Genomic DNA, 72,089 nt, shown 5'->3' with positions numbered 1-72,089 from the left:
CATTGAGTATGAAAGAGACTGATTCACTGGATGATTTCTATTTGAAGTTACACGGTTTGGTTACAAATATCAAGGCACTTGGTGAGAGTATGGAAGAAAGCTATGTGGTAAAGAAGCTACTTGGAGTTGTTCCTACGAAATTTCTCCATATTGCTTCAGCCATAGAGTAATTTGGGAAATTAGAGGAGATGTCTGTGGAGGAGGTAGTTGGTTCGCTAAAGGCTCATGAGGAACGCGTACGTGGGAAACCAGAACCAAGTCAAGGACATCTTTTAATGACAGAAGAAGAGTGGAAGCGAAAAGAAAATCTAGAGAGACAACTGATGCTGACACGAGAGGAATGGATGAGAAGGAGTAGCAAGGAGGGAGCTCGAGGTGCAGAAAATCGTGGGAAGGAGATCATCCGAGGAGTGCGTGACAGAAGTAAAGTAAGGTGTTTTAACTGTCAAACATATGGACACTTTATTGTGAAGTGTAGAAAACCACGGAAGGAGAAGGAAATGTCCAGGGAACTTAATCTTTCTCAGATACAAGGTGATGAACCATCCTTACTTATGGCTGAGATTGATAAGAACGAGACAGAAAAAATGTTGCTGAAAGAGGAGACTGTAGTGCCAAAATTGCGAGCAAGTGGTGAAGAACTAAGGCAATCTCAAGTGTGGTATCTGGACAAAGGAGCAAGTAATCATATGACCGGTCAACAAGGAAAATTCAAAACACTGGATGAAAGTGTGATGGGACAAGTAAAATTTGGTGATGGGTCCATGGTGTGCATAAAGGGCAGAGGAACCATCTCATTCAAGTGTAAAAATGGCAAAGAAAAGGTCTTGAGAGATGTGTATTATATACCCTCTTTATGCAACAATATAATCAGCTTGGGACAATTATCTGAGGAGGGGAATAAAATTGTACTTGATGGGGATTACTTATGGATACATGAAAAAGGTGGACGTTTGTTGATGAAGGTGAAGAAGCTGAGAATCGGCTGTACAAGATCAGTCTCGAGGAGAATAATCCTATGTGCCTAATGTCGAAAAGTGAGGAGGAAACGTGGTTTTGGCATGCCCGTCTGGGTCATGTGAATTTTCATGCTCTGGAACTTATGTCAAGGGAGAAGATGGCACATGGAATGCCGAGATTGTGTCAGTCATCTAAAAAGTGTGAAGGATGCTTGATGTCGAAGCAATCAAGGAGTCCATTTACATCAGTGGCGAATTTTAATGCCAAGGAGAATTTACAACTGGTGTATGCCGATATCTGTGGTCCAATTACTCCGACTACATCGGGAGGTAATGGTTATTTTCTTTTGTTTGTGGATGATTTCAGCAGAAAAATGTGGGTCTATTTGTTTAAAAAGAAGAACGAGGCATTTGAGATGTTTAAAAATTTCAAGGCTGTGGTCGTAAAAGGGAGTGATAAAAGTATTAAGATGTTAAGAACATATCGGGGCGGTGAATTTTGTTCAAAAGAATTCATAACTTTCTGTGAGAAGGAGGGAATTGAGCGTCAATATACAACACCTTATACCCCTCAACATATTGGGGTAGTAGAACGGAGAAATCGTACAGTGGCAACCATGGTTAGAAGCTTCCTCAAGGGAGCGAAAATGCCATCATTCATGTGGGGAGAGGCTGTGAGACACTTGGTTTACGTACTGAATTGGTTACCAACACGTATTCTGAACGGGAGAACACCATATGAGGCATGGTGTGGGAAGAAACCTGACATGGGTCACATCAAGGTGTTTGGGTGTTCTGCATACATGAAGGTGCCAGCAGTACATGTTAAGAAGCTAGATGATCGTGGAAAACAGGTGGTATATCTCGGAACAGAACCGGGAACAAAGGGAAATGCTTATAAGATTCTACCACGGGAAAGCTACAGGTGAGCAGGGATGTTGTGTTCTTTGAAAAATGAATTCTGGGCGTGGGAACAAGATGGAAATACTAAAGTAGAAATTCCAGGACAGGTGATTGAGTTAACAGATGAGCAAGGTAATGATCAGCATATTGACACAGAACAAGAGATGTCAACCCCTATACAAACTAATCGTGCTAGAACTGCTGAAGAATATTCGGCAGGAACAGGTGGCTCAACTGTAATTAGCAGTGAACCAAGACGTTTTAGATCACTGGAGGAGCGCTACAATGAAACTGAAGTGATAGATATGTTGGATGAGCTTATGTTATTGAAAGCAGAGGAACCCACCTCATTTGTTGAGGCCTTAGAAGGAAAAGAATGGATAAATTCCATGAAAACTGAGATAGAGATAATTGAAAAAAATGAAACATGGGTGCTCACGGATTTACCTAAAGATCACAAACCAATAGGTCTGAAGTGGGTGTTTAAAGTAAAGAAAGATTCGGGTGGGAATGTTGTAAAACATAAGGCACGGCTCATCGCTAAAGGTTATGTGCAAAGGAAGGGGATCAATTTTAATGAGGTGTTCGCACCAGTAGCACGCTTGGAGGCAATAAGGCTACTGTTAGCTTTGGCATCAAAGGAAGGGTGGGAGGTACACCATCTTGATATAAAATCGGCGTTCATAACGGGGAACTTCTTGAGGAGGTATATGTAACTCAACTTGAAGGATTTGTAGTGAAGAGGCAAGAAACAAAGGTGTACCGGTTATTAAAGTCATTATATTGGTTACGTCAGGCGCCTAGAGCATGGAATGCTCGACTGGACAAATGCTTGACAGATCTGGGGTTTCAGAGGTGTTTGCACGAGCAAGCCGTATATACTAAAGCTACAGGAGGAAATATGTTGGTGGTAGGAGTTTATGTTGATGATATATTAGTATCAGGGTCGAACAAAGGTGATATTGAAGTGTTTAAAGGAGAGATGAATCAGCAGTTTGAAATGAGTGATTTAGGACTGTTGTCTTATTATCTTGGTATAGAGGTGAAGCAAGGGTACTCGTCGATTACATTAAAACAATCTGCATATGCAAAATGGATCTTAGAGAAGGCTGGAATGTTAAATTGTAATTTAACTAGGTGTCCAATGGAGCAAAGACTACAACTGGATAAGGATGAAGGAGGGGAAATAGTTGATGCTACAGAGTATCGATGCATTGTTGGGAGCCTAAGGTACTTGACACACACCCGACCTGATATATCGTATGCAGTTGGTGTGGTCAGTCGGTTCATGGAGTGTCCTACAGCAAAACATAAGCAAGCTGTAAAACAAATACTGAGGTATATAAAGGGGACAGTTGGGCATGGATTGTTGTACATGAAGAATGAGAGTAAGAAAAAACTATATGGATTTTCTGATAGTGATCTGGCAGGTGATGTAGTTGACAGGAGAAGTACAGGCGGGATGTGCTTTTACTTAAATGGAAATTTATTTTCCTGACATCACAGAAATAAAGGGTGATTGCACTATCGTCATGCGAAGCAGAATATATGGCAGCGACTACTACAGCTTGTCAAAGCATATGGCTTCGAGGGTTGCTACGAGAAATCTCAGGTCAGCTAGTTGGTTCAGTTGTGTTTGTGTTGATAATAAATCGGCTATCGAGCTAATAAAAAACCCAGTGCTGCATGGTAGAAGTAAACACATAGACGTGAGGTTCCATTTTATCCAAGAATGTATCGAGAGAGGCGAGTTGATTGTTCAGTATATAGCTACACAAGAGCAATGAGCGGATATATTGACTAAGGCACTCAGAAGGATCAAGTTTGAAACTATGAAGAAATTGATTGGAGCGAAGGATCTTACAGCAGAGTTGAAAGCTTAGTGCAGTAAAGAGAATGTTTAGATTAAGGGGGAATATGTTTGATATTTATTTAATCTAAACGTGTTTTAAAAATAAATTATAGTTGTTATGTGGCTTTGCAGTTTGATTTGGTCATTAGGAAGTTGCTTATTAATAGGAGTCAAGTAAAGTATTGGGGTAACTGGGAGAGGTAGTTCCTAAGTTTTAGCAGTTGTATTGTTTTTGTACTCTACATATTCTGCATTTGAAGTTTAATAAAATTGCTGAGTTTTTTTTAGCATCGTCCCGTGTTTCTGTAAACAAGTGTGTGTGTATTTAAGCTTAAGTGCTACACTTCTGCTAGTAGTACCATCATTATTTCAAGTCCTTTCCATTTCATATTTTAGTTACCACATGGAAGGGCTTCAAATTGAACAACTCTTCCTTTCTTAGCTTTCAATCTCCCCACGTCTCCGTAGCTTACATACCAATCCCCGTGTAGCTAACATATTCATATTCTGATTCTGATTCTGATTCCATACGAACATAAAAAAAACAGAACAAATTTTGTAATGTACTCCCCTACTCTATTAATTATTAAACACTCAGTTAACTTGTCATTTCTTGAAATTATATGAAAGAAATGTTTCAGTCCACATAATGTAGTTGTTAGGATAAACAACAACAACTACAATAATAATATTAAATTGTAAAAAAATACAATAATTAATATCGAGAAAAATCCAATAATTAACATCGAGAAAGTAAAGCAATGAGGCAGTGAGAAAGCATGTGAGTGTGTGTTTGTATATATATACAGAGAAAATAATTACCTTCCAAGAGTTTATCTATATAAGTTATAAAAAAACATCAGATCAGCTAGTTAGCTAACATGTTTACACGATTAAACATTTGCTACAACTATACTTCAAAAACAAAAAAAAGTTCCTAAAACTAAATAAGAATAGGGAGGAATAAACAGAAGCAATATATACAATTTGTTTCATAATTAAACAGAGCAAACCGAACTTATATATACACATGCATCTATTAAAGTAATAAAACATACACATGCATGTACAATTTTATTGAGGTATTACCTAATCGAGCAAACCCAACTTCAAGATTAACAAAACTCCAGAGACCGACGTGTACACAAACTCGATTAGAATCAAAACATAAAATTTGAAAATAAATTCGAAAGAAACATACTTTTCTCACACTTATCGAGTAGTCCGGAATTCTTTTAAGGCTCTTCAGCACCAATCGAGCACGATTTATGAATTGATCGAGTTTAATTCATGTAAATTAGTTTGTACAAAATAGGGGTTTTAGGTTAGAGAGAGTGAGTGAGAAGAGAGACAGTGAGAAATGAGAGAGAAGAGAGATGATACAGAGAGATAGAAGAGAGAAGAGAAAGAGAGAATCAGAGAGAGAAGAGAGAATGAGAGAGAGGGGGGAAACGGTTTTCGTTAAGGGGGGAAAACTGAGAATAAAATTTTTGGTTAAGGGGGAATTTTTTGGTGTATTAACGGGGGAAAGAAATAAGCGGGCCTTTTTTATTTTTATTTAAAAGCGATTATAGACATCGGTTGCTTAATATACTGATGTCTTACAACACCTTTAACAACGATTTTGAAACAACTAATGTTAAAACTGTGTTTAACATCGGTGACATTTCTAACCGATGTTAAAGTGATGATGTTATAGATACTATTCCAAGTAGTGCAAGCAGAAGTTTTTCTCGATCTTTTGGGCCTCGAGTAAGGTTGTTCTAACTCACTTGGTACATCGGTTATACCAATATCCCTGGGCTCGTTATCATTCTCCAGCGTTGTTACAAGTGGTGTAATTAATTTATGGGCGACCTCTCCTAATATCAGAACACATAAAATGTACCCTCCATTAGAGTTGAGAAAATCTGACGTAACCAGAAAAGATGTATTGGGCTGAAGATTCTCTGACCAACTAGGCATGATCTCGGTGAAAGAGTACTCCATTGGTCCGAGGAATCGTTTCCATTTTTTTGCTGCAACTTGATATATGAAACCTCTCTTTATCGATCTTGGTGGAATACAAGTAATACTGACAATATTTCCAAAACTTTGAGTGCTACAGTTCAGAAGGAAGATTGTTTTATCAAAAGTTTCTTGGAGAACTAAGTATTTCACACCCTTCTTTATTATGTGAAAAGCATGGGTTGAATTGTAGATGAAGAAACTCGAAAGGCTTGAATGTGTGCTGAAGTAGTGTGTGTACAAAATTGGTCATTTCTTACTGATGTTGTAAGCGGTAATAGTCATTGTACTAACATGTGTACAAAATGGCCGACACGAAATGCGTCGGGTAAGAATTATACTGTTGTAAGAACTCGTCTTTCTTGTAATAAAGTAGCTAGCTATTTATTTATCCTCTTTATTTAATAATCGTGCAACATGATTTAAGACTCCATATACGTCAAATTACCATCCGAGAATGCATTGTGCATTAGATAGATGTAAACACTTATATATGCCCGAGATGAAATGATATCAATGGATGTTGTATTCAAAACTTAATTGCATTTCTTTCAAATAGACCCAAAATGGTACTCATTTAAGACATAACGTCCAAAATGACACGGTGTAGAAATAAGGCCCTGAAGAGCTTTTGAAGAAGTCCCAAGACACTTGATACAATACAAAAATACATATTACGAACTTGCTGTGTAAAAACCATACCACTACAAGAAAAACAGCTTTTTCCTACGAGCATTTTAGTAGGAAATGGTCTATTTCTGGTAGGAAAAGGGGACAATTCCTACCAAAAAGCTTGGTGGGATTTGTGTTGGAAACGTGAATGGACTCACTCTAATAATTAAAACACTTGCTGCTATGTATGTATAATTATTTTCGATAATAAAACACACAAAGCACATTCTTCATATATAAATAAAAACTACAGCTTTTGTTTTATTTACAACACTAAGGCTACAGCCTTGTTTCTTTCTTTCAAGAGCTATGACTCTTTTCTTCTCTCTGATGTTTTCAAACTAGGTGGTAATGCTATGTTCCTGAGTATGTCTATTTATAGTGTACAAACTGCTTATGTCATTGCTTACATATTATTTTATTTTGAAAACATGCAGCCTACCTTATATCTAGAATTCAAACTTGACTTTTCTAGCCAGTAGCTCAATGATAAAACTCAGCCTTTAATTTTAACAGTTGTTGCATACCATCGCCATACAACTCCCTGATTCTTAGGAAGACTTCTGTGTATTTCTTATGTGAATAGTTGACCATGCATGCATAACAAATTATTGCACCGAGCTGCCTACCATTTTTTCCTTGATGAAGATTTGCACTACATTTATTCTTTTGTTTTATTTATTAACTATGCATCTGGAAGAGTTTGACATTCTAACACTCCTCCTCAAACTCGACTTTGCATTCTAATAGATGAGACTTACATTAAAGATGCTATCAACAATATGTAAGTATGTAACTGATCTCTTTTTTTGACAAACTCAAGATGCAACTACACACGGGTCAATTCCTTGCTTTTGTACATATCCCTTTGCAACTAATCGTTCCTTATACTTGACTATCTTTTCTTCTGCATCTCGTTTCAACTTTTAAACCCATTTTAAACCAATAGCTCTATGCCCAGTTGGTAATTCGACCAACTTCCAGGTCTTGTTGCGCTCAATAGCCTCTATTTCACTCTGCATAGCCTGTTTCCATTCTTTCTCAACTACTGCTTCACAATAGATATTCGGTTCATCAATACCAAGCAATAACAACTCGTCCTCTAACTCAATTTCTTCTATTTCATTATATATATATATCACTAAGAAAATGGAACTTTTGTACTTCATCACTACTACTAGACGATACTGTTAGAGAACTGCTGACAGAAGATACTGTTTGAGGACTAGACAAACACTGAACTCTGGCTTGATTGTGACTTGCTAGTGCTATCAAGTCAAGATGTCCCATATACACAAATGATATATCTGTATACAAATAACTTTTAACATTACTTTTTTTTAATTATAACTGATTTAGGACATAAAGATCTGCCTATATTATAATCGGTATGGGATCTGCAAGCGTGGAAGAGTATTCCGGTTTGACAATTTAGAATAGAAATAGAACAAGAAATTTAAAAGATTTGAGATTAAAATGTATAATATCTTAATGACGTCATTACAAGAAACTGAATAATAGACATCACCCTTTTAACATAGCTTGGTATTAAATGTTGTTTAAGAGTTTGTAGACATCGATCTAATGTAACAGTTGTCTAATGTCATTTTTTAAAAGAAGAACAAGTTGAGTTTACTTTTGGTAAAGCAGTGAAGAATTCAAAGAAGGTGGAATATGTATCGCTAAAGAAGTCAGTTTTTTACTTGATAGATTACGTGAAATTTTACCATTTTCGCTAGTCTCGATGTTATGCACATCAAGAAAAATGTGTGGTAACCTAATTGGTATCCTACTAAATATGCTGTATAAATTCAGAGACAGTAGGCATCTGATGGTGATATGATGGAGATCTTAGCTCTAGAAGTAGGAGAAAGGAAAACCTACTTGCCTCTATCCCTCATACTCTATTCAAAGGGTGAAAAGAAGAAAGTATTGTCGTGATTATTACACATGAAACATCCTTTTGGACATGCATCAAAAAATCAAGAACCGTGTGTCGATCCGTGATATGAAGATGTACGGTTTAAAGTACCATGACTGCCACATCATCGTTCAAAATTTTCTTATTGTTGCCATATTCCTAATATGCAATAGTTTCATATTCTTATGGTCATCCTAAATAACTCTGAAATTTATCCTTATATTTTGTAAGTCTATTTATCTATTACTTGTAAATACTTCTTTTTTCATATAATAAAAAATGTGTTTTTATATTTAATATTTGCATTTTCTTAGTATGCAAAAGGAATATATTGAAACACATTACTGATGAAATATATGTTCGGTGGATGATGGGTGAACACAATCGACTATTTATTGATTGGTTTTAAAAAACCTTAGTTTAGTCATTATATTTTTAAGAATTTTTATCATGATACGGCCCCTTCTCAATCAGATTATGAAATATTAAGTACTAAAGTGATCGAGAATCCGATTTTCGGAAGTTCCATTTTTGGTTACTAAGTAACTCGAGTTAATATTAATTACACATTAATACTAAATTATTGAGTGACTCGTATATTTTATTGAGTGACTCCTTGTATAAGAAAATATTATATCTATAGTTATTAATATTTTATTTCAAATATTCAATTTCAACATTTTGAATTTTTCTCTCGGTCAAGAACTTGTTTTATACACACATTTTGTCACTATTTTATTTCTTTTATATATTTATGTCATTTTCGAATTATTAAATTTTTGTATTATATTATTTTTTTATTTTTTTCCGAGGGCGTAAATAATTTATTTATTAGCCATAAAATTTTTCCTATGCAATTATATTGTGAGAGAGTGTGCTTAGCAAGTTAATATTTTATTTCCAATTATTATTAATTATTAGTGTGGATAATTCTAGAGTTTGATAGGTAACTCTAGAATCTACTAACTACACTATGGTTAATTTATTTTTTTATCCTAACCTTAGTTAAGGAAGTTTATAAATGAGATCATCTTTCCTTAATCAAACCCATTGCTAACAAAATCCCAAAATAACTTTCTTCTCAACTTAGTTGAATCAAAATACTAGATTTAGAAATTGAGATTTTGGGTTAAAAGATATCAAGAGGATCAAAATCAATCAAGGTTTGGGTATAATCCAAGAGAGAGAGGTGATTCTAAGAAGCTCATTAGATATTCAATGAGTAATTGGGCCAAGTGTATGTATTAGGAATATAATAATCTATGTTTTTTTAATGGTTTCGTATAGCTAATTAGTTGATTAATTAAATTTTTTTATTTTACTTGATGCTAATTAGTGCTTGATTGTAAATAAAATTTGTACTTGCGTTTTGGATTGTTTTGCCCAATTAGGGTCCAACCCATCTCATTGCAAAATTGAGCTTAATAAGAATTTGGAAGAGGGAGTAATAATATTTTATATGGATTAATTAAGGAATTAGCATATTTTGAGAGAGAAAAGAGGAATGAATTATTGGGAAGAATGAATTGATTGTATTGTGTGATATTTGTGTGTATTGTGAAGGGAGTTTGGAGGGGGAGAGGCGGAACCACCACCGGTTGCGGTGGTGGCGTTGATCAGAGAAGAGGAGGGAGCCGGGGTCGTGCATGTGTGTGTGTTCTCTGTTGTGTGTGTAGGTGTGTTTGTGTCGGGTGTGTATATGTTTTGGTGGCCGGAAACGGCGAAGCTACCATCGACGATGGTGGTGGCGATGAGATCGAAGGAAAGAGAGACGAAAGCAGGGAGAGAAAGAAAGAGAAAGAGAAGGAGAGAGGAGAGACAGAGAGTGGATTGGAATTTTTGGCCGGAAAATGCAATCCCGGGCGATTCTGAGAAATCGGATTTTGGCCAAGCTTAAGATCGGGGGATGGGGAATAAAAAATCAGGAAAGAAATTGGGTTTTGGAGGTCGCCGGATTTTGGCCGGACCACCGCCGGCGGTGGCTGTCGCCGACAACCTCCATGGTTGCTGGTGACATGGGAGGAGTGAGGAAGAAGGAGAAAAAAGGGCAGGGGCAAAACAGTCTTTGATTAATTAATTTGGTTGAGATAAAAATAAATAGATAATTAACTACAAATAAAGTAAATAAAAATGAGTGATTAAAATAATTTAAAGGTGATAGATTATGTAATTTTTGGTTAAGTGAATTATTGAACAATTAGTGGAAGGTTAAAAGATTTAATAAATCCCTTGGATTTATTGTGCATTTTATTTTTGTAAGAAATAATATTAATTTTAGACTTTTAGTAAATTGGAGTAAATGAGGGATTTAACCATAATTCTATTTAAGAATAAAATGGAGTAAAAAGGGGTCAAATGATGTTGATTAATTAAAATTACCTCTAAAATTTATTAAAAGCGGGATCGTTGCCTTAATATCGATACTTGAGAGAACCACTACATAGTAAACAACTCGTATTAAATAACGATTCGTTAGAACACATTTATTAAATAAATCTCGTTATTATCGCCTAATTGACGCGTGATTAATTATATATATCGAAGTAGAATATACAACGGAGAGATAATAATATTCCTAACCCCTTTTGTGCTAATTAAAATAGCATTATATTGAACTCAAAATTTATGAGTGTTTATTAATTAATAATTTGGGATATTTTCTTCACCGAAGAGCAGTAGAATCCTTAATAAATATATTTGGAAGTGAGTGCACCCTTATAATCCTTTGAGTATTTTCGATTACTAAATAAATTTCCTCGTAATAAATAATGCGAGTTACAAATTTCGAGAAAAGATATTTTGAAATAATTATACTAAAGCCATTTTGATGTGAATTATTATTTTAGAAAATACCTGAGGTGGAATTGTTTAACCCGAGAAGGTGAATTTTCACTGCTATTATTAGAGACAAGGCAATTTTTCTCTGCTCTATTCTTATTTATGGCTTATATGTCTTATTCATTAATGAGTAATATTATGAATTTAAATTTTGAAGAACTCATTAACGATTATTTCCTTTCGACAATAATTCGAAGTCTTAATTCCATTGAAAGACTCCTTGCTTAGATTCCCGACGGTTTCTATCATTCAGAACAGTTATTTCTTTCATATCAGATGAATTTAAATTCTTTTAAATCATCAGAATCATTCTTGAATCTGCATCGATTGTTAGTCAGATTGATTACTTAATCTTCTTTAAATCTACCATTTATCAACTCATTGAACTCTTTCCAAACTCACAACTTGCAAATCAATTATTTATTTGTATACAAACTTCTTCAGGGCTATTCACTTGGTGAAGACATTCGAGAATTTCGCTTGACCTGGTTATTCTCATTAATCGAGATAACCCTTATACTGTACATACATCGATATATCATTCATGTCGATGTGACAATAATATTACAAGTGTGAAAACTGGTTTATCATTCGAACCAGATTGAGTGATGAAATTCTGAACAGTGTGATGTGAAGTGATGTGAAAATTTAATGGGGATGTGTATATCTATACTGTTCAATGTGGAATTTGATAACCACAGTATCTATAATGTGACAAGTCTGATGTGTGGACATGTTATTCGGCTCGAGTGTAGCCGCGGGTTAAGACGTTAACCCTTCTTTTATGCTAGCAAGTGTGTTGGGCATTCTTACGATGAGCTGTGATCGGTTGAGCGTAAGATTTGCAGGAGGATGGTACACTGTGATAGGTGATCGCATCCTTGATGTACCGAGGATGGAAATTGACCAGATAATCTTAAATCCGATGGCACAGTGCTAGATAAGAGCTTCTTTGATAATATCGTGATGTGTTGTTATCTCTTCTTGTTTTAAAATACTGCTCTTGGCACCTATTACTATTACCATTAACTTAATCTTGTTAAGTCATTTCTACTTGTTGAGCACCCTTCTACTTGTTGAGCACCCAGTTGCTAACTCTTGCTATACGTTTAATCATCCAAAATAGTGAAGAATGAAGAGAATAGAGCATCTGATTATCCAAGGCAAGAGGAAGGGAAAGGAACATGTTTGTGAAAACGGCCTCTAAAGGATTGCTATATAATTTCTGTATTATATAATAAGGTTAAGTATCTAACCAGACTTATAGTAGGTTTTCTGTGGCTCATGTAATAATTGGATTGTGAAGGAGACTCGATCCTGAGAACTGTGAAATGGTGTTCTCTATAAATGACATATTTTGTTATGTTTGTAATAATAATACAGGTGTCTGAAGCATGATATCGTAGCGACCCAAATCTACGAAAGGGTGGATTTGGGGGCGTCACATTAATGGAGTCTGGTACTTCATAAAGTGGCCTATCATTAGTGGCTAAGACAGTCCAAGCCTGCAATTCCAAGAATTTGAATTCCATTGAATGCAATATGACATTTTATGGAATCATCTTACATATCTAAGAGTTAGTTTATAATGCATTAAAATCCCCCTTGCTCTTGTGTAAGTGTGCAGAAAATAATAGAGGATTTAAGGTAGATGATCTAGGATTCACACTTTCCATAGTAGACAAGGCCACAAGGATACCAACTGAAGCAAGTTTTATGTTGAAGATCCCGTCAATCCTAGATGGTCTATTGTATTAATCTCTACCACTCGAGACTATCATGAAGTGTATAATAAAAATAATTTAGGGGACACGGTCAGGGAGAATCCCCCATTCTGCTCGGCAATACCTACATGTAATGTTGATGCCCTTGAGCATAGTGTTAGTCATTGTAGACCAGATATTAAAGGAATTTGGTTAAAAAATTATACATATTTTTTTCAGTTTTTTTTGTAAACTTATTTTCAGTTTGTTGTTTTTATAATATCGAATCTTTTTTTACTTATCAGCAAATTTGTTTTGCCTTTATCATGTAAATATATGAACTACAAATATGTGTCACCTGCATTCATACAAATTTTTATAATTTTAATTTTAGTTTGGGATTTTTAATTTGTCACCTACAATAAGTAATAAAGTTAAATTTGATAGGTTGAAGGAAAATAATGGCACTTAAAACTCATAAAATTAAGAAACTTAAATCCATGAAAGACCGCAATCTTGGACAAAGCAACCGGCCGGCGTTGCTGGAGGATAACGTTGAAACCAATTCTTAGGCTTCGAGATAAGTGGCACATATGGATAACATGTTGGAAACGAATGCTCAGGATGATGGTCGACAAGCAACGCAACCTAAAATTTAACAGTCAAACTATGTACCAGTAACGGTACTAATTTTGAAAAATATGGAGATGCTCGTGGCTTCAACTATGTCCAAAGTGGTTGTAAAAAAGGCTTAGGAAAAGAAGTTCAAAGTCAGATGCAATTATGTTGGGGTTTCTATTCAAAGAGTTAGGAACACTTTGCAGTTGTACATAGAGATGTTTGTTAGGACTATGATTCCAGTCGATATCAAAAACTGATCATATGTCAAACACGAATTAAAAAACAAGTTATGGAAAATCTAATATATTAAAAAAATACATTTTACACACCAAAAATTAACTTGTTTCAGATCAATGCTTTTAAAATTCTTAATCAATATGAGTTGCTTGTTCTAAAGTCATGTGGGACTATATAAATAAATCTACGAAAATTTATCAAAAATAATCATATTTTTAAACTTATTTGTAAAAATACGGTCGAATTTTCATATGAAGGTGCAAAGAAGGTTGCTAGAAATTGCATACGAGGTTTCAAATGTTGCATTATATGTTGCATATAAGGTTGCAACGTTTTTTTTTTGCAATTTGGGTATTTTAAAAAAAATCTCTAAATCTAAACATATATCTTTTTGTTCACAACTACTTTACCTAACCACATATACCTATATGAATAAATCTGGAAATCTTTATTTGTGGAGTTGATAATCTGACAATCTCTATTTTTACAATATTTTATAAAAAATTATACATTATTAATCTTTGTATCCTACTTCATAAGTATAGTAAAACATCAATTCATAACCTATTAAAAAGGTAATACTCTTTGATATTTGATGACTCAAATATAAGGTCGACAGAGGTTATGATTCTGAATTTCGAACTGCTTAGTACGAAAATCAGTTTATTTTCCTTAATGATATGTTATTAAATAAATTGAATTAATAAAGTGATAATGTTGCCAAAACTTTTTTCCACATACGCATTTAGGGAAATCTTTTACAACATTAGGAAATAATATTATAGAAAGTCATATATGGCATAGTATTTGAAGAAATAGTCGTTAGCATATAATGAGAATCACTTTGGCATCATGACCACCAACCATGTTAAAAGTTGGAACAACTCTTGTCTTGAAATTGGAAACCTGCCAATTATTGTCTTGGTTAGAGAGCTATTTCTAAAAACCATAGCATATTTTTATCTAATGCTGGTGGAAATTATATCACAAACTCTTCGTGGTCTAATATTCACTAAGTATGCCAACAAGATGTTGAGTTGAGCGATGACACGTTCTAGTTCCAGCGGACATATTGTTAAATTGTTTGATTAAGATACTTTTTTGTTTCAAGTAGTTACTAGAAGGTTAGACAAACCGTCCAGATCTATCACTATACCATAGATTTCTTATAGCAAACCCAGAACACTGTTGCTATAGAACCCAAAAAATGTTGTTATAGGCCCGAAAAGGACCAAGGTAACATCAAAGGACTAAAAATTGGTCATTTCTTACCGATGTTGTAAAGGGTAATAGTCATTTGACTAACATGTGTACAAAATGGCCGACACGAAATACGTTGGGTAAGAATTATACTATTGTAAGAACTCGTCTTTCTTGTAATAAAGCAGCTAGCTATTTATTTATCCTGTTTATTTGATAATCGTACAACATGATTTAAGACTCCATATAGGTCAAATTACCATCCGAGAATGCATTGTGCATTAGATAGATGTAAACACTTATATATGCCCGAGATGAAATGATATCAATGGATACTGTAGTCAAAACTTAATTGTATTTCTTTCAAATAGACCCAAAATGGTACTCATTTAAGACAGAACGTCCAAAATGACAGAGTGTAGAAATAAGGCCCTGAAGATCTTTTGAAGAAGTCACTTGATACAATACAAAAATACATATTACGAACTTGCTGTGTAAAAAACATACCACTACAAGAAAAACGGCTTTTTCCTACCAGCATTTTGGTAGGAAATGGTCTATTTCTGGTAGGAAAAGGGGGCAATTCCTACCAAAAAGCTTGGTGGGATTTGTGTTGGAAACGTGAATGGACTCACTCTAATAATTTAAACACTTGCTGCTATGTATTTATAATTATTTTCGATAATAAAATACACAAAGCACATTCTTTATATATAAATAAAAACTACAACTTTTGTTTTGTTTACAACATTAAGGCTACGACCTTGTTTCTTTCTTTCAAGAGCTATGGCTCTTTTCTACTCTCTGATGTTTTCAAACTAGGTGGTAATGCTATGATCCTGAGTATATCTATTTATAGTGTACAAACTGCTTATGTCATTACTTACATATTATTTTAACTTGAAAACTTGCAACCTACCTTATGTCTAGAATTCAAACTTGACACTTCCAGCTAGTAGCTCAATGATAAAACTCAACCTTTAATTTTAACAGCTGTTGCATACCTATACAACTCCCTGATTCTTAGGAAGACTTCTGTGTATTTCTTATGTGAATAGTTGACCATGCATGCATAACAAATTATTGCACCGAGCTGCCTACCATTTTTTGCTTGATGAAGATTTGCACTACATTTATTCTTTTGTTTTATTCATTTACTATGCATCTGGAAGAGTTTGCCATTCTAACACTCCTCCTCAAACTCGACTTTGCATTCTAATAGATGAGACTTACATTAAAGATGCTATCAGCAATATGTAAGTATGTAACTGATCTCTTTTTTTTGACAAACTCAAGATGCAACTACACACGGGTGAATTCGAAGCATTGAGTATGAAAGAGACTGATTCACTGGATGATTTCTATTTGAAGTTACACGGTTTGGTTACAAATATCAAGGCACTTGGTGAGAGTATGGAAGAAAGCTATGTGGTAAAGAAGCTACTTGGAGTTGTTCCTACGAAATTTCTCCATATTGCTTCAGCCATAGAGTAATTTGGGAAATTAGAGGAGATGTCTGTGGAGGAGGTAGTTGGTTCGCTAAAGGCTCATGAGGAACGCGTACGTGGGAAACCAGAACCAAGTCAAGGACATCTTTTAATGACAGAAGAAGAGTGGAAGCGAAAAGAAAATCTAGAGAGACAACTGATGCTGACACGAGAGGAATGGATGAGAAGGAGTAGCAAGGAGGGAGCTCGAGGTGCAGAAAATCGTGGGAAGGAGATCATCCGAGGAGTGCGTGACAGAAGTAAAGTAAGGTGTTTTAACTGTCAAACATATGGACACTTTATTGTGAAGTGTAGAAAACCACGGAAGGAGAAGGAAATGTCCAGGGAACTTAATCTTTCTCAGATACAAGGTGATGAACCATCCTTACTTATGGCTGAGATTGATAAGAACGAGACAGAAAAAATGTTGCTGAAAGAGGAGACTGTAGTGCCAAAATTGCGAGCAAGTGGTGAAGAACTAAGGCAATCTCAAGTGTGGTATCTGGACAAAGGAGCAAGTAATCATATGACCGGTCAACAAGGAAAATTCAAAACACTGGATGAAAGTGTGATGGGACAAGTAAAATTTGGTGATGGGTCCATGGTGTGCATAAAGGGCAGAGGAACCATCTCATTCAAGTGTAAAAATGGCAAAGAAAAGGTCTTGAGAGATGTGTATTATATACCCTCTTTATGCAACAATATAATCAGCTTGGGACAATTATCTGAGGAGGGGAATAAAATTGTACTTGATGGGGATTACTTATGGATACATGAAAAAGGTGGACGTTTGTTGATGAAGGTGAAGAAGCTGAGAATCGGCTGTACAAGATCAGTCTCGAGGAGAATAATCCTATGTGCCTAATGTCGAAAAGTGAGGAGGAAACGTGGTTTTGGCATGCCCGTCTGGGTCATGTGAATTTTCATGCTCTGGAACTTATGTCAAGGGAGAAGATGGCACATGGAATGCCGAGATTGTGTCAGTCATCTAAAAAGTGTGAAGGATGCTTGATGTCGAAGCAATCAAGGAGTCCATTTACATCAGTGGCGAATTTTAATGCCAAGGAGAATTTACAACTGGTGTATGCCGATATCTGTGGTCCAATTACTCCGACTACATCGGGAGGTAATGGTTATTTTCTTTTGATTGTGGATGATTTCAGCAGAAAAATGTGGGTCTATTTGTTTAAAAAGAAGAACGAGGCATTTGAGATGTTTAAAAATTTCAAGGCTGTGGTCGTAAAAGGGAGTGATAAAAGTATTAAGATGTTAAGAACATATCGGGGCGGTGAATTTTGTTCAAAAGAATTCATAACTTTCTGTGAGAAGGAGGGAATTGAGCGTCAATATACAACACCTTATACCCCTCAACATATTGGGGTAGTAGAACGGAGAAATCGTACAGTGGCAACCATGGTTAGAAGCTTCCTCAAGGGAGCGAAAATGCCATCATTCATGTGGGGAGAGGCTGTGAGACACTTGGTTTACGTACTGAATTGGTTACCAACACGTATTCTGAACGGGAGAACACCATATGAGGCATGGTGTGGGAAGAAACCTGACATGGGTCACATCAAGGTGTTTGGGTGTTCTGCATACATGAAGGTGCCAGCAGTACATGTTAAGAAGCTAGATGATCGTGGAAAACAGGTGGTATATCTCGGAACAGAACCGGGAACAAAGGGAAATGCTTATAAGATTCTACCACGGGAAAGCTACAGGTGAGCAGGGATGTTGTGTTCTTTGAAAAATGAATTCTGGGCGTGGGAACAAGATGGAAATACTAAAGTAGAAATTCCAGGACAGGTGATTGAGTTAACAGATGAGCAAGGTAATGATCAGCATATTGACACAGAACAAGAGATGTCAACCCCTATACAAACTAATCGTGCTAGAACTGCTGAAGAATATTCGGCAGGAACAGGTGGCTCAACTGTAATTAGCAGTGAACCAAGACGTTTTAGATCACTGGAGGAGCGCTACAATGAAACTGAAGTGATAGATATGTTGGATGAGCTTATGTTATTGAAAGCAGAGGAACCCACCTCATTTGTTGAGGCCTTAGAAGGAAAAGAATGGATAAATTCCATGAAAACTGAGATAGAGATAATTGAAAAAAATGAAACATGGGTGCTCACGGATTTACCTAAAGATCACAAACCAATAGGTCTGAAGTGGGTGTTTAAAGTAAAGAAAGATTCGGGTGGGAATGTTGTAAAACATAAGGCACGGCTCATCGCTAAAGGTTATGTGCAAAGGAAGGGGATCAATTTTAATGAGGTGTTCGCACCAGTAGCACGCTTGGAGGCAATAAGGCTACTGTTAGCTTTGGCATCAAAGGAAGGGTGGGAGGTACACCATCTTGATATAAAATCGGCGTTCATAACGGGGAACTTCTTGAGGAGGTATATGTAACTCAACTTGAAGGATTTGTAGTGAAGAGGCAAGAAACAAAGGTGTACCGGTTATTAAAGTCATTATATTGGTTACGTCAGGCGCCTAGAGCATGGAATGCTCGACTGGACAAATGCTTGACAGATCTGGGGTTTCAGAGGTGTTTGCACGAGCAAGCCGTATATACTAAAGCTACAGGAGGAAATATGTTGGTGGTAGGAGTTTATGTTGATGATATATTAGTATCAGGGTCGAACAAAGGTGATATTGAAGTGTTTAAAGGAGAGATGAATCAGCAGTTTGAAATGAGTGATTTAGGACTGTTGTCTTATTATCTTGGTATAGAGGTGAAGCAAGGGTACTCGTCGATTACATTAAAACAATCTGCATATGCAAAATGGATCTTAGAGAAGGCTGGAATGTTAAATTGTAATTTAACTAGGTGTCCAATGGAGCAAAGACTACAACTGGATAAGGATGAAGGAGGGGAAATAGTTGATGCTACAGAGTATCGATGCATTGTTGGGAGCCTAAGGTACTTGACACACACCCGACCTGATATATCGTATGCAGTTGGTGTGGTCAGTCGGTTCATGGAGTGTCCTACAGCAAAACATAAGCAAGCTGTAAAACAAATACTGAGGTATATAAAGGGGACAGTTGGGCATGGATTGTTGTACATGAAGAATGAGAGTAAGAAAAAACTATATGGATTTTCTGATAGTGATCTGGCAGGTGATGTAGTTGACATGAGAAGTACAGGCGGGATGTGCTTTTACTTAAATGGAAATTTATTTTCCTGACATCACAGAAATAAAGGGTGATTGCACTATCGTCATGCGAAGCAGAATATATGGCAGCGACTACTACAGCTTGTCAAAGCATATGGCTTCGAGGGTTGCTACGAGAAATCTCAGGTCAGCTAGTTGGTTCAGTTGTGTTTGTGTTGATAATAAATCGGCTATCGAGCTAATAAAAAACCCAGTGCTGCATGGTAGAAGTAAACACATAGACGTGAGGTTCCATTTTATCCAAGAATGTATCGAGAGAGGCGAGTTGATTGTTCAGTATATAGCTACACAAGAGCAATGAGCGGATATATTGACTAAGGCACTCAGAAGGATCAAGTTTGAAACTATGAAGAAATTGATTGGAGCGAAGGATCTTACAGCAGAGTTGAAAGCTTAGTGCAGTAAAGAGAATGTTTAGATTAAGGGGGAATATGTTTGATATTTATTTAATCTAAACGTGTTTTAAAAATAAATTATAGTTGTTATGTGGCTTTGCAGTTTGATTTGGTCATTAGGAAGTTGCTTATTAATAGGAGTCAAGTAAAGTATTGGGGTAACTGGGAGAGGTAGTTCCTAAGTTTTAGCAGTTGTATTGTTTTTGTACTCTACATATTCTGCATTTGAAGTTTAATAAAATTGCTGAGTTTTTTTTAGCATCGTCCCGTGTTTCTGTAAACAAGTGTGTGTGTATTTAAGCTTAAGTGCTACACTTCTGCTAGTAGTACCATCATTATTTCAAGTCCTTTCCATTTCATATTTTAGTTACCACATGGAAGGGCTTCAAATTGAACAACTCTTCCTTTCTTAGCTTTCAATCTCCCCACGTCTCCGTAGCTTACATACCAATCCCCGTGTAGCTAACATATTCATATTCTGATTCTGATTCTGATTCCATACGAACATAAAAAAAACAGAACAAATTTTGTAATGTACTCCCCTACTCTATTAATTATTAAACACTCAGTTAACTTGTCATTTCTTGAAATTATATGAAAGAAATGTTTCAGTCCACATAATGTAGTTGTTAGGATAAACAACAACAACTACAATAATAATATTAAATTGTAAAAAAATACAATAATTAATATCGAGAAAAATCCAATAATTAACATCGAGAAAGTAAAGCAATGAGGCAGTGAGAAAGCATGTGAGTGTGTGTTTGTATATATATACAGAGAAAATAATTACCTTCCAAGAGTTTATCTATATAAGTTATAAAAAAACATCAGATCAGCTAGTTAGCTAACATGTTTACACGATTAAACATTTGCTACAACTATACTTCAAAAACAAAAAAAAGTTCCTAAAACTAAATAAGAATAGGGAGGAATAAACAGAAGCAATATATACAATTTGTTTCATAATTAAACAGAGCAAACCGAACTTATATATACACATGCATCTATTAAAGTAATAAAACATACACATGCATGTACAATTTTATTGAGGTATTACCTAATCGAGCAAACCCAACTTCAAGATTAACAAAACTCCAGAGACCGACGTGTACACAAACTCGATTAGAATCAAAACATAAAATTTGAAAATAAATTCGAAAGAAACATACTTTTCTCACACTTATCGAGTAGTCCGGAATTCTTTTAAGGCTCTTCAGCACCAATCGAGCACGATTTATGAATTGATCGAGTTTAATTCATGTAAATTAGTTTGTACAAAATAGGGGTTTTAGGTTAGAGAGAGTGAGTGAGAAGAGAGACAGTGAGAAATGAGAGAGAAGAGAGATGATACAGAGAGATAGAAGAGAGAAGAGAAAGAGAGAATCAGAGAGAGAAGAGAGAATGAGAGAGAGGGGGGAAACGGTTTTCGTTAAGGGGGGAAAACTGAGAATAAAATTTTTGGTTAAGGGGGAATTTTTTGGTGTATTAACGGGGGAAAGAAATAAGCGGGCCTTTTTTATTTTTATTTAAAAGCGATTATAGACATCGGTTGCTTAATATACTGATGTCTTACAACACCTTTAACAACGATTTTGAAACAACTAATGTTAAAACTGTGTTTAACATCGGTGACATTTCTAACCGATGTTAAAGTGATGATGTTATAGATACTATTCCAAGTAGTGCAAGCAGAAGTTTTTCTCGATCTTTTGGGCCTCGAGTAAGGTTGTTCTAACTCACTTGGTACATCGGTTATACCAATATCCCTGGGCTCGTTATCATTCTCCAGCGTTGTTACAAGTGGTGTAATTAATTTATGGGCGACCTCTCCCAATATCAGAACACATAAAATGTACCCTCCATTAGAGTTGAGAAAATCTGACGTAACCAGAAAAGATGTATTGGGCTGAAGATTCTCTGACCAACTAGGCATGATCTCGGTGAAAGAGTACTCCATTGGTCCGAGGAATCGTTTCCATTTTTTTGCTGCAACTTGATATATGAAACCTCTCTTTATCGATCTTGGTGGAATACAAGTAATACTGACAATATTTCCAAAACTTTGAGTGCTACAGTTCAGAAGGAAGATTGTTTTATCAAAAGTTTCTTGGAGAACTAAGTATTTCACACCCTTCTTTATTATGTGAAAAGCATGGGTTGAATTGTAGATGAAGAAACTCGAAAGGCTTGAATGTGTGCTGAAGTAGTGTGTGTACAAAATTGGTCATTTCTTACTGATGTTGTAAGCGCTAATAGTCATTGTACTAACATGTGTACAAAATGGCCGACACGAAATGCGTCGGGTAAGAATTATACTGTTGTAAGAACTCGTCTTTCTTGTAATAAAGTAGCTAGCTATTTATTTATCCTCTTTATTTAATAATCGTGCAACATGATTTAAGACTCCATATACGTCAAATTACCATCCGAGAATGCATTGTGCATTAGATAGATGTAAACACTTATATATGCCCGAGATGAAATGATATCAATGGATGTTGTATTCAAAACTTAATTGCATTTCTTTCAAATAGACCCAAAATGGTACTCATTTAAGACATAACGTCCAAAATGACACGGTGTAGAAATAAGGCCCTGAAGAGCTTTTGAAGAAGTCCCAAGACACTTGATACAATACAAAAATACATATTACGAACTTGCTGTGTAAAAACCATACCACTACAAGAAAAACAGCTTTTTCCTACGAGCATTTTAGTAGGAAATGGTCTATTTCTGGTAGGAAAAGGGGACAATTCCTACCAAAAAGCTTGGTGGGATTTGTGTTGGAAACGTGAATGGACTCACTCTAATAATTAAAACACTTGCTGCTATGTATGTATAATTATTTTCGATAATAAAACACACAAAGCACATTCTTCATATATAAATAAAAACTACAGCTTTTGTTTTATTTACAACACTAAGGCTACAGCCTTGTTTCTTTCTTTCAAGAGCTATGACTCTTTTCTTCTCTCTGATGTTTTCAAACTAGGTGGTAATGCTATGTTCCTGAGTATGTCTATTTATAGTGTACAAACTGCTTATGTCATTGCTTACATATTATTTTATTTTGAAAACATGCAGCCTACCTTATATCTAGAATTCAAACTTGACTTTTCTAGCCAGTAGCTCAATGATAAAACTCAGCCTTTAATTTTAACAGTTGTTGCATACCATCGCCATACAACTCCCTGATTCTTAGGAAGACTTCTGTGTATTTCTTATGTGAATAGTTGACCATGCATGCATAACAAATTATTGCACCGAGCTGCCTACCATTTTTTCCTTGATGAAGATTTGCACTACATTTATTCTTTTGTTTTATTTATTAACTATGCATCTGGAAGAGTTTGACATTCTAACACTCCTCCTCAAACTCGACTTTGCATTCTAATAGATGAGACTTACATTAAAGATGCTATCAACAATATGTAAGTATGTAACTGATCTCTTTTTTTGACAAACTCAAGATGCAACTACACACGGGTCAATTCCTTGCTTTTGTACATATCCCTTTGCAACTAATCGTTCCTTATACTTGACTATCTTTTCTTCTGCATCTCGTTTCAACTTTTAAACCCATTTTAAACCAATAGCTCTATGCCCAGTTGGTAATTCGACCAACTTCCAGGTCTTGTTGCGCTCAATAGCCTCTATTTCACTCTGCATAGCCTGTTTCCATTCTTTCTCAACTACTGCTTCACAATAGATATTCGGTTCATCAATACCAAGCAATAACAACTCGTCCTCTAACTCAATTTCTTCTATTTCATTATATATATATATCACTAAGAAAATGGAACTTTTGTACTTCATCACTACTACTAGACGATACTGTTAGAGAACTGCTGACAGAAGATACTGTTTGAGGACTAGACAAACACTGAACTCTGGCTTGATTGTGACTTGCTAGTGCTATCAAGTCAAGATGTCCCATATACACAAATGATATATCTGTATACAAATAACTTTTAACATTACTTTTTTTTAATTATAACTGATTTAGGACATAAAGATCTGCCTATATTATAATCGGTATGGGATCTGCAAGCGTGGAAGAGTATTCCGGTTTGACAATTTAGAATAGAAATAGAACAAGAAATTTAAAAGATTTGAGATTAAAATGTATAATATCTTAATGACGTCATTACAAGAAACTGAATAATAGACATCACCCTTTTAACATAGCTTGGTATTAAATGTTGTTTAAGAGTTTGTAGACATCGATCTAATGTAACAGTTGTCTAATGTCATTTTTTAAAAGAAGAACAAGTTGAGTTTACTTTTGGTAAAGCAGTGAAGAATTCAAAGAAGGTGGAATATGTATCGCTAAAGAAGTCAGTTTTTTACTTGATAGATTACGTGAAATTTTACCATTTTCGCTAGTCTCGATGTTATGCACATCAAGAAAAATGTGTGGTAACCTAATTGGTATCCTACTAAATATGCTGTATAAATTCAGAGACAGTAGGCATCTGATGGTGATATGATGGAGATCTTAGCTCTAGAAGTAGGAGAAAGGAAAACCTACTTGCCTCTATCCCTCATACTCTATTCAAAGGGTGAAAAGAAGAAAGTATTGTCGTGATTATTACACATGAAACATCCTTTTGGACATGCATCAAAAAATCAAGAACCGTGTGTCGATCCGTGATATGAAGATGTACGGTTTAAAGTACCATGACTGCCACATCATCGTTCAAAATTTTCTTATTGTTGCCATATTCCTAATATGCAATAGTTTCATATTCTTATGGTCATCCTAAATAACTCTGAAATTTATCCTTATATTTTGTAAGTCTATTTATCTATTACTTGTAAATACTTCTTTTTTCATATAATAAAAAATGTGTTTTTATATTTAATATTTGCATTTTCTTAGTATGCAAAAGGAATATATTGAAACACATTACTGATGAAATATATGTTCGGTGGATGATGGGTGAACACAATCGACTATTTATTGATTGGTTTTAAAAAACCTTAGTTTAGTCATTATATTTTTAAGAATTTTTATCATGATACGGCCCCTTCTCAATCAGATTATGAAATATTAAGTACTAAAGTGATCGAGAATCCGATTTTCGGAAGTTCCATTTTTGGTTACTAAGTAACTCGAGTTAATATTAATTACACATTAATACTAAATTATTGAGTGACTCGTATATTTTATTGAGTGACTCCTTGTATAAGAAAATATTATATCTATAGTTATTAATATTTTATTTCAAATATTCAATTTCAACATTTTGAATTTTTCTCTCGGTCAAGAACTTGTTTTATACACACATTTTGTCACTATTTTATTTCTTTTATATATTTATGTCATTTTCGAATTATTAAATTTTTGTATTATATTATTTTTTATTTTTTTCCGAGGGCGTAAATAATTTATTTATTAGCCATAAAATTTTTCCTATGCAATTATATTGTGAGAGAGTGTGCTTAGCAAGTTAATATTTTATTTCCAATTATTATTAATTATTAGTGTGGATAATTCTAGAGTTTGATAGGTAACTCTAGAATCTACTAACTACACTATGGTTAATTTATTTTTTTATCCTAACCTTAGTTAAGGAAGTTTATAAATGAGATCATCTTTCCTTAATCAAACCCATTGCTAACAAAATCCCAAAATAACTTTCTTCTCAACTTAGTTGAATCAAAATACTAGATTTAGAAATTGAGATTTTGGGTTAAAAGATATCAAGAGGATCAAAATCAATCAAGGTTTGGGTATAATCCAAGAGAGAGAGGTGATTCTAAGAAGCTCATTAGATATTCAATGAGTAATTGGGCCAAGTGTATGTATTAGGAATATAATAATCTATGTTTTTTTAATGGTTTCGTATAGCTAATTAGTTGATTAATTAAATTTTTTTATTTTACTTGATGCTAATTAGTGCTTGATTGTAAATAAAATTTGTACTTGCGTTTTGGATTGTTTTGCCCAATTAGGGTCCAACCCATCTCATTGCAAAATTGAGCTTAATAAGAATTTGGAAGAGGGAGTAATAATATTTTATATGGATTAATTAAGGAATTAGCATATTTTGAGAGAGAAAAGAGGAATGAATTATTGGGAAGAATGAATTGATTGTATTGTGTGATATTTGTGTGTATTGTGAAGGGAGTTTGGAGGGGGAGAGGCGGAACCACCACCGGTTGCGGTGGTGGCGTTGATCAGAGAAGAGGAGGGAGCCGGGGTCGTGCATGTGTGTGTGTTCTCTGTTGTGTGTGTAGGTGTGTTTGTGTCGGGTGTGTATATGTTTTGGTGGCCGGAAACGGCGAAGCTACCATCGACGATGGTGGTGGCGATGAGATCGAAGGAAAGAGAGACGAAAGCAGGGAGAGAAAGAAAGAGAAAGAGAAGGAGAGAGGAGAGACAGAGAGTGGATTGGAATTTTTGGCCGGAAAATGCAATCCCGGGCGATTCTGAGAAATCGGATTTTGGCCAAGCTTAAGATCGGGGGATGGGGAATAAAAAATTAGGAAAGAAATTGGGTTTTGGAGGTCGCCGGATTTTGGCCGGACCACCGCCGGCGGTGGCTGTCGCCGACAACCTCCATGGTTGCTGGTGACATGGGAGGAGTGAGGAAGAAGGAGAAAAAAGGGCAGGGGCAAAACAGTCTTTGATTAATTAATTTGGTTGAGATAAAAATAAATAGATAATTAACTACAAATAAAGTAAATAAAAATGAGTGATTAAAATAATTTAAAGGTGATAGATTATGTAATTTTTGGTTAAGTGAATTATTGAACAATTAGTGGAAGGTTAAAAGATTTAATAAATCCCTTGGATTTATTGTGCATTTTATTTTTGTAAGAAATAATATTAATTTTAGACTTTTAGTAAATTGGAGTAAATGAGGGATTTAACCATAATTCTATTTAAGAATAAAATGGAGTAAAAAGGGGTCAAATGATGTTGATTAATTAAAATTACCTCTAAAATTTATTAAAAGCGGGATCGTTGCCTTAATATCGATACTTGAGAGAACCACTACATAGTAAACAACTCGTATTAAATAACGATTCGTTAGAACACATTTATTAAATAAATCTCGTTATTATCGCCTAATTGACGCGTGATTAATTATATATATCGAAGTAGAATATACAACGGAGAGATAATAATATTCCTAACCCCTTTTGTGCTAATTAAAATAGCATTATATTGAACTCAAAATTTATGAGTGTTTATTAATTAATAATTTGGGATATTTTCTTCACCGAAGAGCAGTAGAATCCTTAATAAATATATTTGGAAGTGAGTGCACCCTTATAATCCTTTGAGTATTTTCGATTACTAAATAAATTTCCTCGTAATAAATAATGCGAGTTACAAATTTCGAGAAAAGATATTTTGAAATAATTATACTAAAGCCATTTTGATGTGAATTATTATTTTAGAAAATACCTGAGGTGGAATTGTTTAACCCGAGAAGGTGAATTTTCACTGCTATTATTAGAGACAAGGCAATTTTTCTCTGCTCTATTCTTATTTATGGCTTATATGTCTTATTCATTAATGAGTAATATTATGAATTTAAATTTTGAAGAACTCATTAACGATTATTTCCTTTCGACAATAATTCGAAGTCTTAATTCCATTGAAAGACTCCTTGCTTAGATTCCCGACGGTTTCTATCATTCAGAACAGTTATTTCTTTCATATCAGATGAATTTAAATTCTTTTAAATCATCAGAATCATTCTTGAATCTGCATCGATTGTTAGTCAGATTGATTACTTAATCTTCTTTAAATCTACCATTTATCAACTCATTGAACTCTTTCCAAACTCACAACTTGCAAATCAATTATTTATTTGTATACAAACTTCTTCAGGGCTATTCACTTGGTGAAGACATTCGAGAATTTCGCTTGACCTGGTTATTCTCATTAATCGAGATAACCCTTATACTGTACATACATCGATATATCATTCATGTCGATGTGACAATAATATTACAAGTGTGAAAACTGGTTTATCATTCGAACCAGATTGAGTGATGAAATTCTGAACAGTGTGATGTGAAGTGATGTGAAAATTTAATGGGGATGTGTATATCTATACTGTTCAATGTGGAATTTGATAACCACAGTATCTATAATGTGACAAGTCTGATGTGTGGACATGTTATTCGGCTCGAGTGTAGCCGCGGGTTAAGACGTTAACCCTTCTTTTATGCTAGCAAGTGTGTTGGGCATTCTTACGATGAGCTGTGATCGGTTGAGCGTAAGATTTGCAGGAGGATGGTACACTGTGATAGGTGATCGCATCCTTGATGTACCGAGGATGGAAATTGACCAGATAATCTTAAATCCGATGGCACAGTGCTAGATAAGAGCTTCTTTGATAATATCGTGATGTGTTGTTATCTCTTCTTGTTTTAAAATACTGCTCTTGGCACCTATTACTATTACCATTAACTTAATCTTGTTAAGTCATTTCTACTTGTTGAGCACCCTTCTACTTGTTGAGCACCCAGTTGCTAACTCTTGCTATACGTTTAATCATCCAAAATAGTGAAGAATGAAGAGAATAGAGCATCTGATTATCCAAGGCAAGAGGAAGGGAAAGGAACATGTTTGTGAAAACGGCCTCTAAAGGATTGCTATATAATTTCTGTATTATATAATAAGGTTAAGTATCTAACCAGACTTATAGTAGGTTTTCTGTGGCTCATGTAATAATTGGATTGTGAAGGAGACTCGATCCTGAGAACTGTGAAATGGTGTTCTCTATAAATGACATATTTTGTTATGTTTGTAATAATAATACAGGTGTCTGAAGCATGATATCGTAGCGACCCAAATCTACGAAAGGGTGGATTTGGGGGCGTCACATTAATGGAGTCTGGTACTTCATAAAGTGGCCTATCATTAGTGGCTAAGACAGTCCAAGCCTGCAATTCCAAGAATTTGAATTCCATTGAATGCAATATGACATTTTATGGAATCATCTTACATATCTAAGAGTTAGTTTATAATGCATTAAAATCCCCCTTGCTCTTGTGTAAGTGTGCAGAAAATAATAGAGGATTTAAGGTAGATGATCTAGGATTCACACTTTCCATAGTAGACAAGGCCACAAGGATACCAACTGAAGCAAGTTTTATGTTGAAGATCCCGTCAATCCTAGATGGTCTATTGTATTAATCTCTACCACTCGAGACTATCATGAAGTGTATAATAAAAATAATTTAGGGGACACGGTCAGGGAGAATCCCCCATTCTGCTCGGCAATACCTACATGTAATGTTGATGCCCTTGAGCATAGTGTTAGTCATTATAGACCAGATATTAAAGGAATTTGGTTAAAAAATTATACATATTTTTTTCAGTTTTTTTTGTAAACTTATTTTCAGTTTGTTGTTTTTATAATATCGAATCTTTTTTTACTTATCAGCAAATTTGTTTTGCCTTTATCATGTAAATATATGAACTACAAATATGTGTCACCTGCATTCATACAAATTTTTATAATTTTAATTTTAGTTTGGGATTTTTAATTTGTCACCTACAATAAGTAATAAAGTTAAATTTGATAGGTTGAAGGAAAATAATGGCACTTAAAACTCATAAAATTAAGAAACTTAAATCCATGAAAGACCGCAATCTTGGACAAAGCAACCGGCCGGCGTTGCTGGAGGATAACGTTGAAACCAATTCTTAGGCTTCGAGATAAGTGGCACATATGGATAACATGTTGGAAACGAATGCTCAGGATGATGGTCGACAAGCAACGCAACCTAAAATTTAACAGTCAAACTATGTACCAGTAACGGTACTAATTCTGAAAAATATGGAGATGCTCGTGGCTTCAACTATGTCCAAAGTGGTTGTAAAAAAGGCTTAGGAAAAGAAGTTCAAAGTCAGATGCAATTATGTTGGGGTTTCTATTCAAAGAGTTAGGAACACTTTGCAGTTGTACATAGAGATGTTTGTTAGGACTATGATTCCAGTCGATATCAAAAACTGATCATATGTCAAACACGAATTAAAAAACAAGTTATGGAAAATCTAATATATTAAAAAAATACATTTTACACACCAAAAATTAACTTGTTTCAGATCAATGCTTTTAAAATTCTTAATCAATATGAGTTGCTTGTTCTAAAGTCATGTGGGACTATATAAATAAATCTACGAAAATTTATCAAAAATAATCATATTTTTAAACTTATTTGTAAAAATACGGTCGAATTTTCATATGAAGGTGCAAAGAAGGTTGCTAGAAATTGCATACGAGGTTTCAAATGTTGCATTATATGTTGCATATAAGGTTGCAACGTTTTTTTTTGCAATTTGGGTATTTTAAAAAAAATCTCTAAATCTAAACATATATCTTTTTGTTCACAACTACTTTACCTAACCACATATACCTATATGAATAAATCTGGAAATCTTTATTTGTGGAGTTGATAATCTGACAATCTCTATTTTTACAATATTTTATAAAAAATTATACATTATTAATCTTTGTATCCTACTTCATAAGTATAGTAAAACATCAATTCATAACCTATTAAAAAGGTAATACTCTTTGATATTTGATGACTCAAATATAAGGTCGACAGAGGTTATGATTCTGAATTTCGAACTGCTTAGTACGAAAATCAGTTTATTTTCCTTAATGATATGTTATTAAATAAATTGAATTAATAAAGTGATAATGTTGCCAAAACTTTTTTCCACATACGCATTTAGGGAAATCTTTTACAACATTAGGAAATAATATTATAGAAAGTCATATATGGCATAGTATTTGAAGAAATAGTCGTTAGCATATAATGAGAATCACTTTGGCATCATGACCACCAACCATGTTAAAAGTTGGAACAACTCTTGTCTTGAAATTGGAAACCTGCCAATTATTGTCTTGGTTAGAGAGCTATTTCTAAAAACCATAGCATATTTTTATCTAATGCTGGTGGAAATTATATCACAAACTCTTCGTGGTCTAATATTCACTAAGTATGCCAACAAGATGTTGAGTTGAGCGATGACACGTTCTAGTTCCAGCGGACATATTGTTAAATTGTTTGATTAAGATACTTTTTTGTTTCAAGTAGTTACTAGAAGGTTAGACAAACCGTCCAGATCTATCACTATACCATAGATTTCTTATAGCAAACCCAGAACACTGTTGCTATAGAACCCAAAAAATGTTGTTATAGGCCCGAAAAGGACCAAGGTAACATCAAAGGACTAAAAATTGGTCATTTCTTACCGATGTTGTAAAGGGTAATAGTCATTTGACTAACATGTGTACAAAATGGCCGACACGAAATACGTTGGGTAAGAATTATACTATTGTAAGAACTCGTCTTTCTTGTAATAAAGCAGCTAGCTATTTATTTATCCTGTTTATTTGATAATCGTACAACATGATTTAAGACTCCATATAGGTCAAATTACCATCCGAGAATGCATTGTGCATTAGATAGATGTAAACACTTATATATGCCCGAGATGAAATGATATCAATGGATACTGTAGTCAAAACTTAATTGTATTTCTTTCAAATAGACCCAAAATGGTACTCATTTAAGACAGAACGTCCAAAATGACAGAGTGTAGAAATAAGGCCCTGAAGATCTTTTGAAGAAGTCACTTGATACAATACAAAAATACATATTACGAACTTGCTGTGTAAAAAACATACCACTACAAGAAAAACGGCTTTTTCCTACCAGCATTTTGGTAGGAAATGGTCTATTTCTGGTAGGAAAAGGGGGCAATTCCTACCAAAAAGCTTGGTGGGATTTGTGTTGGAAACGTGAATGGACTCACTCTAATAATTTAAACACTTGCTGCTATGTATTTATAATTATTTTCGATAATAAAATACACAAAGCACATTCTTTATATATAAATAAAAACTACAACTTTTGTTTTGTTTACAACATTAAGGCTACGACCTTGTTTCTTTCTTTCAAGAGCTATGGCTCTTTTCTACTCTCTGATGTTTTCAAACTAGGTGGTAATGCTATGATCCTGAGTATATCTATTTATAGTGTACAAACTGCTTATGTCATTACTTACATATTATTTTAACTTGAAAACTTGCAGCCTACCTTATGTCTAGAATTCAAACTTGACACTTCCAGCTAGTAGCTCAATGATAAAACTCAACCTTTAATTTTAACAGCTGTTGCATACCTATACAACTCCCTGATTCTTAGGAAGACTTCTGTGTATTTCTTATGTGAATAGTTGACCATGCATGCATAACAAATTATTGCACCGAGCTGCCTACCATTTTTTCCTTGATGAAGATTTGCACTACATTTATTCTTTTGTTTTATTCATTTACTATGCATCTGGAAGAGTTTGCCATTCTAACACTCCTCCTCAAACTCGACTTTGCATTCTAATAGATGAGACTTACATTAAAGATGCTATCAGCAATATGTAAGTATGTAACTGATCTCTTTTTTTTGACAAACTCAAGATGCAACTACACACGGGTCAATTTTCTCAACTTTTATGAATTTAAAATTTCAACTATTGATCCCTTTTACTAAAGATATCAGCCAACAACAAAATATATACACTAGGTTTGAAACAATATTACAAACCTACGAGAACATGATGCTCATATCATATGTCAGACGTATGGTTTTAAACACCTCGTCGGCTTGTGCCTATTTGCTAACATCAGGATGATACTGTCACATAATAAACAAAAAATATTACTATTCGTAAATAAGTTCACGAATTATTTATAGCAAATAGGCGATAATTAATATTCATAAATACACACTCCAAACCATTTAAATACATTAAAATTAATGAAAACATCATACCTCGTGCATAGAAGTAAATTAGGGTTTCAGTTTGAAAAATCTACAATTTACAAAATTAGGGTTTTGATTTTAAAAACTCCTAATTTACAAAGTTTGATTCGGTTAATCTTTCACGCAGGGGAGAGAAGTTCGATTCGAGCTTAACCATTTGAGTTTCTGACAAGATAATCTTACACTACTAGAAAAAGTAGAATAGACATCGCCTCTTAGACATCAGTTGCTGATGGCACCGATGTAAAACGTATTTTTTACATCGATTAATCACCACCGATGTCTTTGAGTAACATTGACATTAGTTTTTGAATTTCAACTGATGTTGTAAGTTTGGTTTAAAAAAAATGGATCCACACATTCCTTTCCCGTAGCCAAATATTTCAGCTCCCTCTTAAATCTCCCCCCTTCTTCCTTAAATTTTTTTCAAACTCCCCCCTTTTGAATTACACCCCTTTTTTAACTTTACACATTAAAATTAAAACATAAACACAGATCTCATATCATTATCTCTCTCACACACACACACAAAATCTCACCCCTCTACGAAGAACCCTAAATTTCACCAAACTCTATATCTATCTGACTTCCATATACCATCAAGCTAAAGTTATTACACCTTAATTTAATTTTGGAATCACTAACCTCAATTTGTTCGAGTGGATTAGTTAGAAACTCAATTCGATTTGTTCAAAGCTACAAAGCTTGAATTGGTTAGTGGGCAATCTTGCATTTATATGTAAAACCAATTTAGTTTTATTTAGTTTCACATAGTGGATTTTTAATCAGAAATCGTAATTTTTTTAATTTGTTCTTTCTTACTTTTGATACTTGAAGGAGGTTGGAGAAAGTGGCAGAGGAGTTTATTAAGAAGCAGGTGAAGGAAGGGAAGAAGCAAGCTAAAGGAGGGGAGAGTGCGGAGAAGAAGTATGTCGAGAAGTATGTTAAGGATTCGTAGAAGTGTAGGATGGAGGTTGACAAGTCGGTTAGGGTTTCTTTTAAGAGGAGTGGGAAGAGGAAGGGTGGCGATAAGGAGGCTAGTTCTTCTAAGAAATCAAAGATTTGGTAAGATTTTATATTGCCGATTTTTTATCTTGCATTCTTCGTATCTGGTTATATATGTAATGTTCTTTTTATGATTGATCATGTGTATTGTTGGTATTGGGATATTGTCATGTTCTCGTCACACGCACACGCTTGTATATAACACTAGTAAGTATAGTGTACTGTTATTAACACTAGTAGGTTATGCTTATGTAGTTCTAATGATTTAGTATTTTCAGGATTGGTTTAATTGCTTCGTATTAATCATGACAAAAATCAAAATTAAGATTCTGAATCGTTGTTCTAGTCTACCGCATAATGTTTCTTTGGAAACATTGTTTAATTTAAATTTCTCAGTTTCACAGGCTTGGAATATTAATGTGATATGGATGTTATGTGCAATGCAAATGCCATTAAATAGTTGATTGAATAATTTATTAATTGACTCAGTGGCCAGAATAATGTCTTCTCCTGCAGTAAGACTACATACCGAGTGGGATATTGTTTGCAGGGAGCAAAACATCTAAACTTTACGGTACTAAATTTTTTCCATCCAAATTAATAGGCTACAATGTAACCTTTTTCTGCATCTGTTTGCTATTTAAAGAGAGGTGAGGGATAATCATTGCAGCTAATTCCTAGATTTTGAGCCCTCAAGTCCCTGGCTTATCTCTGTTTTATCTGTTTGTCATCAAATTCCTCATGTCTCATTCACATGGTATTTTCCTTGAACTTCCAGATAGGGTCCACGTAATGGATCGAGCAAAACCTTGCAACTTTAGACTCCAAGGCTGTAGCTTATATTAATCTTGATTGTGCGGTTCAAGGGCCTAGACTTTTTGCAAGCACTACTTCTCAACTAGAAGATCATCTTGTTGAGGTCACAAAGAAGGTAAAGCAAAACATTGAAACATTGAATTTAATTACTTGATGACTATAGTTTATTAATTTGTACTATCTAAACCATGAAACTTTATTCTATTCTGTATTTGTACGACCTAAACTACCTCTTGCTTAAGCTAGTCTGACTGGAATTTGGTAAGCTTTGCAATAGCCTTTTAAAAGCTTTGCAATTTGTACAAAAGAACCATAACATCATCAAAAGATGGAGTACCCACCAGAAAATGCCCAAACTTAATGAAATACTCAGAGGCAGTTTTATACCAAATCAATTTCGGGTACTTTTAATTCAGAAAAAAAATCAGTATCGAGTTTACAAATTAACATGGTTCAGGTTCCATATTAGACAATACCAATTGGGTTTTTTAATAATTCGACTAGTGTTGTTCAGCACTTCACCGTGATTCTGCTTTTATTTTAGCTAAAACGAATTGCAGTATATATTTAGATCTTTTTAATTTCCAGCATTGAATTCTAGTATCGAGTTTTTGTCATCTCTGGATTATAGGACACAACATATTACTTACAAACCTTTTTTAGCTAATACAGTAGATTCCATTTAAAATGTTTAAGATCACAAGTATTTAGTTAATACTTATTATTTTTGCTTTGCTAGTTATTCCTAATATTTAAGACTCTGCCTCCTGACAAAATTTTGGTTCAATCAGTTATTATCTTATATCATTTTTAATCATTGAAAATACACTGTAGGAATTTGGAGTAACAATATGATGTTGTAGCCAGGGGCATAGCAACGAGAGTTTGCAGAAGACGGGTAGCTAATTTTTTGCTCAACTCTTGAGATGCTGCTTTTATCTGCTTCACTATGAGTAATCTGCCATTTCATTCTATAGAATGGGTTGAACATATGAGCATATTTCTATTTGCTTATAATTTTAAACTACTAAAGTGGGCTTATTACATATCAATTGTGTGTCCTGTACTCCCGTTACCTAAAATAATAGTTTATGATATGCATAATTTGAGAGGAATATAATAAAGGTTATTATAATATAGTCATCATCTCCACCCATTTGTGGAAAGATTCTGCAATGCTGGAATTACAAGTATGCAGCTGTCAGAGATGATAATTGTAGACTTTTTACTTGAGGAGACTTTTGCAGTGTGTTCAATAATTAAGGAATTATATGTGGCTGGTTAGCTTCTTATATGTTGCAGGTTATACTTGTATATTTATTATTACTTATGATGATGACACTATGGCTTATTTTCATGTCCACAATTAGTAGCGGAGGCCAGATATCCCTTTGCATCATTAGCTTTTAGTGTGGAAAAGAAGATATCATCTGCAAGCAGTATGGGAGCTATTAACTGGAAAGGTAATATAAAAGTTATGCCATAATTTATATGTGTACTACAGTAAGATAAATATGTATGTTAGCCTTATTTACAATGTTATTACATGTCGATTTTCCAGCTTCCATACGAGAACATAACACTAGTTCAAGCGGCTGTTGGAATTGTCCAGAAGGTAAATGCATGGGTATTGCCTATCCCTCTTCTGTGAATTCGCTAGCTTATACACGTTCCTCCTATTCTTTCTTGGTGTTGTTCCTCCTATTTATTTAAATGTTCCTAAAAACTTGTGCTGGTCTTCTTTGATTTTGTTATACAGGGGCTACGGCCAACTATTCCGAAGCACACTCTTCCAAAACTTGTTGACCTTCTTGAGAATTACTGGCAGCAAGATCCAGTTTTAAGGCCTGACTTCACTGAAATAATAAGAATTTTACAGCAAATAGTCAAGGAGGTAGTCCTCTTCTTTCTGGTTTCGCAATAGCATTCACAATTATATGTTTATGAACACATATATTAAGTTTAAGTACTCCAGTTTGTAGTTCAACATGTGACCTAGAAGCATTGTCATACTTATTTTGATATTGATCATGCTGATTTTAGGGCATCGTTATCTAATATTTACTTTAAGTATGATGTAGTCTTAAGTGCTATATTTAAATTAGACTCACAAGAATGCACACTCGTGAATATATTTAATCAATTGTGACAGAATAGCATGTAAGATTCTGAATATAAAATATGAAATTTTTACTATATTCCAGTCGGTAATTGAGGATATTTATAAAGTACATGCATTATATTTGGATATGAATTTAAATGTTTATGATGTGTGAAATGTTACATTACAATATTTGGAAGTCTCTTGAACTTTTAGATCATTAATAAATCACAAGTTCATGCATTTACCTTGCGCGTATCACTCGCAGATAGATAGAATGGGATAACAGGATTCTTCTGTAGAGGATGAGGTCCGATATCGATACAATAGCGTCATCTTGCATTACAGGAAGACATTTATTCAAGAAAACGCTCAAAGGTACATATGCTTATTGTTATCATACGGGACCAGAGGCTACATGAGCTTTATTAAGGACTGGGAAGATGCAGAAGAACGAGGGCATTCCTCAAATGATATTTTACATGCTATTGTCGGTACCAAGTCAAATTCTTTGTATAGACAGTAGTAGAATATATGAATGGATGGATATGTGTAATACTTGATATTTGGATTAGATGAATCTGTTGTACCAGATGTTTGAATATTTATTGTTAGATTTATAGATAACTGGTATTATGCAGCAATTGGTTTTGGTAGTTCATTGGTTTTTGGAATGTATAGTTTTTAAATATTCATTAATAAAACAGGTACAAATATCATTACAATGGAAAATGATGTCTGTCAAAGCTTAATACATCAGTTCTAGTGGACCATTAACATCAGTAAAAATTGATGTTAAATACTACAACAACAAAAATCTTAAAACAAAAAACTGATGTTATTAAGTATTATAGACATCAGTTTGTTACAAATAGACATCGGTTACCAATTAAGAACCGATGTCAAAGGTATTGTTAACATCGGTTTTTTATGAAAACTGTTGTTACTGGTACGAGTAACATCATTTTATTGGTTAAATTGAAAGATTTTGCTTAGCTCATATATATTTAAGTTGATAAAAATATCATATTCTGATGATATATGAAGATTAGATATGCATGAGAAATTTAATATCAAGATATATAAATCGGTTTTAAACAAAGAACTGATGTTATATGCTGCATTTAACATCAGTTTAAAACCGATGTTAAATGGGGGGTCTTTAACATCACCCACGAAGACATCGGATTTTTGCATTCATAGACATCGGTTTTTAGCCGATGTCTATTGACGTTTTTCTAGTAGTGTTACCAAGCTTATTACCAATATTGAGAAGGAAAGATGAGCAGAGAGGGAAGAGAGAGAGGGGGAGGGAGGTAACATGAGTAGAGGTGAGAGGTGAGCACAAATGAGGGAGAGAGGGTGGTGGTGAGTGAAGGTGAGCACATAATCGAGAGAGATGTGAGTGAGAGAAGGGTGAGTGAGAGAAAGAAATAAAATGGGGGGAAGAAAAATATTGGGTAAGGGGGTGAAATTTTGGAATAAATGGGAAAATGTTGACTGAGTGGAAAATATTTTAAAGTGGGCGTGCTTTGAATATTTTAGGTAATTTATACATGGGTTATAAAATAACCCATGTCTAGAAACAATATAGACATCAGATTAATACGGGGTAATGTCATTAAATCTTTTAACATCAGTGGCATTGGCAACCGATGTCTAATATGTGATGTCCATTGACATTTTTCTTGCAGTGAAGTAAGATTGCGATTGGTGCAAACCGGAGCATAGATATTGTAAATATCTATATGCTGATTCAAGGTCGATGTAGCTGTTATTGTTGCGTTATAACACTTCAAATCTGAAGTAGCATTTGGAGAGAAGCAATATTTGTGAATTTCGTTCAAACTTTGATCAGGAATGAGAGCGTGACTTGCAAAATAGTCAGACTTCCTGTAAACTTTGATCAGAAATTAGAGTGCATGTGACTTGCAAACTTTGATCAGAAATGTGAGAGAGAGAGACCATAAGGTCTAGAGAAATATTAGTTATTGTTAAGATTTAAAACTCTTAGAGCTTCCAAAGCTGCCTGAATGTAATAAGGGCATTACTTAGTAAAGTAGGCGTAGATTCCTAATGAACACAAAATACATAATAAAAACTGTACATCTGCATACAGATAACCATTGTGGGTTGTTCACCTGGCAAAGCAAGCTAAATTGAAGTTGATTGTCCTGGTAATCCTTGCCAATAATAGGTCCATAGATTTTTGATCCATTATTTCCCAAAACCAGAAATTGATAAACCAAACAAGCTAACATTAAATCAACAAATGGAAGCGTTATCACTTTGAGAGACTAAAACTGACGATCGTGTATATGCAGGGCCTGCAATAGGCAACTTGTGTGTCCCAAGCATCTTTACACCTTATCACCTACTTTCGTACTCGTAGTCTATTACAATATTATTATCCACAACCACACACACCTTGTAAAGTGCAAATTTACTATTTTTCATATAAAAAACTAACAAAAACTATAAGGTAAACAGACTGAAAAGCTTAAAAGATGAATAAATCACAATCTTGAGGTAAAACACACAGATATGGCAAAGACATGTATGTTGCTTCCATAAACGAGAGTTAAACCAACAGGAACATGCAGTACTGACTCGAGTAAAAGAGTGCACCAACTAATAGCAAAAACTGCTTTTACTGGTTACTGCAAAGGCAAGAAAAAAATAACAGACTAGTAATAATAATTTGCACAAGAGAGGAGGATCCAGGCTATTTACCAGAGTGGTGTACTTGGCAATTTGTATGTACAAAAGTGGGGTTAAAAAGCTTGTAAAAAGACAATAAAAAACACAAGAAGATGCCTACTGCCAGACTATATTGTACCATCTTCTGCTAGTAGTACCATCATTATTTCAAGTCCTTTCCATTTCACATTTTAGTTACCACATGGGAGGCCTTCAAATTGAACAACTCTTCCTTTCTTAGCTTCCAAACTCCCCAAGTCTCCGTAGCTTACATACCAAGCCCCGTGTAGCTAGCATATTCATATTCTGATTCTGATTCCATACGAACATAAAAAAACAGAACAAATTTTGTAATGTACTCCCCTACTATATATGTTGATTATTAAACACTCAGTTAACATGTCATTTCTTGAAATTATGTGAAAGAAATGTTTCAGCCCACATAATGTAGTTGTTAGGATAAACAACAACAACAATAATAATATTAAATTGTAAAAAAATATAATAATTAACATCGAGAAAAATCCAATAATTAACATCGAGAAAGTAAAGCAATGAGGCAGTGAGAAAGCATGTGAGTGTGTGTATGTATATAAATGCAGAGAAAATAATTACCTGCAAAGAGTTTATCTGTATAAGTTATAACAAAAACATCAGATCAGCTAGTTAGCTAACATGTTTACACGATTAAACATTTGCTACAATTATACTTCAAAAACAAAAAAAGTTCATAAAGTTAAATAATAATAGGGAGGAATAAACAGAAACAATATATACAATTTGTTTCATAATTAAACATAGCAAACCCAACTTATATATACACATGCATCTATTAAAGTAATAAAACATACACATGCATGTACAATTTTAGTGAAATATTATCTAATCGAGAAAACCCAATTTCAAGAACAAAACTCCAGAGACCGACGTGTAAACAAACTCGATTAAAATCAAAACATAAAATTTGAAAATAAATTTGAAAGAAACATACTTTTCTCACACTAATCGAGTAGTCCAGACTTCTTTCAAGGCTCTTCAGCACCAATCGAACTCGATTTATGAATTATCGAGTTTAATTCATGTAAATTGGTTTGTACAAAATAGGGGTTTTAGGTTAGAGAGTGGGTGAGAAGATAGACAGTGAGAAATGAGAGAGAAGAGAGACGATACAGTGAGAGAGAAGAGAGAAGAGAAAGAGAGAATCAAAGAGAGAAGAGAGAATGAGAGAGAGCGGGGAAATGATTTTGGTTAAGGGGGGAAAACTGAGAATAAAATTTGTGGATAAGGGAGAGTTTTTTGGTGTATTAAGGGGGGAAAAGAAATAAGCGGGCGTTTTTTTTTTTTTTAAAGCGATTATAGACATCGGTTGGTTAAAATACTATGTCTTATAACACCTTTAACAGCGATTTTGAAGCAACCGATGTTAAAACTGTGTTTAACATCGGTGACATTTCTAACCGATATTAAAGGGGTGATGTTGTAGGCACTATTTCTAGTAGTGCAAGCAGGAGCTTTTCTGGATCTTTTGGGCCTCGAGTAAGGTTGTCCTAACTCACTTGGTACATCGGTTATACCAATATCCTTGGGCTCATTATCATTCTCCAGCGTTGTTACAAGTGGTGTAATTAATTTATGGGCGACCTCTCCCAATATCAGAACACATAAAATGTACCCTCCATTAGAGTGTCGAGAAAATCTGACGTAAGCAGAAAAGATGTATTGGGCTGAAGATTCTCTGACCAACTAGGCATGATCTCGGTGAAAGAGTACTCCATTGGTCTGATGAATCATTTCCCTTTTTTTGCTGCAACTTGATATATGAAACCTCTCTTTATCGATCTTGGTGCAATACAAGTAATACTGACAATGTTTCCAAAACTTTGAGTGCTACAGTTCAGAAGGAAGATTGTTTTATCAAAAGTTTCTTGGAGAACTAAGTATTTCACACCCTTCTTTATTATGTGAAAAGCATGGGTTGAATTGTAGATGAAGAAACTCGAAAGGCTTGAATGTGTGCTGAAGTAGTGTGTGTACAACAGCTTAGCAGAAGCCTTAAAGTCGCAACCATCATGAGAACATGAGCATGGCTCATAGATACAACTCAAATCATGCTCCTGTTGCTTGTTGTAACTGATAATCTATTCGCAGCCATATTCTTTGTTTGTGCACCAAACTTTGACTGATGGGATAAGTTTCTCCATTGCTCCACATGAATGGCACGCGTTCTTGAATATTATAGTGTTGCGGGCACTGCTAAGGCAAAGTTCGTGTCCACTGTAACACTACATTAACAAATGAAATTTTTTTTAAACAAATATATGTAATCACATATTTAACGTAAAATAACAAAGAAAAAGATTTAATTTTCATAAACGAGGCATAAAGTCCCGACTTAATTGACAGTTTTATCAAAAAAAAATTTGAACGAGAAGGATTATGGATGCCAAGAGAGAATTATTAGAAAAGAGCATTGATATTTCCACCAACAATACAAATGCAGTAACCGTTTTAAAGTTAAGGACTTTACGTGCATTGGATATAGTAATTAGTAAAATTATTTAGTTAAAACACAGCGAAGAGGGAATTTTCCACCACTTGAAAAACAAGCATACAATAAAAACAATCAAATTCATAAACATAAGTTCAGAAACATTCCCTTAATTGGAATTAGGCACCTAAGCATGACTGTGCTCATACAATACAAATATGATAAGTAACAGCAAATAAATTACAGAAAATTAGGATAGTGTATATATATATGGGGGAGGAGGGAGAGAAAGAGGGAGACCTTAAACATATGGAAGGTCACCGGTAGGCAGCAGATTTGGCAATTACTTTCATTTTCAGCTACAACTTCATTTTCCCCACTTTTGGATGAAATCTTATATTTGGCGTTGGCTTCTTGTTCATTTTGTTCCATCTGCAATTGATAGTTGATAGTTGGGAAAGGAATTATTGGATTTACAACTCCAATTGTTGCTGAACTGTAGGCAATACTGTATGGTATGGATCTTGCTTGGGGTGTACATGATAGAATTATAATTAAATCAGACTGTAGTGAAGCCATTGATCTTGTTAATGGGGTTCAAGGAGTCTCGGCTTTGGCATATGAATTAAAGATGATTGATATGTGGAAGGCCAAAAAAGAATAGACATTGAAATTCACATTAGCCGATAAGTATCCACTACAAGAAAAAAGGCTAAATTCGACCGAAAAAAATCAGTCGAATTTAACTTAATTCGATCGCGCGCGGTCGAATTTAACTAAATTCGACCGATTTTGAATCGGTTGTAATAAAAGGAGTCGAATTTAGGAGTTCAGTCATATTTAACTAAATTCGACCGGCTAATTACGACCGGATTTTTACGACCGCTTAAATTCAACCGAAGAAATTCGACCAAAGACGGTCAAATTTAATTTTTCATCTAAAATTTAAAAATCCCGCCAAAATAATTAAAAAATTTAAAATTTTTTTAAAATCCCACCAAAACAATTAAAAAATTTGCTGAAAATTCAAAATCCCGCTTAAATTCTTAATTCAACCGAATCTGGTCCAAATTACTTTACTAAATTTGACCAAATCCAGACGAACCCTTTCCTTAACTCGACCGAATTCTATCAATTTTAACAAACGCCAATCCAAAAAAAAAAGAGCAGAAACTACTGCTGCTAATTTCATATTACAATTTGTAACTAGTTTTTGCTTAAAGTAATTACAATAAAAAGTTACAGCACATTTCATATGCTGAAAACACAAGAAGCACCATTAAATAAAAAACCGTCTCAATTCACAGAAACAAACAAACTAGACATAGCTTCTTAATCGAATTCATAGGCTCCGTCTTGCCTCTCTCTCCAGAACCTATCATTTCACCAACCATGCAATTGAATACAATATCATCTATTTAACAAAAAAAATAGAATACACTATTGATAGCCCATAATAAGTCAGACCCAATTGGAGAGGCCCAGGGCCCAAACATAAGATCCCAGGACACGTGGCGGCATCACCATCGTCCAGGTTCCCAGGATCCAGAACGTTCCTACGGTCTGGATCTGATAGTACTCTGACGCATTCAGCGTTGACCTTGAGGAGCCCAGGACACGTGGCAACATCACCACCGTCCAGGTACCCGGGATCAAGGACGTTCCTACGGTCCGGATCCGATAGTACTCTGACGCATCCCAGGCGTCCAGATGCCCTACAGTCCAAAAGGCCAACCTACGGTCCAGATGAAAAGGGACAAATCCCTAAACCCTAGTAGGAGGCCTATAAAAGGTAGAACAGAAGGAAGGTTACAGGTAACAAGCTGATATACTCTCTCTCTCCCACATATACTTACATGCACACCGGTACTCCACACAAACATATCTGCATAATCCCAACTTTGCCCTTCTTCTTCTCAAAACCCTTCCTCATCCTCATGCCGGAGGTGCCGCGGGGCCGCCACCCCCCCCGGTTCTGTTTTGTAGGTTCCCACCCTACAGCTACACCGCACACGGCCGTCGTCACAGCCTAAAAAGGAGTATGAGTTCGGGCCCTACAAGGAGAAGGTCCCGGGGTGATCTGGGATTATCATTGGCGCTAGAAGGAGGGGCCGAACCTCCGAGAAACGTGAAACACCATCTCCCAGTAAGAACGCTAATACCCATCTCTCAGACCCGTTGCTACAAGGTTTATTATTGTAAATTCATAGCATTTCCAAGTAACCATGACTACGAGAAAAAGCAAAGCAGCAGTTTCCGCCTCTTTCCTACCGCCTCCTCCCCAACCCAGGGAGGGAGACATGGAAGACCTGGACGAAGGGTTCCCCATAACCCAGACTCCCTCTCAAAATCTCCAACCAGGAGACCAGAGAATAGTCATTGAAAAAGCTGCCCACAAACACACAGGGATCACCACGAACCCATGGGGAAGCATGATCCCGAAACAGATACAGGCGGCTATGGACTTGTGGAAGGAAAAGCAGAATGCCGAGCCGGAGACCCGCCCAGGGGATCAGCGAGAGCGGTCTAAAGAACAGTCCAGAGAATCTCGGGGATCCGTCTTCGACCGGATTGCGAAGAATTTAAAAAAGCCACCAGAGGACGCCAGAGATGAAATAAGAAAAGCTGCCCTCCGGGAGAGAATCCGGAAGGAAGAAGAGGCTAAAGCCCAAGAATCTATAGAAAGGAGGATCCGGGAGGAGGAGGCCAAGCTAAAGAGAAAGGCCCACCGGATTCATGTTTCCTCAGACTCAGAACTGGAGAAGGAGTCCAAGAAAGAACAAATGGCCCGGGCCCTTCGAGACCTTAAAAGGAAAGTGGAGGGCGACATGGAAGTAGGGGCAGCAGTGACCCCATTCACAAAGAGTCTGGAAGCCACCCCTAGAGAGTCGGAGCTGAAGCACTTCAATTTTGACTCTTTTGACGGGCTGGCCGACCCTGAAGAGCATCTGAACTATTTTGAGCAAATATCCAATATTTATGATTACAGCGACCTGACTAGATGCCGATTCTTCGCATCAACACTGAAGGGGGGCGCTCAGAAATGGTTCAGCCGCATACCGTCCCGGAGTGTGGACTCCTGGAAAGACTTCCGCGAGATATTTTTGAAAAGATTCAGGGCCAACCGGATGAACGAGCTGCAGATGTGTCATCTAGAAACAATCCAACAAAGAAGCAAGGAGACCTTTCCGGAATTCATCAAAAGATTACAGGAAGCAATCAACCAACTCTCCAACTTAGAAGAAAAGGAGGCAGTAAACATCTTTCGAAGAAACTTGCACCCGATATCTTGTGAAGGCAATGTCAAAGACCTGATTCACAGGGAGCCCCAAAGCCTGGCGTCAGCATATGCGTTGGCATCAAAATTCATAAAGGAAAATGATTTCCTCAAATCGATGAAGATGAACAGAAGAATACATGATGACGACGAGTCTCCGGAGCGACGCTCGTCATCCCGGAGAGACAAGAGATTCAAGCTTGACAGGCAAGCAAACTACATTCAGCAGTCCCGGGGAACCCCACCCCGGGAAACGTACCCCGAATCAAGAAAAAACGAAAGGAAACAAAAGGCCAAGAAGGAGCCCAAACCGGAACCAGAGTGGACACCCCTCAACAGGCCCCGGGCCGACATTTTGCGTGAAGTCAAGGGCAAACCGTTTTATTATCCGCCAAAACCCTTGCTAGCGCCACCCGAAAACAGGGCCCGGGACAGGCATTGTGGCTATCACGAAGATCACGGCCATACTACTGAAAACTGTTTCTCCCTCAAGATGTTCATAGAAGACCAAATCAAGAAAGGAAACATGAACCAGTATCTTCAAAGGGGCTCGAATGACAAAGACAGAGCCGCGGGAAGAGGCAAAAATGTGGTGAATGTTGTTTTCGGTGGCACAGCCTCTCCACCGCGGAGCCCGGATCGGGAGAATGATGTGATGATGATCCAGACTCGGGAGGATGAACCAATTTGCTTCTCTTATTCTGATTATGAGGGCCTCGATCCGGATCACAACTTGGCATTAGTGGTGACCCTCGACGTCACAAACAACGAGGTAAAAAGAATTCTAGTTGATAATGGTTCATCTGCTAATATCGTATTCGAGCACACGCTTAACAGGATGGAGCTCGGACACCTCAGAATGGATCCCTGTCTTGAAGACCCTTTGTACGGGTTCGGGAACACCATGATTCCAATCCGGGGTATCATCTATCTTCCCATCATATTTGGAACTGCACCCTGACAGGTCTCCCATATGATGAAATTCTATGTGATAAGCGCAACCTCCTCATACAATATGATCCTTGGTAGGCCCACTATCACCAAGCTCAGGGCGATCCCCTCAACTATTCACTTAAAACTCAAGTTCTCCACCCCAGGAGGCACTGGAAAACTGAAAGGAGATAGGGAAATGGCTGGTAAATGCTATGGTCAAGCACTTGTCATGGCAGAAATGGAACCGGAAAACCGGAAGAGAATAATGTCCCTGCCCAAGGGACAAAGCAGAAAGAAGCATCGAGAACACCTTAGTAAAAGGGCCCGTTTGGATGTAAACATGATCGAAGACTCCGGATACAGCGTAGCCAACGCTGATGCCCGGATTCAAAAGTTTGTAGAAAGCAAGGAGAAGACGAAGGTAGAACCGGCCCAACAGACAATCGAGGTAGATTTGGAACCCGGGAACCCCACTCGAAAGATCAAAATCGGAAAAGGCTTGGAAACCACATTCTAAAAGGAGCTTATCGATCTACTAAAAGAACACGCTGACGTATTCGCCTGGTCCCCGGAAGACATGCCAGGGATTGATGAATCTGTGGCCATGCACAGTCTGGATGTAGATCCAAAGCAAAAACCAATCAAACAAAAGCGAAGAAACTTCGCCCCGGAAAGGCAACAGGCAATCGACCAGGAAGTCGAGAAGTTGTTAAAGGCAGACATAATCTGTGAAATTAAGTACCCGGACTGGCTAGCAAACATTGTGCTGGTCAAAAAACCCAATGGCAAGTGGCGAATGTGCGTGGATTATACAAACCTCAATTCAGCATGTCCTAAAGATTCTTACCCCCTGCCCAACATCGACTAGCTAATAGACGCGACCTCGGGCCATGTCATGTTAAGTTTTATGGATGCCTTCTCGGGTTACAATCAGGTCAAGATGAATCCGGCAGACATTGCAAAAACGGCATTCATCACACACCGGGCTGTCTACGCTTTTGTTATGATGCCGTTTGGGTTAATCAACGCCGGAGCAATATACCAAAAAATGATGAATACCATCTTTAAAGAGCAACTGGGCAGGAACATGGAATCTTACGTTGATGATATGATCGCCAAGTCGGTCACAATCTCAGAGCACATCCAGGACCTTCGGAAGTGTTTCGAAAACTTGAGGAAGTACAACATGAAGCTGAACCCGGAGAAATGCACGTTCGGGGTCCCTTCCGGGAAGTTTTTGGGTTTTCTGGTCAGCGAAAGAGGAATAGAGGCCAACCCGGAGAAGATCAAAGCTATAGTGGAAATGACAGTTCCCCGAACTCAGAAAGACATCCAAAAGCTCTCAGGATGCCTAGCAGCACTCCGAAGATTTATCCCAAAGTTGGCAGAGAAATGCCTACCATTCTTCGAACTGTTAAAAGGGACCCAGAACAAGAAGTTAATCGAATGGACCCCGGGCTGTCAAGCAACGTTTGAGGAAGTAAAGCGACATTTGATGAACCCGCCTATTTTATCAAAAGAAAAGCCCGGGCAGCCCCTTTACCTCTACATCACAGCCGGGGAAAGAGCAGTATCCTCCGCACTCATCCGGGAGGAGAATGGGACGCAGACCCCGGTATATTATGCGAGCCAAGTCCTGAAAGACGCCGAAACCCGGTACCCAAACTTGGAAAAATTCACACTGGCCCTCATACACTCGAGCAGAAAGCTAAGACAATACTTCCAAGGAAGGGAAATCAGAGTAATCACTAACCAACCACTTCGCAAAATCATCCACAAGCCGGACGCCTCCGGAAGGTTAGTCAATTGGGCAATTGAATTGAGCCAATTCAATATCAAATTCATCCCGAGGACAACCATAAAAGCCCAGGCGTTGGCCGAGTTTGTCATGGAATGTACTTTTCCAGAAACCCCCGAAACGCCTGAAACCAGTTCCAAAGGAGAAAAGGAGTCTAACAACCGGGATCTTTGGACGCTACATGTTGATGGCTCGGCCACAGCCGAGAGGTGCGGAGCCGGTCTGATCCTCTCCAGCCCGGATGGATTCGTAATTCAGCAGGCCATCACCTTCGCCTTTAAAGCAACAAACAACCAGGCTGAATATGAAGCCCTACTCTCCGGGCTCAGGCTAGCTAAGTCCCTTGGAGTAAGGAGTTTAACAATCTACAGCGATTCTCAGATCGTGGTAAGGCAAACCAATGGTGAATATGTCGCAAAAGATCCTAAATTGGCCCGATATCAGGAGATGGTTAGAGCAATCCTGGAAACCATCCCGGACTCGACCATCTTGCAGATAAACAGAGAAGAAAATGCGAAAGCAGACGAGCTGTCTAAGCTCATCCAGAATACTTCAGATTTAAGCAGCTCGGTTTACTTCGAGGAGCTCGGAGCCCCCAACACCGACCGGCAAGAAGTATTATGTGTTAGCAACCCGGAGAACTGGATGACGCCCTACATAGCCTACCTCAAGGACGGTACCCTTCCGGAAGATCAGAACAAAGCCCGGTACCTCAAGTATAAAGCTGCACGCTTCTTTCTAGAAGACAATCAATTATACCGGAGAACCTTCTCTGTACCAACTCTAAAGTGCGTTGATCCGGAGGAAGCGGATTACTGCCTCCAGGAGGTTCATGAAGGGATCTGCGGGGATCACCTAGCGGCTAAAGCTCTAGCCTACAAAGTCATCAGACAAGGCTACTACTGGCCAACAATCCACGCTGATTCAGTCGCCTATGTCAAAAAATGCAGTAAGTGCCAGAAGTTCAGCAACGTACCAAAACAGGGTTCGAGCCTCCCGGGATCCGTTCTCTCACCGATCCCATTCGCTGTCTGGGGAATTGACATCATGGGTCCTTTCTCTCAAGCAAAAGGGGATCTCCGTTATATCCTGGTAGTAATAGATTATATGACTAAGTGGTCGGAGGCCAAAGCTATGAGAACCATTAACCAGCAAGACTGCATCAAGTTTGTGGACATGATTGTAATGAGGTTCGGGATCCCGATGGTCTTAATCTCGGACAATGGTCCGCAGTTCGTGGGTTCATATTTTGAAACCTATCTGAAACAACTCGGGATTAGACACAAAAAAGCATCTGTTGCCCATCCACAAGGGAATGGACAAGTTGAGGTCACAAACAGAACTATACTCCGAGGCCTGGAAAAGAGACTGGAAGACTCTAAAAAGAACTGGCCGGATGAACTCCCGAAGGTTTTATGGTCATACAGAACTACCCCCGGACGGGAACCGGGGAGACTCCATTCAAGCTCGCCTACGGTACTGAAGCCCGATTACCGGTAGAGACCGGATCACCTTCTCATAGAGTGACCAACTTTGACGAGGTCTCCAATATAGAAGGCCTCAGGACCAACCTCGAACTCCTGGATGAGGTAAGAGATCGGGCCGTAGAAAAAATGGAAAGCTACAAGGAAAAAACAAAGCTTTACTTTGCGAAGAAAGCCAGAATACAGGAATATGTCGCAGGAGATCTAGTACTCCGGGACACTGAAGCCTCGGACCCAACTAACCAGGGAAAACTGCAGCCAAATTGGGAAGGCCCTTATATAGTCAAAGAAGTGATCCGTTCGGGAACTTACAAGCTAAGCTACCTCAGCGGAACCGAGGTCCCCAATACCTGGCATGGAACCCGCCTAAGGAAATTCTACCAATAAGGAAAAGGTGCACACCCTGGAAACACATCTACATCTATATCATGATATTTTGATGTAAGCACTGTCCTCATTCACCCCAGAATGTAATTTTTGCTCTCAATATGAATGAAAAACTCTACTTTAAGCATTCCATAGTTTGAATCAATTTCATTATGTCGCTTATTTATTTACCATCAGATTTAAAAAAAAAAAACAGCCTATGTGTACTTGGAAAATTTCTATCAAATGGAGATTTACCCCTGCCCGGGGTCCTATAAAAACTCAACCCATGAGTACTTATACAATTTCTCAAAGTTAAATATTTTTACCCCAACCCGGGGTCTGCAAAAACACAGCCCATGTGTACTTTGAATTTTTTTAACAAATGGAGATTTACCCCTGCCCGGGGTCCTATAAAAACTCAACCCATGAGTACTTATACAATTTCTCAAAGTTAAATATTTTTACCCCAACACGGGGTCTGCAAAAACACAGCCCATGTGTACTTTGAAATTTTTTATCAAATGGAGATTTACCCCTGCTCGGGGTCCTATAAAAACTCAACCCATGAGTACTTATACAATTTCTCAAAGTTAAATATTTTTACCCCAACCCGGGGTCTGCAAAAACACAGCTCATGTGTACTTTGAAATTTTTTATCAAATGGAGATTTACCCCTGCCCGGGGTCCTATAAAAACTCAACCCATGAGTACTTATAAAATTTCTCAAAGTCAAATATTTTTACCCCAACCCGGGATCCGCAGAAACACAGCCCATGTGTACTCCAAAAAATTTCCAAACAAATCAATAAGGAAAGAAAGAAAAGCACAATCATGTTAAACTACCCCGGGGAACCACACCTAGGGGGGCAAATCGAAATCATTCAGATTACAGACAAGTGAAAAAAGCCAAAAGGCTCAGTTTGAAATTGCTCAAACTAAAAATAAGGAAATAAAAATTACATGCCAAGACATGGCAGAATCTTTAAGCTTCAGCGGCAGAGTCGGCGGGAGGCGAAGGAGGCTGCTCCGGATTGCCCTCTGGCAGGGGAGGCTGCTCAGCAAGTGGCGACCCGGAGAAGAAGGGAACATTGCTAGACGTCCCAACACCAGACTCCATTGCCCGGACAGCTTCCTTTTCCTGCTCCAATCGGGTCTCCCCTTCTATATACTTCTCCAGGAAGACGTCTATTGTACCTTGAGGCTCCTCGCCGAGATACTTCGAAGCAACATTCCAGCAGATCTGGATCTTCTCCAGCGCTTTGTCATTCAGCTCTTCGAAATACGCGGGAGTCCCCCGGAACCCTGCCAGAACCTCCTCGGGGGTGGGCCGGGCGGCAAGATCATCTTTCAACTTCTGATTTTCAGCCCTCATCTCCCGGACAGAAGCCTCAGCCCGGTCCTGCCTCTCCCGGATCTCATCTATAATCTTCTTATGAGCAGCAGCCTCCCTTGCACTGGCCTCCTTCAACTCCTGAATCTTCCGGGTTAGCCGCTCGTATTCAACTTGGTAAACTTCGGCAGCATCAGCCTTCGCCTGAAGGCTCCGGGTTATACAAACTAGTCCAGCAACCCGGGAGTTAGCCTGAAAACATTATAGATCGTGATTAGGCAACACAAATACAAGAGCAAAGAAGAAGGCAAATAAGAAAAAGGCTTATAGCAGTGATATCCTCCTGAAGCCCGATCAGGAAGTCGTCGAGGGGCTCCTTCCTGTATTTCTTCCTCTCCGCCGTGCTGGCATAATTCTCAAACAACTCCCTCCGGCGAGCCTCCGGGGTAAAACTAGCAAGCAGGGCCTTCAGAGTCTCCGGAGTGTCCGGAGCCAGATCAATAGCAGCCTTCTTTGAAACCGGGCCCTCAGAAACATCGCCACTTTTATCCCCGGAACTCGCAGGGGCACCCTTCCTCTTTCGAGGTACTGGAACTCTTATCACATCCCCCTGATGCACGTCTTCGGACCGGGGCTCGTCGATCACGATTGTTGTCCTCCCCGGGCGAGACGGCGCCGCCTTCCGGGCCGCATCATCACCCTCTCCAACCTTCTTCTTCCCAACATCCACGCTAGTCATTCCCCCAATCCTTCGCAGCTTGGCCGACAGATCTTTAAGTTGGGCAGACATATTTGGGGGGTAGGGAATCAACTTCGGAATACCTGAAAAGGAAAACAACAAGATATCAGTCCCGGATACAAGCAATCAATAAAAGATACAACATCAAAATAAAGCAAAGGCAATAGACTTACATCTGGCAGCATGCATGTTCTCATTGCTAGTAAAATAGTCCCGGGTCCACTGCGTCCCAAGTGCCCCACAGAAGGCATAAACCATCGCGAGAGCTGCTTGCCCGAGCCGCTGGACCGGAAACCTATCTGTTTTAATCTCAAGTTTATGGAGTGGCATGAACTCCAGATCCCCACCCCGGACAAAAATAAACTCCCGGTGCCATCCCTTAAGCGACGTCAACATACTAACCGGGAGCACCATCTTATCAGAGGGATACCCACAATCCTCTATCCTAAACATGAACTCGTAAATCGGCCGAGCGGTGGATCTCTTAATTTTAAAAATATGATGAAAAAGTTTGAAGGTGGGGAGGTAATTTTTGGCATGACAGCAAGCTAAAAACCAGCTGATCCATTTCACCGAGTTCGGGGCTAGCTGAGTAAAAGGGATACCATAAACATCCCGGCATAGGGATTTGGTGAACTGATGTAATCCGAGGCGCATGCCCCGGAGATCCTCAAGTGGAATTCCAACCCATCCCCCCTCCGGTCGGTGGTATACCCTTTCATGCTCCTCAGGCCATCTCCACTAGTATGTGTCATCAAGGTTAAAGGCAAGCCTAAGGGCACCATCTACCTCGGCGTCTGTGTATTTCTCCTGAACCTCTCTATGAACTGCCCCACACTCATACCTAGTACCCGGGGCGGTGAAGAACTTCCTATCCATCTCATCCTCATTATAAGGCTTCCGGCCTCCCAAACCATCCGGGCCCCCATATGCCTCGGATAAATCTCTGTAATAAAAGCTCATGGGCTTGGGGTTCACTCGGCACTGGACAAAATATTCATCTACATCCTCCCACGACCCATCCGGATTCGATAAGGTACCCCCGAGACCTAATACTAGGGTCTGAGCTAAAACTTGTTGAGGCGGGTCAACCCGGGGAGGCATTTCTACCGAACTGCAGCTGGAAGAGGAAGAGGGGTAGAAGGAGTTAAGTTCACCTAACCCAACAGGACGCTCGGGATACCGATTCCTAAGAGTAGCAATACGCTTAAAACGACTACCTGGCATATACTACACGTGTCTATGCAAACGCACCCCGGAGTCAATGCCAAACCCGAACCCAACAACAAAACAAGACAAAAAACAGAACAAGTTTAGAAATAAATCATGTACGTATCTTACCCCAAAAACAAGATCTGCAGCATATACATACATATACAACAAAAAGCATATACCAAGAACACGCCCCGGGCTCTACAACTATTTACACTACAAAAACCCACTTATTCGCATACAATACAACCAAAATTCGTGTTAAATACGTAAATCAAACACAAAACCATTGCAAACGCCACGCAAAATCTACAAACTACAGAGATTAAGGGTCGAATGAACAAGACAGTCATGAAATTCGAACAAGGAATACGAAAGAGCGAAGCAAAACTCTCACAAAATGGTTACATGCATGGCGATAATGAATGGAAAAGAAGTAAAGGAGAGAGGTGAGAAATCAAGATGCTTACAAAGTAGCAGGAGAAGGAAATGTGGCTTCAACAGCGAATGCTCCAAAAATCTCTGTAAAATGCTCTTATCTCTCTATGCAGAAGTGTTTGTGTAAATGAAAAAAGAAAAGGAGAGGGTGGTATTTATAGAAGGAAGAAAGAAGATGTGAGTGGTTTTTGGGTTAAAGAAACCGTCGGGGCCACGTGGCACCAATTGATTGGCGACAAATTAATAACTGCAGCAGTTATTACCACTACCGCAATCATGTCACGGCGCGTCTTTTTAGGAAAAAAAGGGTAGGAAATTAAAAACTGTACACTCAAAAGATACGAATAAAACGTGTATATCTTTGACCCCGGCTAGAATCCCAACAGTCGTCTGACATCCCGGATTCTCAACAACAACTTTTCAGAGCCCCGGTCAAATTAAATGTCAGGAGTGTACTTTCCCACCAAACCGTGCCCAAAATTCAAATCCAAAATCAAATGACTAACCAAGTCAACCCCGGAGTCTCAGCCCAATTTGACCCCGGGGTTTGGGGGCAACAAATCAAAACCCCAAAATTTTCCAAAGTATTTCAAGGAATCCCACCTTGAACTAAAATCCAATGACTAACCAAGTCAACCCCGGAGTCTCAGCCCAATTTGACCCCGGGGTTAGGGGGCAACAAATCAAACCCCCAATATTTTCCAAAGTATTTCAAGGAATCCCACCTTGAACTAAAATCAAATGACTAACCAAGTTAACCCCGGAGTCTCAGCCCAATTTGACCCCGGGGTTAGGGGGCAACAAATCAAAACCCCAAAATTTTCCAAAGTATTTCAAGGAATCCCACCTTGAACTAAAATCCAATGACTAACCAAGTCAACCCCGGAGTCTCAGCCCAATTTGACCCCGGGGTTAGGGGGCAACAAATCAAACCCCCAAAATTTTCCAAAGTATTTCAAGGAATCCCACCTTGAACTAAAATCAAATGACTAACCAATTCAACCCCGGAGTCTCAGCCCAATTTGACCCCGGGGTTAGGGGGCAACAAATCAAACCCCCAAAATTTTCCAAAGTATTTCAAGGAATCCCACCTTGAACTAAAATCAAATGACTAACCAAGTTAACCCCGGAGTCTCATCCCCATTTGACCCCGGGTTAGGGGGCAGCGAATCAAACAACCCCCAAGCTTTGCAAAGGCGCCGCAACACAAAGGCAATTACTCTACTCCCCCATCCGGATAAACCCGCATAAGGGAGTGGGGGGCAAATGATAGCCCATAATAAGTCAGACCCAATTGGAGAGGCCCAGGGCCCAAACATAAGATCCCAGGACACGTGGTGGCATCACCACCGTCCAGGTTCCCGGGATCCAGAACGTTCCTACGGTCTGGATCTGATAGTACTCTGACGTATTCAGCATTGACCTTGAGGAGCCCAGGACACGTGGCAACATCACCACCGTCCAGGTACCCGGGATTAAGGACGTTCCTACGGTCCGAATCCGATAGTACTCTGACGTATCCCAGGCGTCCAGATACCCTACAGTCCAAAAGGTCAACCTACGGTCCAGATGAAAAGGGACAAACCCCTAAACCCTAGTAGGAGGCCTATAAAAAGTAGAACAGAAGGAAGGTTACAGGTAACAAGCTGATATACTCTCTCTCTCCCACATATACTTACATGCACACACGTACTCCACACAAACATATCTGCATAATCCCAACTTTGCCCTTCTTCTTCTCAAAACCCTTTCTCATCCTCACGCCGGAGGTGCCGCGGGGCCGCCCCCCCCGGTTCTGTTTTGTAGGTTCCCACCCTATAGCTACACCGCACACGGCCGTCGTCACAGCCTAAAAAGGAGTTTGAGTTCGGGCCCTACAAGGAGAAGGTCCCGGGGTGATCTGGGATTATCAACTATCATCCGCAACTTGAGCAACAAAAACGATTAAAACATAAATGAAAAAACGCAATATCAACACAACAATCTCCATTGGCTCAAACAATATGATGATTACTATTATAATACACTGAAACCATCTATTTTTTCATCTAGGCATTTCACCAAACATGTTGTGTGCACTATTGGTGCTGATGAAAAATTGTATTGTGGACGATGCTACTATTGACGCTGCTATTATGTCGTCTTCTTCCACATCCGCCCCTGTGAACACACATATATACACATTAGTCAGACAAAAGGGGGTTACCTCGGCCCTCGGGTGCAGGTCTTATCTCGGAGGAAGGAGGGAGGGAGGGAGAGAGAGAGAGAGAGAGAGAGGCGATTAAAAACAGAGAATCAATGAATATAGAAACTGAATCACAGGTGTTGGAGTGTAGGCGCAGGCACAGAGCAAGTTAAATAGAAATGAAAGATAGGGTTTTGAACTTTTGATTCATTGGGCTTTAAGATTGGGCTATGAATTGGACTTGAAATTTGGCCTATTTGATTTCTTTAAAAACTGAATGAGTTGATTTAGTTTTAACCATTGATTATATTGAATAAATGTTATTAGCTCAAATTGTTAAATCGGTGAGGGCATAAGATTATAAAAAGAGTTAAATTTGGGAAGCTGAATTATTTTAATTACACATAATTAGTAGATGTAATCTTAAAATAAATTAAAATTTTATTTAACTTTTGGAAAAGTATCAAATGAAATAAATTACCTTAAATTAATTAATATATATATTATTGATATAATCAAAGTTTCAGATCAAATTAATTTTATTTGGTTTTCCATTTTAACAGTCAGACATCAGTTTAACTAGTATAGCTAACTAGTGTTTTGTGTTAAATTGGTATTTTGATTTTTTAAAAAATGTTTTTCATTGATACAACCATATGGATGTCAATTGACATATATATTAGTGATATAACCAAAGTTTCATATCAAAATAATTTTGTTTGATTTTCCATTTTAAAAGTCAAACATCAGTTTGACCAGTACAACCATATCGTATTTAGTCCTGAATTAGTGTTTCGATTTTTTTTAAAAATAGTTTTCATCGATCTAACCGTATGGATGTCAATAGATATATATCAGTGATATAACCAAATATTCAGATCGAAATAACTTTATTTGTTTTATCATTTTAACAGTCAACCATCAGTTTGAGTAGTACATCTAACTAGTGTTTAGTCCTGAATTGATGTTTTGATTTTTTTAAAAATACTTTTCATTGATCCAACCATATGGATGAAAATAGATATATATTACTGATATAACCCAATTTTCAGATCAAAATAACTTTATTTGATTTGCCATTTTAACAGTCAAACATACACACAACTCAATAGTAAACCCTATTTTAGTGTATATTTGTTTATACATGTACGGCTAGGATTTGGTCCTGAAATGGTGTTTCGATTTTTAAAAAAAATTATTCATCGATCTAACCGTACGCATATCAATAGATATACATATTAATGATATAACCAAAGTTTCAGATTAAAATAATTTTATTTGGTTTATCATTTAAACAGTGAAACATCAGTTTGACTAGTACAACTACCTAGTGTTTGGTCTCGAATTGGTGTTTCGATTTTTTTTAAAAAAAGTATTCATCGATCCAACCGTACAGATATCAATAGATATACATATTAATGATATAACCAAAATTTCATATCAAAATAATTTTATCTGGTTTGCCATTTTAAAAGTCAAAAATTAAATTGACTAGTACAACTAACTAGTGTTTAGTACTGAATTGGTGTTTCGATTTTTTCTAAAATATTTTTCATCGGTCCAGCCGTATTTCGATTTTTTTAAAAATATTTTTCATCGATCCAATCGTACGAATATTAATAGATATATATTAGTGATACAATAAAAATTTCATATGAAATCAATTTTATTTGGTTTCCCATTTAAAAGTCAAGCATGAGTTTGACCAGTACAACTACTTAGTGTTTAATCCTGAATCGGTGTTTCGATTTTTTTTAAAAAATATTTTTGATCGATCCAACCGTATGGATATCTGTAGATATATATATTAGGCATGTAACCAAAGTTTCTAATCAAAATAATTTTATTTAATTTGTCATTTTTACAGTCAAACATCAGTTTGACTAGTACAACTAACTAGTGTTTAATCCTGAATTGATGTTTCAATTTTTTTAAAAATATTTTCAGCGATCCAACCGTATGGATGTCTATATATATATATATATATATTAGTGATATAACCAAAGTTTCGGATCAAAATAATTTATTTAGATTTTAATTTTAAAAGTCAGGCATTAGTTTGACCAATACAGCTAATTAGTGTTTAGTCCTAAATTGGTGTTTCGATTTTTTTTAAAAATATTTTTCATCGATCTAACCGTATGGATATTAATAGATATATATATTAGTGATATAACCAAATTTTCAAATTAAAATAATTTTATTTGGTTTTCCATTTTAACAGTCAAACATCGGTTTGACTAATACAACTAACTAGTATTTAGTCCTGAATTGGTGTTTCGATTTTTTTAAAAATAATTTTCATCGATCCAACCGTATGGATTTCAATAGATATATATATTAGTGATATAACCAAATTTTCAAATAAAAATAATTTTATTTGGTTTTCCATTTTAACAATCAAACATCGGTTTGACTAATACAACTAACTAGTGTTTAGTCCTGAATTGGTGTTTCGATTTTTTTAAAAATAATTTTCATCGATCCAACCGTATGGATTTCAATAGATATATATATTAGTGATATAACCAAAGTTTCATATCAATATAAATTTATTTCGTTTGCCATTTTAACAGTCAATCATGAGTTTGACTAGTACAACTAACTAATTCATAGTCCTAAATTTGTGTTTCGATTTTTTTAAAAATGTTTTTTATTGATCCAACTGTATGGATGTCAATAGATATATTTTAATGATATAAACCAAAGTTTCATATCAATATAATTTTATTTGGTTTTTCAGTTTAACAGTCAAGTATGAGTTTGACCAATACAACTAAATAGTGTTTAGTTCTGAATTTGTGTTTCGCTTTTTTAAAAATATTTTTCATTGATCCAACCGTATGCATGTTAATAGATATATATTAGATATATAACCACAGTTTCATATCAATATAATTTATTTGACTTGCCGGTTTAACAGTAAAACATGAGTTTGACTTATACAACTAACTAGTGTTTAGTTCTGAATTTGTGGTTCAATTTTTTTTAATTATATAATGTGAATTAGGTACATAATTTTAATTATATGCAATATGCATCCCTTAGATTTTAATATCCTTACAATAACCCCCCTTCAACCGATTTTTGTTAATTTTGACCGCTAAATAACGATTATGTAAAAATATAGTTAATTTTTTTATAGTGCGATTATCTATATAAAATTTTTATAATGTGCATAATAATTATAAATATATCAAAAAATAATATTTAACTTGAATATTTTAAAGATGAAATAATTAAATAGAAAAACTAAAAAAAATTATTATTATTTTTAAAAAAGGTTTAAATCGATTTAACACTTGATTCAATTTTTTTTTAAATTATTATATTTTTTTGTATCTTTTTCAATATTTTAAATTTATTAATATTTTATTTTAATATTTTCTATGTGTTATTTCTGTTTTATCCCTAGTCAACTGAAACTTAACGGTCAAAATTGACAGAAAATTGGTTAAGGGGTGGTTATTGTAATAGTATAGAAATATAAGGAATGCATATTGCATATAATTAAAGTTCTTAACCCAATTTGCACTAAGCTAAAACCGAAAGCATGCAAAGTTAAAATAACTATATATATATATTAGTGATATAACCAAAATTTTATATCAAAACTATAACCCGTAACTACATATTTAATCTAACAATCTACATTTTGTAGCGACTTAAGAATTTTTTTATTATCGGCTTACTAATATTTTTCTCCAAAAATTATAATGACTGTAATTTAAATTATAGACTTTATAATATAAAATTCAACATACTATTATCATACACACACACATATATATATTATAAATATATATATATATATATATATATATATATATTGTATCAAATATATTTGTACATGAAATGAATATTATAAATGCATATTTTTCCTAATAAAGCTAAAATTAAAATAATTACTATAAGTTTTTAAGTTTTAAAAATAAAATCAACCGAAAACGATCGCATTTATATTAATTGACAATGGTCATTTTTTGTATTTCACTAAATTCAACTGAATTCAGTGCAAAAGAAATTTTCCCATTTTGCTCAAAATTTGAAAAAAAAGAGAGGGAAATTTCCCGCCAAATCCAAAATTAATTTTTGATCGATTGCGGTCGAATTTAGTATATGAAAAAATATTTATGGAGGGAAAATTCCCGCTCTTTTTTCCCACGTTATTTATTTAACTCCTAAATACGACCGTTTTAATTTCGACCATTTTTTTTCGACCGCTGCAAGTTGAATTTATTTGTAAATACGACCGATTAAATACGACCGTTTGAATTCGACCGAGCCCAGTCGAATTTAGCCGTGTCCAAAGGTTTCGACCGCCGGCGGTCGAATTATGGCGCAGTCGAATTTAAATAAGTTGTATTTAATCATGTTTTCTTGTAGTGATCAAAATGAAGAAGCAAGAGCTGTTACAGTTTTGGCACTCGAAGAGGCTAGTGTAGGTTTATTTGACAGCGAGGAGCCCTGCGCAATATGCGGCAAATTGTTCAAGATGCAAAGATGGAATGATCCTCTAATAATTATTCGAATCGGCTGACTTGGTGAAAATTTGCTTTAATTCAGAAAAAAGTATCTTGTTATGTTACCCCTAGTTGGGGACATGTGGTTTCTTCTATTGTTCTTGATCCATGGTTATACAAAGGACTCTTGTCCTCTTAAAAAAAGCTGTAGTACTAATAAAAAAAGTTACTTATAGAGTATCTTAGTAATTATTTGGCCAAAATATTATCTCTCCGGTTTATGGAAAACTCTTCCCTAAAGATGCACATTCAACCCCCAACAATAATTCTATATTTGTCAACAAAGGGTTGATATGGAGTTCTTGCATGCAATGGAGGAGATCAAGGGTTTGGCCCATAGGGGTGTGTGAGTTTACATAACAAAAAAGAAAAGAATTCTATATTCTATAACAATAGAAATTCTCAACAACTCAAAGTTAAGGATTTTAGAACAAATGATAACCTTTTTTTATTAACCTCCCCTTATTGTAGGAAGGATAAAACTTTGACTAGTTGAGAATTTCTATTGTTGTAGATTATAGAATTCTTTTTTTTGTTAAGTGAACTCACACACTTCTATGGGCCGAACCCTTGACCTCCTCCAAAAAAGGCAAGAGCTCCACCACTTATCAACCCTTTGTTGGCAAATATAGAATTCTTCTTAGGGGTTGAATGTGCATTTTAGGGAAGAGTTTTTCCATAGGCAAGAGAGGTAATATTTTGGTCAAATAATTACTGAGATACTCTATGAGTAACTTTTTTTTATTAGTACTAGCTTTTTTTAAGAGAACAAGAGTCCCGGGTATAATCATGGATCAAGAACAAGAGAAGAAACAACATGTCCCCAACTAGGGGTAACATAACAATATACCTTTTATGTGAATTAAAGCAAATTTTCGCCAAGCCAGCCAATTCTGATATTCATTAGAGGATCATGCCATCTTTGCAGCTTGAAGAATTTTCCACAACATGTGCAGGGGCTCCTCACTGTCGAATACACTTACACTAGCCTCTTTGAGTGCCAAAACTGTGACAGCTCTTGCTTCTTCATTTTGATACTTATCAGCAAAGTGTGAATTCCACTTTTCATTCTTTTTTGGCCTTCCACATATCAATTATCTTTAATTCATATGCCAAAGCCCAGTCTCCGTGAACCCCATTAACAAGATCAATGGCTTCACTGCACTCTGATTCAATTATAATTCTATTATGTACTCCCCAAGCAAGATGCATACCATATAGGATTGCCTACAGTTCAGCAACAATTGGAGTTGTAAATCCAGGGATTCCTTAACAACTATCAACATTTCCCCCATACTCATTTCGCATAACAGCACTGAAGTTCAGAAAATGATTATATATGCCCTACTATTTAGACCCCCACAATGTAGAATGGATAAAACCCAGGCCCATATCACCATATTCAATTTAAAATTACAATACTCAATCTTTTTAAGCCCATTTGACAATACATTTTAGCCTAATTTTATTTTTTTTGAAATGTAAAACCTAAATTACTACCTAAAATTAGAAAAAAAATTGTTGCTATATGATTTCTAAATTCTAATATTTGATTTTCAATCAGGGTAGGTGTTATACACATTTAAAATTAATTAAAAACTCCATGAATTTTTTGTCACTAGTAATGAATTGAATTGAATGTGTTAAATTTCCTATAGTAATCTGTAAAATTTCATGATGAAAGAAGTTTTTAAAAAATATTAAAAATAAAACTTTAATCGTTTCGTACAAATATATATTAATTTATAACACTTCGATTTTAAGAATATAGTGTCCTAATTAATCAAAAAATTACCGTGTACACATATAATTAAATATATCTTCATGAGTTATTTATTTGTACTCCCTCCTAAATTTACCCGGCCACAAATATAATTTTTACATTCATAATTTGTAAGCACACTGGTTCACATTAATAATTCATTAATTTTGACTTGTTGCAACATGATAAAGAGTTTTGGCTGTGGTAGATGTGCTGTTAAAAATTTTCAAATAGATAGGTTTAGCTAGAGAGTAGAGAACTTATACTACTTGAATTACTTTTAATCGAGGGGTTCATATTTGTATATAAATTGTAGAATTATATAAGTAAAAACTTGCATATACCTTTCACTTATTGAAAATTGTAGTATATATGTTGGAAAGGAAATTACCTGCAACAGGGTATAAAAAAAATCATTTACTAAAAGAACTTTTTATAATATGGTCCCTCTATTCATAACCAATTAATTAATATGATTTCAATGTCATCTTTGCATACGACATCTTCTTCAATTCAATGTAATCACTATGCTCCTCAACTTCGACACCGATATAATGTGACATTTTTTTGGAGATCACTATCTCAAATTGCTTTGCCATCTGCATCTTGAACTTATTTATATTTGCGATACTCATCCCCGTAACAAATAAATTGTCTAAATAAACCCCGACTACGAGAGCTTCATTTCCTTCCCTCCTTGTATACACTCCATATTCGTAAGGGCACTTAACGAATCCCAGATCTTCTAAGCACCTACACAGTTTCGCATACCACGCATGGGGTGCCTACTTTAACCCATACAACTCCTTTATAAGTTGATACACTAACTCTTCTTCTCCTTCTTTAACACAAATCCCTCATGCTGAGTGACATATACGGTTTGGTGTAGCTCCCCATTCAGAAACGCTGATTTTACATCTAGGTGATGAATTCCTCTACCCCCCTTTTTTTGGCAGCCAAAGCTAGCAATAACCTCACTGTCTCCAATATTCTTATTACTGGAGCGAGGACTCCCTCATAGTCAATTTCTTGCTTTTGTACATATCCCTTTGCAACTAATTGTTCCTTATACTTGACTATCTTTTCTTCTGCATCTCGTTTCAACTTGTAAACCCATTTTAAACCAATAGCTCTCTGCCCAGTTGGTAATTCGACCAACTTCCAGGTCTTGTTCCGCTCAATAGCCTCTATTTTACTCTGCATAGCCCGTTTCCATTCTTTCTCAACTGCTGCTTCACAATAGATATTCGGTTCATCAATACCAAGCAACAACAACTCGTCCTCTAACTCGATTTCTTCTGTTTCATTATATATATATATCACTGAGAAAATGGAACTTTTGTACTTCATCACTGCTACTAGACGAAACTGTTTGAGAACTGCTGGCAGAAGATACTGTTTGAGGACTAGACAAACACTGAACTCTGGCTAGATTGTGACTTCCTAGTGCTATCAAGTCAAGATGTCCCATATACAGAAGTGACATATCTGTATACAAATAACATTTAACATTACTTTTTTTAATTCTAACTGATTTAGGACATAAAGATCTGCCTATATTATAATCGGTATGGGATCTGCAAGCATGGAAGAGTATGCCGGTTTGACAATTTAGAGTAGAAGTAGAACAAGAAATTTAAAAGATTTGAGATTAAAATGAATAATATCTTAATGACGTCATTACAAGAAACTGAATAATAGACATCACCCTTTTAATATCAATGGAAAAAGCTGTTAGAAAATTAGGATTTTAGAGCTTAATTTAATTATGTTCTTGATGTTAATCCTAAAATCTAATGATTGGAAATTGTTCAATGATATTTGAACTTAAATTTTCATGTATGGTTTTAAGAATTTTCTTAATGAAATCCATATGAAATGAGAGTTGAAAGTAGCTTGGAAAAGCTTGGAAAAATTTGAGAATGTTTGTCCCACATTGAAATAAATAAAGGAGGGTGTGTGCTTTATATGGTATTACCCACATGAGTAGTATACAACTACTAAGGTGTGTGATGGTCCATTGTGTTGTTGTGTGCTTCACGCGCACACACACACACACACGCGCGCGCCCCGCCCCGCCACGCCACGCCACGCACCGCACCGCACCGCACCGGACCGGACCGGGTCGGGTCGAAGGGCGATTTGGGCGAATGTCTCGGCGTCTCGCGTACGCGAGGCGACCTGGGCGAGGATTTTATTTATTTGAGAATTATTATAATTCGAATTTATTTATCGGTGATTGGAATATTGGGCTGGGTACTGAAATAGGCTAAGTCCTGCAAATAATCTGATCTGTAACAAGTTCTGAAATAAGAATCAGAACTTAAGAACTGATGAATAAAATCAGAACTTAACAAGTTCTGATATCAGAATCAGAACTTAAGAACTGATGAATAAAATCAGAACTTAACAAGTTCTGATATCAGAATCAGAACTTAAGTACTGATGAGTCAAATCAGAACTTAACTTAAGTTCTGATTATAATGTGGGTGTTTAATGTGAAAAGCTGTTACAAATAATTTAAATTCAAAAGCTGTTCAGTTTTGATTTTTTCATTAATGAATTCAAAATCTGATCAGTTTTTATTTTTCATTAATGGAGCAGTTTAATTCAGACATTAAGTGTGTGGACAGTTTCATTTTTCCTCTCCTATAAATAGAGGCTAAACTGAATGAATATGCAGACATAACACACACTACATTCTCTTCTCTTCTCTTCAACCTCTCTGCATTTCTCTCCCACAAGTCCTGAAGTGCTGATATTTTCCGGCGACTGAGGTGCTGGTCGAAGTGGAGCTTTTGTTGCTGCTGTTAACATTAACTCCGAGCTGTTTTATCCTGGTGGAGATATTGCGCACATCCCAAACGCAGCAGGTAGGGGGCAATAATCTCTTCAAGAGCAGCCAGGACTTCGAGCAAGGCCTGGTGACTCAGCTGTGATCATTTTCTTGGCATTTTGTATCTGTAAACCTTTGTATCAGTCACGGTTGAAAGCTATGGTTTCGGGTACATCTTACTTTCTCTCTTCGTTATTTCAGTTACTGATTTTGTTTACCTGCATGTTTTGTTTTGTTAACTGTGGTCTTGGCCTAAACTTGTTAAATTCTTTATACACTTGCCTCTATGTTGCTATACTTGTTAGTGAGATATCCAACATTCTTGAAGAGATTAGCAGTTATTTAGAATTTAACATAATGGTTAACGAAAGTGAGGTTATCGTTGGTGGTGGTAGCAGTTCGGGTGCAACTGCTGGGGCCATTGATTGGACCACCTATAGTTTCCCACAAGCTGTTGAACTAACCGGTTTACCGGAGAAATTCAACGGTGGCATTGGCTTTTCTCGCTGGCAGAAAAGGATGAAGTTGTGGTTGACTATAAAGGGTCTGTGGCCGGTTGTGGAATATGAGAAACCAGTAGTGGATCAAGAGAAGGCTGAAACAGTTAAGGCTTTTGCGAAGTGGGCTGAGAAGGATGGAGTGGCTAGGGCGGCCATTCTGGCGGCACTAACAAACACTTTGTTTGATGTCTATTCTTCTGATGCCTACTCTGCAAAACTCTTATGGGAGAAGCTGGACCAGACACATAATACTGACTCACAAGGTCTAGAAAAGTATTCTGTGCCAAGGTTCCTCGAGTTCAAGCTGGTGGACAATAAGTCCATGACTGAGCAGGTGCATGAGTTCGAGATGATAGTGCATGCTTTGAAGGAGTCTGGAATGAATCTCCCGGAGAAGTTCAAGGTGATGAGTGTGATTGAAAAACTCTCGAAGTCTTGGGAAGAGTTCTCTCTCTCCCTGAAAAGACAGAAAGGAGAGATCACCTGGACCAACCTTATGCTGGACATCTCTGTGCAAGAACAACACAAGTCTAAACAGGGACATGCGATGCCAACTGAACACGGTACCTCGAAGGTAAACATAGCAACTGTAGGACAAAAGAGGAAGGCTTTTGCTAAGAAAGCTAATAGTAATAAACCTAAGAATGACAAGGACAAGGCCAAGAAACCCAAGGCAAACAAACCATGCTGGTCTTGTGGGCAGGTTGGGCACTGGAGTAAGGACTGCCCTACGAAGAAAGCGAAGAAAACCGAGGTAGCGCAAGCGAATGTTGTGCTTGGAACCGCAAGTGGGCCTGTAGTGAACATGGTTGTTGGTGAGGCTACGGCTTCTGAAACCAACGTTGACCGGTATGTATCCTACAACCCTGTGATATTTTCTACCTATCTGTCAAATGAATGGTTGATAGATACTGGAGCTAATGTACATATTTGTGCTGATATTAGTTTATTTGTATCTTATCAACAGAGTCATAGCTTGACTGTGAAGATGGGGAATGCTAGTGCTGCTCAAGTACATGGAGTTGGAAACGTGGATCTGAAGTTCCCTTCAGGACGTATTCTATCTCTGACGAGAGTGCATCATGTTCCCGACATGCGTAGAAATATAATAAGTGGAAGCTGTTTAGTTTCTAGTGGTTTTGAAATTTCGTTCAAGTGTAATAAAGTAGTTCTTATTCACACTGGTACATTCTTTGGCAAGGGTTACTTGTCAAATGGTTTATTTGTTATTAATGCGGATCCCGTTTTGGGAAATTTGATTAATAATGTTATTCCTACTGTTAATTGTATTGAATCCTCAAATATATGGCATGCTAGACTAGGTCATTTAAACTTTGGTGCTCTTAAGAACATGATGAACTTAGAGTTGATTCCAAAATATACCATAGAAAAGAATTCTAAATGTCAAGTATGTGTGTCTGCTAAACAGATAAGGAAACCTTTTCATAACGTTGTTAGGGATTCAGACTTGTTGGATTTAGTACACACTGATATTTGTGAATTTGGTGGTGTGTTGACCAAGGACCAGTTTAGATACTTCATTACTTTTATAGATGATAGTAGTAGATACTGTTATGTTTATTTACTTAGACATAAGGATGAAGCACTTACTAAATTCATTATATATAAAACTGAAGTAGAAAAACAAACTAGTAAGCTACTTAAAAGATTGAGATCTGATAGAGGTGGTGAGTATACGAGTAATGCTTTTAATGAATTTTGTGCAAACAATGGTATAGTTCATGAAGTTACTCCACCATACACACCTGAGTCTAATGGGGTTGCTGAGCGAAAGAACAGAACATTTAAAGATATGATTAATAGTATGCTTATTAACTCTGGGTTGCCTAAATACATGTGGGGAGAGGCTCTAAATACGGCTTGCCATATTTTGAATAGAGTCCCTCTGAAACACATGGATAAAACACCCTTGGAGTTATGGAAAGGCAGGATGACTAGTCTTAAGTATCTTCGTGTGTGGGGGTGCCTTGCTAAGGTGCTTGTACCTGAACACAAGAGAAAGAAACTAGGTCCAAAGACTGTTGACTGTATCTTTCTGGGCTATCTTGAAACCACTACAGCTATGAGATTTTTAGTGTTAAAATCTGACATAGATGGTATAGTGGCAAACACGATAGTTGAATTTCGAGATGCGACATTCTTTGAGGATGTCTACCCTATGAAGACTGGAATACCTGAAACGACTTCTGAGGAAGATCTTACACACACATCAAGTTCTATTCCTGATCATGTGGAAAAGATGACAAATGTGGGGGCGGAACCTAGTAGTAGCTCTATTCCTAAGGAATTAGAGGAACCAAGGAGGAGTAAGCGTGCAAAGGTAGTCAAGGATTTTGGAGGTGATTTCATCACTTACAATATCGAGGACGAACCTTTAACTTTCCGGCAAGCTATGGATTCTTCTGAGTCAAGGCACTGGAAGGGCGCTGTCAAGAGTGAAATTGACTCTATTATTTCCAATGGAACATGGGAGTTGGTTGATCTCCCTCCTGGGTGTTCTACTATTGGGTGCAAATGGGTCTTTAAAAGGAAGTTGAACCCTGACGGCTCAATAGATAAGTACAAAGCTAGACTGGTAGCTAAGGGTTTTAAGCAAAAGGAAGGAATTGATTATTTTGATACATACTCTCCGGTTGCAAGAATGGTAACAATCCGAATGCTTATAGCATTGGCTTCAGTCCATGGTCTTATCATCCATCAGATGGATGTAAAGACGGCTTTTCTTCATGGTGAACTTGAAGAAGAGATTTATATGGATCAGCCTGATGGATTTGTTGCAACAGGCAATGAAAGGAAAGTATGTAAGTTGATCAAGTCCATCTATGGCTTGAAACAAGCTCCCAGAGATTGGCATAAAAAGTTTGATGAAACTATATTGCCTTTCAGTTATAAGATTAATGAAAGTGATAAGTGTGTCTACACTAAAGTTAAAGGTAATGAGTGTGTTATTTTGTGCCTATATGTGGATGACATTTTACTGTTTGGAACCAATATTGAGATTATTAACGAGACTAAAGAATTCTTGAAAAGGCATTTTGAAATGAAGGATATGGGTGAGGCAAGTGTGATTCTTGGAATCAAATTGATTCAGTCCACTGAAGGAATAACCTTGACTCAATCTCATTATATAGAGAAATCTATACTTGAGAAATATGGTTATTCACAGTGTAGAATCGCTAGTACACCTTATGATTCGAAAGTTGCCCTTGTCAAGAATACTTCAGGAGTGCCTGTTTCTCAGTTAAGGTATTCTCAGATTATTGGGAGCTTGCAGTATCTTGCTAACTGTACTAGACCAGATATTTCATATTCTGTGTCTAAATTGGCGAGATATACAAGCTGTCCAAACAGAACTCATTGGGATGCTCTTGATAGAGTACTTAGATATCTAAAAGGCACAATGTACCTTAGTTTACACTACAGGAGATTTCCTGGTGTGCTTGAAGGGTACAGTGATGCAAGTTGGATAGCTAAGAAGTCTGGTTCCAATGGAGTGACTGGATACGTGTTCACCTTGGCTGGTGGAGCAATATCCTGGAAGTCAAGCAGACAGACTATTGTTACTCGGTCTACTTTTGAGGCTGAGTTGTGTGCACTTGATGCCACAGGGACGGAGGCTGAATGGTTACACGGACTTTTTTCTGCAATACCTGTAGTAAGCAGACCGCTTCCTGCTATTGCTATTCACTGTGATAGTCGAACAACTATCGACAAGATTAGCAGTAAAAAGCATAATGCTAAAACTAAGAGACACATCCAAGTTAGACTCAAGTCTATAAGGGGTTTAGTGACTGATAGGATCATAGCTATAGAGTTCATAGGAACTCAGAATAATATAGCTGATCCTCTTACTAAAGGACTGGAACCTGCAGTGGTCCTTAAGTCAAGGTTGGGGATGGGACTGTCAACCCATCATAATTCATCAACAGTGGGAACCCAATACACATGAGAGGAGATCCCTCGAAGTGTATTCAATGGGTAATAACAAGCTGTAAGGATGAGTTGGTAGTACCTTTGCTACATAGATGATACTATAGTATCTGAGACTATCCCCTGTAAACCTAGAAGGTACTGACACTGCCAGAAAAGCAAGAGTGGTAAAACTCTGAATGGGATCAAGTCATTTGACGAGATAGAGGCAGTATATCTCTAGAGATGCCCAGCTAAGCGAATGTAATTGTGTGGTCGCAATTAGAGGATTGGGTTAATCCTTGAAGCATTCGACGAACAGGATCGAGACATGACCATTAATGTCTCAAAGCCGTAGATTGGCACCATAACCTTTGACTTGTCGTCGTCTATGGAATATGGTTATACTAAACGGATTAAGATTCAAGGTGAAACATTCCATCTAAGTCCGATAGCCATTGAAGTAGAGGAATTAGGAGGGTTCAAACCTGGAAGGGTACCGACTCTGAAAAAACAAGTCATGATGGGAAATTGATCACATTTCTGTATGGATTTGTGGGGGATTGTTAGAAAATTAGGATTTTAGAGCTTAATTTAATTATGTTCTTGATGTTAATCCTAAAATCTAATGATTGGAAATTGTTCAAAGATATTTGAACTTAAATTTTCATGTATGGTTTTAAGAATTTTCTTAATGAAATCCATATGAAATGAGAGTTGAAAGTAGCTTGGAAAAGCTTGGAAAAATTTGAGAATGTTTGTCCCACATTGAAATAAATAAAGGAGGGTGTGTGCACACACACGCGCGCGCCCCGCCCCGCCACGCCACGCCACGCACCGCACCGCACCGGACCGGACCGGGTCGGGTCGAAGGGCGATTTGGGCGAATGTCTCGGCGTCTCGCGTACGCGAGGCGACCTGGGCGAGGATTTTATTTATTTGAGAATTATTGTAATTCGAATTTATTTATCGGTGATTGGAATATTGGGCTGGGTACTGAAATAGGCTAAGTCCTGCAAATAATCTGATCTGTAACAAGTTCTGAAATAAGAATCAGAACTTAAGAACTGATGAATAAAATCAGAACTTAACAAGTTCTGATATCAGAATCAGAACTTAAGAACTGATGAATAAAATCAGAACTTAACAAGTTCTGATATCAGAATCAGAACTTAAGTACTGATGAGTCAAATCAGAACTTAACTTAAGTTCTGATTATAATGTGGGTGTTTAATGTGAAAAGCTGTTACAAATAATTTAAATTCAAAAGCTGTTCAGTTTTGATTTTTTCATTAATGAATTCAAAATCTGATCAGTTTTTATTTTTCATTAATGGAGCAGTTTAATTCAGACATTAAGTGTGTGGACAGTTTCATTTTTCCTCTCCTATAAATAGAGGCTAAACTGAATGAATATGCAGACATAACACACACTACATTCTCTTCTCTTCTCTTCAACCTCTCTGCATTTCTCTCCCACAAGTCCTGAAGTGCTGATATTTTCCGGCGACTGAGGTGCTGGTCGAAGTGGAGCTTTTGTTGCTGCTGTTAACATTAACTCCGAGCTGTTTTATCCTGGTGGAGATATTGCGCACATCCCAAACGCAGCAGGTAGGGGGCAATAATCTCTTCAAGAGCAGCCAGGACTTCGAGCAAGGCCTGGTGACTCAGCTGTGATCATTTTCTTGACATTTTGTATCTGTAAACCTTTGTATCAGTGACGGTTGAAAGCTATGGTTTCGGGTACATCTTACTTTCTCTCTTCGTTATTTCAGTTACTGATTTTGTTTACCTGCATGTTTTGTTTTGTTAACTGTGGTCTTGGCCTAAACTTGTTAAATTCTTTATACACTTGCCTCTATGTTGCTATACTTGTTAGTGAGATATCCAACAAAAGCCAACGATGTTAAAAAAAGTTTAATATAGCTTGGTATTAAACGTTGTTTAAGAGTTTGTAGACATCGTCGATCTAATGTAACAGTTGTCTAATGTCATTTTTTAAAAGAAGAACAAGTTGAGTTTATTTTTGGTAAAGCAGTGAAGAATTCAAAGAAGGTGGAATATGTATGGCTAAAGAAGTCAGTTTTTTACTTGATAGATTACGTGAAATTTTACCATTTTCGCTAGTCTCGATGTTATGCACATCAAGAAAAATGTGTAGTAATCTAATTGGTATCCTACTAAATATGCGGTATAAATTCAGAGATAGTAGGCATCTCGTGGGGATATGATGGAGATAGTAGCTCTAGAAGTAGGAGAAAGGAAAACCTACTAGCCTCTAACCCTCATACTATATTCAAAGGCTCAAAAGAAGAAAGTATTGTCGTGATTATTACACATGAAACATCCTTTTGGACATGCATCGAAAAATTAAGAACCGTATGTCGATCCGTGATATGAAGATGTACGGTTTAAAGTACCATGACTGCCACATCATCGTCCAAATTTTGCTTATTGTTGCCATAGTCTTAATATGCAATAGTTTCATATTCTTATGGTCCTTCTAAATAACTCTGAAATTTATCCTTATATTTTGTAAGTCTATTTATCTATTACTTGTAAATACTTCTTCTTTCATATAATAAAAAACGTGTTTTTATATTTAATATTTGTATTTTCTTAGTATGCAAAAGAAATATATTGAAACACATTACTAAGGAAATATATGTCCGGTGGATGATGGGTGAACACCATTTATTGACTACTGAGGAAATATATGTACTGTGGATGATAGGTGAACACAATTCATTATATTTTTAAGAATTTTTATCATGATACGGCCCCTTCTCAATCAGATTATGAAATAAGATTTTATATTTTTTGCAGAAATATATATGTGCAGGTTCATAATGAAATAATGAAAAATATTAAAGG

At 36.6% G+C, this 72,089-nt stretch overlaps 2 protein-coding genes and 1 long non-coding RNA gene across 4 annotated transcripts; 2 read left to right on the top strand and 1 right to left on the bottom strand.

Annotated features, from left to right (window-relative positions):
* Positions 1-36,115: 36,115 nt before the first annotated feature.
* LOC141717621 (uncharacterized) lies at positions 36,116-42,572 on the bottom strand. Of its 2 annotated transcripts, XR_012573712.1 has the most exons (5): positions 42,201-42,572; positions 40,404-41,694; positions 38,854-39,724; positions 36,961-38,741; positions 36,116-36,467 (listed from the first exon to the last, which is right to left on the bottom strand). It is a non-coding gene; the product is annotated as an uncharacterized LOC141717621 (long non-coding RNA). The 2 variants fall into 2 exon arrangements; XR_012573711.1 differs by having other exon boundaries at positions 38,854-41,694.
* A 3,734-nt stretch (positions 42,573-46,306) lies between these two features.
* LOC141718248 (uncharacterized) lies at positions 46,307-46,978 on the top strand. Its single transcript, XM_074520628.1, has 2 exons — positions 46,307-46,531; positions 46,631-46,978. The coding sequence occupies exons 1-2, from the start codon at positions 46,307-46,309 to the stop codon at positions 46,976-46,978; spliced, it is 573 nt and encodes a 190-aa protein (XP_074376729.1).
* Positions 46,979-65,628: 18,650 nt separating this feature from the next.
* Positions 65,629-66,544, top strand: LOC141716626 (uncharacterized). The gene is made up of 2 exons (XM_074518818.1): positions 65,629-66,135; positions 66,254-66,544. The coding sequence occupies exons 1-2, from the start codon at positions 65,636-65,638 to the stop codon at positions 66,264-66,266; spliced, it is 513 nt and encodes a 170-aa protein (XP_074374919.1). The 5' UTR covers positions 65,629-65,635; the 3' UTR covers positions 66,267-66,544.
* The last annotated feature ends 5,545 nt before the right edge of the window (positions 66,545-72,089 follow it).

Source organism: Apium graveolens, chromosome 4, assembly GCF_009905375.1.
Source record: "Apium graveolens cultivar Ventura chromosome 4, ASM990537v1, whole genome shotgun sequence".
In the NCBI taxonomy this organism is placed as follows: domain Eukaryota; kingdom Viridiplantae; phylum Streptophyta; class Magnoliopsida; order Apiales; family Apiaceae; genus Apium; species Apium graveolens.
The sequence above is the reverse complement of the archived record's forward strand: the minus strand, read 5'-3'. Positions and strand labels throughout refer to the sequence as shown.

What these genes read in the sequence shown, in the direction of transcription:
- LOC141716626 (XM_074518818.1), top strand. Translation starts at nt 65,636, where the DNA reads ATGATAGTGCATGCTTTGAAGGAGTCTGGAATGAATCTCCCGGAGAAG.
- LOC141718248 (XM_074520628.1), top strand. Translation starts at nt 46,307, where the DNA reads ATGGCTGGTAAATGCTATGGTCAAGCACTTGTCATGGCAGAAATGGAA. An exon ending in AAAGCAAGGAGAAGACGAAG is followed by an intron (nt 46,532 to 46,630) that starts GTAGAACCGGCC and finishes ACATTCTAAAAG; the next exon opens with GAGCTTATCGATCTACTAAA.